The following is a 72089-nucleotide window of genomic DNA, read 5'->3' as shown; positions in this document are numbered from 1 at the left end:
GTACGGCGGCCGACAAGCCTCACATGTATCGTCACAAATCACTTGCATAACTTGATTACGCTGAAGGAACTGATCACTACCACCAATGCACCAATTCAACTATGGCTAACCAATCTATCTTCTTCCAATTTATCCTTGATTGCCTTAGAAATAATAATAACTCCATTCAACACATAACACACCCCATCCGCACTCATCTCGAGTGACCTTGAATCACGAGACCATGCTATCTAAAATCCCACAAACCATTTCATACCTCCCTTGCGTGCACATTCGCATCCTCAACTGGCATGCCCATTATGATAATCCTCTACGAATTCGAAGTCTTTTCTCATTTTCCTCCCAAATTCTACACTGCAAGTCAGAACATCATAGAACATTCTGGGCCTCTTCTCATAAGCTGCTACGAAAACTTGATTCTTAACCGTACCTATAGGCTCGAAATCATTAGGCACCACACTTTACCCCTTTGAATCCACTAGGACCATTGTTGAGAGCCACCCGCTCTAACTTGGCCCCGAACATATTCAACTCCATGAATCTTCTAGCACATGAATACCCTATCGACGAGGCACCCGACAAAATCACTTCCCTTGAAACCCGCATCTATACAAGGCATAAATCCTGCATCCTTCTCACACTCCGTACATGAGCCAATGAGGCCAGCCCTAGCACACCTTTAACAATTCCTTTGCTCAAATTACCTCTTATGTTCTTTTTCCCTTAGCTGACATAACCCATCAATATGCTAATAACTGAAAACCTCATAAATAGACGACAATACAATCCAACTTTAGGCAGTGGGACAATCCCTTAGCTTGAAGCTACTATTACACAACTTTGGAACCCACTAAGATTTTTTTATCTCTTATTGACATAACCTTGTGCAATTAAACTGCCAAATTCCTCGAAATCCTTCCGTTAGCATTTTATGAACACTCTAAATCTCTAGCAACATTCACATATTAGACCTCTTATCGGATAGCCAGTAAAATCTTTTGCAGGAGTTTCACCAACCATGCGACCACTGACCTGCTCCCAAAAGATAACCCACCTAAGCCTGTGCTCATTCCCCAGTTGCACAAGTCCATTTACTCCTCGTGGCCTACAACTAAATGTTCGACAATATCTTCCAATTCAAAGTTATGTTGTATCCTCCTTCATATCGAGAAGCACCTTTCCGTCATATCAAATCTCCCGCCGAATAATAGCCGATATTTTAACTTAAGTCCGTAGACCTCGCCACTGTCCACTAAAACTCCCCAAATCACTCCAAACTTTCCTCAAGGGTGTAGTTATCCTGCCACTAAATCCACATACTACTCTGCCACTCTCCCACTTTGGGCAGACTCACCTCTTTAAGAAACTCCTCGACCTCCACATCTTACACTTGGCCTTCTAGAAATTTAACCACCGCGTGACACTTCCTACACGTCCTTCCTCATCCTTTGCTACTCAACTAATGCCTTAGATCCAAATCTATCTCGGTAGCACTTGAACCAATAGACCGCTACTAGCTTTTAAACCGTTCTGAAGAATCATCTCTCTCGAGCCGTTGGCATTAGAAATATGCATTCAATCCTGAACCACCACACCTCGTGATCTTTGACAGCCGCTTCTCCAATACTGTCTTACAATATCCTGCCCTAAGGGTGAATCATAGAAGGTCTTAACACCGGTGAGCTTAGTACATTCAACAAAGACAATGACATCTCATCACAGATGAAAATTCCACCACGCTTGCAAATACCAAGCTTCGTTACTCCATCAAACCAAATCTGAACATTCTCAGCCCGATTGCTTTTCCCCTGTTGGGAATAAAATACCGAATCTCTAAATCATGCACTGAGAAAATATCCTTCCAAGTCATTCACTACTTCGACGCATAGACAAACATCCTACCATTACACCAATACTGTGCGATAGCAACACACGAATCGTCATAACAATTAATTACAAATCTCAAAACCTTAGGTAATACTGATACTGATAAAAAATAACAGACCGACCTTCCGCAAGGCGACGACAATAGCCCGATCAAATACGTAGGGAGGAACATCCCGCACCATATCTGTAGTACCATTACAATTTCTCAATTCTCGATTGATATAGCAAGTGCTTCACGTCGCATAAGATTGAGTAGGAAATAAACAAAGGCATAAGCCTCAAAGGAATCAAACCGCACGATGAGGAATCAAGAAGGGAAGTACTCCTAACAGCCCTGTAGCCTCTCGAAGATAAGTACAGACGTCTCCGTACTGATCCGTGAGACTCTACTAGGCTTGCTCATGACTCGTGAGACCTAAGGGAACCTAGTGCTCTGATACCATGTTGTCACGACCCAAAATCCACTAAGGGTCGTGATGGCCCCGGACACCACTGTCAGGCAAGGCAACCAAAATACTTAATTAAATTCTCGTTTTAATAATTTTGAAAACTATGATTTTCCTTTAATTTTACCAGTAAAAGATAATCGTTTCAAATCAAATATGAATGTTAAGAAGTGAATATGTCTATCCTTCAAGCTCCACTATTTTTGCTCTGATGAGTGTCATTTCCAGAAAAGGTAGAAACTAGGTATTGAAGCATTCCTAGTTTTGCCTTGAACATGAAATCAAAATTAAAGAATGGCTTATGTTCTGTGGTGCCTCTTCATTTACAAGGTGAATCTGCAACACGTTTTTGCATGTTCCCCAAAGTGAAGTCAGCTTGCTGTAGTCCAGGAAACATAGCTGTTTACCTTAATGTATATGACTTGACACCCGTTAATGGCTATTTCTACTGGGCAGGCATAGGTGTCTTCCATACAGGGGTGGAAGTTCATGGTGTTGAATATGCTTTCGGAGCACATGACTATCCAACAAGTGGTGTCTTTGAGCTTGAACCTCGTCAGTGCCCTGGCTTTAAATTCAGAAAGTCGGTGTTCATGGGAACAACATATTTAGATCCTATCCAGTTTAGAGAATTCATTGAGCGCCAATCAGTAAACTACAATGGTGACTCATATCATTTAATTGCCAAGAACTGTAATCATTTCTCCGATGATATCTATTACAGGTTGACTGGGAAGCGGATACCTAAATGGGTGAACCGGCTAGCAAGAGTAGGTTCGTTGTGCAATTGCATTCTTCCGGAAGCCCTCAAAACTTCCACGGTACAACATGGCACAAATGTGCAAAACTATGACAGTGAGAAGAGGAAACTAAGAAGCTCTTTCAATTGTTTGTCTTCAATCTCAATGCGTCAAGGTGAGAGAGAAGTATCAATGTCATCGCTGTTCTTGCACTCTCACTATAAAGGCTGCCTTCCACTTTGGGAATCCAAAAAATCTAGAAGCAGGTCTTTGAAGGAAGGATAAGGTCTTTGTTATTCTCTATATGGACATCCATTGTGAATACTAACATAATATTACTACGTATTGCCATCTGTGAGTGTGTTGAATGGCAAAGTCGCACATAGTGCTTGTTGGCTGAGATTTCATTTGGCTTGCCGGTGTTGATTTTTGCCATTCTCTGAGTTCAAATTCTGGTGTTACAAGTTCTGCTATCCAGTTCACATTTTCATCCTTCTGGAAGATCACATCGCTACGTCAGCATCTTGAGTCACAAAAATGTATTTGTTTGTTAGTTCTCAGCCACTTTCTTATTTGATACTGAAAACAGAGAAGTTCTTGTTTTTTCTGGTGTAGAAATGTAGGAGAAATTTGCAAAACTTTTTCTTACTCTTGGATTTTGAAGCTTATTATCACTGCAACATGAACTATACTGGGAAGACACAACTGAGAGACTAGCTTATTTTGAGCTTGAAAAAATTAAGTGGTTACTCTTTCAGTTTCTAGTAAATTGATCATTATAACCAAAATTTTTTTTTGTTAAGAAGTTAATACAAGATACCCCATAATCACCCCAGAACCCGGTGTCACAAGTGCATGAGCATTTACTAGGAATGAAATAAAATATAGTAACTGTCCGGAATACAAGTGGATAGAACAGAAAATACAGTACAATACTCTGAAGTAGACTCTGCTGGCTACGGTCGTCTCGATAAATGCAACTCACATAAGTCTCCGTATCAACCATGCCGCTATGCCCCTAGCCACACATAAACCTATGCAAAAAAAAATGCATATCAAGTGTAATAAGAGTACGAAAACAATGTGTACCCAATGAGTATCCCGTCTAATCTCGAAGAAATAGAGACGAGAGGTCGACTTCGACACTTACTAGTGGTCAAATAGTAATATATTATTAATGCGAGTAATCATGGGGTTATTAAGAATGGTAGTAATTTCTAATAAGTCACGAAAAAGTAAAAGTTTCTTTTTATATTAAAAATCTCCGAATTCATAATCTATTAATTTTCAATTATCTCAAGCCAGGGAGGGCAAATATCAATATCGATAAATCTCAAGACAAGTAATACAAGCATGCGCAAATCATGCCGAGGTCGTACGACCCGATCCAATATAAATGTAAAATGTGCACTGCCGAGGGTCGAACGGGGCGAACCATAGATGCATCTATTACCCCCCTCGCAAATCATACATGCGATGCGGCCAAATTAAATTAACAAACACCCTGCTCGCGAATCATACATACGACACAGGTACACATAGAAATACATGCTCAAACAAAAAATTAAGAATTTATCGGGGAACGTTTATCCAAATAAAAGCCAATTCTCTTTTAGCGAATTAAGAAAATGAAGTTTAATCCTTTTAGAAATTCATTTACAAATTCGATAAGATTTAAGCAATTCAACTGCCAACAAGATTACAGATATTCCAAGTATAGCATGCTTTTGGGTCCTAAACTACCCGGACTTACACATAATAGTAGCTACGCACGGACTCTCTTCACCTCGTGCGTACGTAGCCCCCACAAATAGGAACACATAACCAATTATATCACCTATGGGGATAATTCCCTCTTACAAGATTAGAAAGGAGACTCACCTCGCTCCGAAGATCCATAACCGGCATTCCACGCTCTTCCGAAGACTCGAATCGATGAACAATGCTCCAAAACTAACCAATAATTATGCAAATCCATTAATATATGTTCAATTACTCATTACAATCAAATTTATAACAATTTCTAACCCCGATCAAAAAATTGACAAACGTGCCCGGATTTTGAAATTTCCCGAAGATAAAATTTACTCACGAACTCAAATATATTCTTTACTCTCAATTTCATACCCAAAATCATGGTCAAAAATCCAAAAATGTCCATTTTCTAGGTTTTCCGCCAAACCCCAAGTTTATACCAAATTTTCATGCTCAAATCCAAACAAAACCATGTATTTAACGTCTAATGAGTGGGAACAACTTACCGTGACATAGATGAAGAAAATCTCTCTTCCGAAAGCTCCAAAATCATCCAACCCGAAAATCGTCCAACCCGAAGTGAAAATGGGTGGGAATGAACCAAAACTCGATTTTTAAAGAGAGCTCACTGCCTCCAGTCTTTTCGCACCTGCAGTCTCTTGACCGCTTCTGTGGTCCTGCAGGTGCAGACCAATTGCCGCTTCTGCGGTCCAGGGCTCCCAGCCCATTTCCGCTTCTGCGCTACTTCTTCCGCAGGTGCGGTCCCGCTTCTGCGGTGACCTGACCGCATCTGCGGTCCCAGCCTTCACCCTTCACCATCACATCTGCATCCTTTTGGCTGCTTCTGTGGCTCCGCACCTGCATCCAAAACTTCGCAGGTGCGGTTATACCAGATATTAGCTGCTTCAGTCCTTCTTCAAATTCCAAATTTGATCCGTTAACCATTCGGATCCACCCGAGGCCCCCCAGCCAAACATACCAACCGTCCCAAAACACATTACAGACTTTCTCGAGGCCTCAAATCATATCAAACAATGCTAAAATCATGAATCGACCCCCAATCCAAGCTTAAGGAACTTTAGAATTTCAAACTTCTATATTCGATGACGAAACCTATCAAATCACGTCCGATTGACCTCAAATTTTACGCACAAGTAATATTTGACATTACGGACCTACTCCAACTTCCTGAATTAAATTCCAACCCTAATATCAAAAAGTCCACTTCTAGTCAAACTTCTCAAAAACCTTCAAATTTTTATCTTTAGCCAAATGACTCCAAAATGACCTACGGACCTCAGAAATCATTTCCAATCGTGCTCCCAATACCAGAATCACCACACAGAGCTATTCCCAGCCTCAAAATCCCACACGAACATCGATATTGCTAAAATGCACTTCAAGCCAAACTTATGAGATTCTTTCAAAAATGCCAACTTCCACAATAGGCACCGAAATGTTCTTGGGTCTTCCAAAACCCAGTTCGGACATACGCCCAAATCCAAAATCATCATACAAACCTGCTGGAACCTTTGAATCCCGATCCCTGGGTCGTTTACTCAAAAATTCAACCTTAGTTAATTCTTTCAACTTAAAGCTTCCGTCTGATTGATCTCAAATTTTGTGCACAAGTCATATTTGACTTTACGGACCTACTCCAACTTGCGGAATCGGATTCCGACCCCGATATCAAAAAGTCCACTTCCGGTCAAACTTCTAAAAAACCTTCAAATTTCTATCTTTAGCCAAATGACTCAAAAATGACCTACGGACCTTCGAATTCACTTCCAATCGCGCTCCCAATACCAGAATCACCACACAGAGCTATTCCCAGACTCAGAATCCCAAACGAACATCGATATCGCTGAAATGCACTTCAAGCCAAACTTATGAGATTCTTTCAAAAATGCCAACTTCCATAATAGGCGCTGAAACATTCCCAGGTCTTCCAAAACCCACTTCATACATACTCCCAAGTCCAAAATCATCATACAAACCTGCTGGAACCTTCGAATCCCGATACCAAGGTCGTTTACTCTAAAATTCAACCTTAGTCAATTCTTTCAACTTAAAGCTTCCGAAATGAGAATTTCTTTACAAATCAAGTCCAAACTTCCCGGAATTTAATTCTGACCGTGCGCACAAGTCATAATGCCTAAAGTGAAGCTGCTCATGGCCTCAAACTACTAAACAATGCGCTAGAGCTCAAAACGACCGATCGGGTCGTTACAAAATAAAAAGGTGGCTAGTGTTTACATACACTCGGGATACATGGGGGGATAATTATTGATGTTTTGGAGTTACATAAGGTGTCACGACCCAAAATCTACCAAGGGTCATGATGGCGTCGGACACCGGTGTCAGGCAATCCAACCATAAGTACTTAATTAAATTCTCGTTTAAATAATTATGAAAACTATGATTTTCCTTCAATTTGGCTAGTAAAAGATAATCTTTACAAAATAAATTAAAGAATATTTAGAAGTTAATACAGAATACCCCGTAATCATCTCAGAACCCGGTGTCACAAGTGTATGAGCAATATTTAGGAAATAATGTAATACAATAACTGTCCGGAATACAAATTGGACAAAAAAGAAAATACAGTACAATACTCTGAAGGAGACTCTGCTGGCTGCGGGTCGTCTCGAGAGGTGCAGCTCACCTAAGTTTCCGTATCAACCATGTCGCCGTGCCCAACTAGGCCACCAGACATACATGTGCATGTGCAACAAAAATGTACAGCAAGTGTAGTATGAGTACGAAAATAACGTGTACCCAGTAAGTATCCCGTCTAACCTCAAAGAAGTAGTGACTAGTGGTTGAATTCGACACTTACTAAGGGCCAACAATATGGTAATATAAAAATTCTAACTAAGAATGATATACAACAATAACATTCAGAACAAGAAATAATTGAGCGAGTCTTCACCATATTTAAGAGCTTAAACCACTTCCTTCTTTTAAACCAATATTCACCAAATAGTAAATTTACACCAGTTAAATAAAAGGACTTCCAATGCTATTATAATACATATATACCACCGAGGACGTTCAGCCCGATCCAACATAAATGTAAATTGTGCACTGTCGAGGGTCGAACGGCACAAACCATAGATGCATCTATTACCCCGCTCGCGAATCATCCATGCGACGTGAAAAAATATAATTTAAAGAATTACCCCCGCTCATGAATCATACATGCGACGCAGTAAAAATATAGATTTTTCTCAAGTTATTAAAGCATTCTTCCATTCTTTTCAAAATATGAGATTTCAATGAAGACTTTCAAGATCCCCATCTTTAGAACAATTTCGACTCCTTTTAGAAGCATTTAATAAGCATTCTCAATCTCGCTCTTTCTCCAGGAAAACAATGGACATAAATCAACAATAATATCAACAAGGCATGATGTGTTCCTAAAACTACCCGGACATAGGCATAATTAGTAGCTACGTACAGACTCTCGTCACCTCGTGCGTACGTAGCCCCCACAATTAGAATCACATAATAATTCAGTTCACCTATGGGGTTAATTCCCTCTTACATGGTTAGAAAGGAGACTTACCTCACTCCGAAGTTCCAAAACCGGCACTCCACGCCCTTACGAAGACTCAAATCGATGCACAATTCTCCAAAACTAGCCAACAATTATGTAAACCTATTAACATATGTTCAATTACTCATAATAACCTAATTTATAACAATTTCTAACCCTGATCGAAAAGTTGACAAAATCACCTCGGGCCCACGTGCCCGGATTTCGAAATTGTTTGAAGATAAAGTTTACCCACAACCTCACGAACTCAAATATATAATTTACTCTCAATTTCATGTCCAAAATCGTGGTCAAAATCCAAGTATACAAATTTCCTAGGTTTTCTTCAAAATCCCAAAATTTCTATTAATTTACATGATTTTCCATGTTAAAATCTAGATATAATCCAAGTAATTAACTTGCAATAGGTGGGAATAACTTACCTTAACATAGATGATGAAGATGGAGCTCCAAAATCACTCCTAGGTCGTCTCCCATGGAGGAAATCAGATGAAATGAGCCAAACCCATTTCTTTACACTTATACACTAACCAGACCACTCTTCTTCGCGTTCGCGAGACCCCCATCGCGTTCGTGAAGAAGAAAATTCCCAAAAACCATTTTCCAAACTCTTCTCAGACAGCCTCTAGTATAATAGCCATAACGTTTTGTACAAAATTCCAAATGACAAATGATTTAGTGTTTTGAAAACTAGATACCAAGATCAACAACTTTCATGTTTTGGTGATCTCCTAATTCCTTATAGATTTTTGAGTTATAAGCTGCCAAAGTCAGCCTTGTGCAACACAAATTTATTCTTCATCTTCACGGATAGCCTGTAGTGTACCAGCCACAACTTTTTGTACACAAATCCACCAAACTGTAAACTAGATACAAAGGGCTACAACTTTCATTTTTGAATCATCTCCAAATTGCTTATAGATTGCGAGATATGATCCTCCGAAGGCAGACCTGTGCAACAGAGATTTCCTTCGCGAACGCGAAGAACAAAGTCCCTGAAGCCAAATCCTTCTTCGCGAACGCGAAGAACAACACCAGACACCAGTATCAGCTATTGCAAAACAGCCCGAAATGATCCGAAACCATCCCGAAACATACCCGAGGCCCCGTCCAAAGATACCAACAAGTCCCATAACATAACACGAACCTGCTCGAGGCCTCAAATCGCATCAAACAACGCTAAAACCATGAATCACACTCCAATACAAGCTTAATAAACTTTAGAATTTCAAACTTCTATATTTGATGCTAAAACCTATCAAATCATGTCCAATTGACCTCAAATTTTGCATACACATCATATTCAACATTACGCACCTACTCCAACTTCCGGAATCGGAATCCAATCCTGATATCAAAAAGTCCACTTCGGTCAAACTCCTCAAAACCTTCAAATTTCTATCTTAAGCCAAATGACTCCAAAATGACCCACGGACCTCCGAATTCACTTCGGATCGCGCTCCCAACACCAGAATCATCATACGGAGATATTCCTAGACTTGGAATCCCAAATGGACACTGATAACACTGAAATGCACTTCAACCCAAACTTATGAAATTCTTTAAAAAATGCCAACTTCCACAATAGGTGCTGAAACATTTTTGGGTCTTCCAAAACCCGATCCAGACATACGCCCATGTCTGAAATTATCATGCGAACCTGTTGGAACCTTCGAATCCCGATTCTGAGGTCGTTTACTCAAAAATCCAATCTTAGTTAATTCTTCCAACTTAAAGCTTTGCGAAATGGGAATTCTCTTTCCAAATCAATTCCGAACTTTCCGGAATTCAATTCCAACCACGTGTACAAGTCATAATACCTGAAGTGAAGCAGCTCGTGGCCTCAAACTGCTGAACGATGCGCTAGAGCTCAAAATGACCGGTTGGGTCATTACATTCTCTCCCACTTAAACATACATTTGCCCGCGATTGTGCTTAGAACTATGTTGGAGTTGTCCGAAATCACTATTTAACACCTCGAGCACCTACCCGTGCTACCACGACTCAATTGAGCACATTAGCTCGAGCAAAATCTGAAGATATTCTCTTTTATTTAGGAAAATAAGCCTTAGAGCCTAGTTCCAACATCCGGAATTCTCTGCCAGGCCTGTTTCCAACATACGATCACCGTATTAATCACTACACGATGTACGAGAACGTGACTGCATAGCTTTGCTAAATTCACACCTTGCACCACTATATTCACAGGACCACAATAACATTCTCTAATCATAATAGTCGAAATTCCACGAATCTGATGCTCCCAACACACTCCATGACATACATAGGTCTTGCTCTAACTCTAAGGGGTCATTTGGTTGGAATACGATTTATACCGGTATAAGTTATGACGGTATAAGTTATATTGGGTTAAGTTATGTTGGGATAAGTTATGCTGAGATTGTTGTTTATTCATTGTTTGGTATGTTGTATTAATAATGACAATTGCATAATTTCTAAGAAGAAGGTATAAGTTATATCGGTGCTAATTACCCCACCTTCTATAATGTATAAGTTATCCCAGTGTTAAAATTAACACCGGGATAACTTATACCTGGTTTGCTAACCAAACAGAGTATTAAGGTGGTATTAAATTTTTATACCACCCTTATACCTTCATGTACCTCATACCAAACGACCCCTAACAATACTGCCACGACGGAAGAGACGTGTAGATATTCATAACCAACTGTCGAATCAACAAATCATTGGGTCTATACTCCTGACAAGAACCATCACCTCATTATGAACCAAATAATGGTCTTTGCTCTTTACTATACTTCATATAATCAGATTACATTGATCCTAAATCCAATGATCTCGTCTCACCCAGTACGAACTGCTTAGGCAATAAGCTACCCCAGATATGATCAAAAGTCTCATATGATACCACAATGTGCCATAGGCTATGAACTCAAACGTGATATATAACCAAAACGAACTCTAGAAGGGACTACTCAACTGATGCACTAATATGAACTTTCCTCAAAAAATGGAAAACAAAACACACAAAAATAGAATATAGAAAGTTGTATACAACATCACACTTTTGTGGCGTGCAACCCGATCCAAATAACATACCCGTGGCAGCGTGCCACCCAATCCACATATAAAATTCATATAAGGAGATACACATCGAGCTAAATTACTCATTACAACAAAATACCGAATATCGATCAGAAGCACGCTAAGTGCATAATAGCAATCCTGGAGAGACATATAGCACCATAAGCTACAAAACTCAAGCACAACAGAGGTGCAATATATGATTTGAATCTCAAGAGCCATCTTGCTCATATGACACCATCACTACAGGAAACCTCAATGCATAAGAAATTTGTCAAGTCGTTTCACAACTCACATGGCATAATGTAATATTGCATGAAATAGCCGACCACGAAACAACATCCAACGTTCGAATACTCCTCCATAAGGGACGCTATGCTGAAATGAACACATCTGGCCTGATGTAGACCCCACATTCATATTTTAATCCATTCACACACTTCAAGATGATTTTGATTGCACCGCACTAGGCTAACAACCTTTCATGGGTCCATAATAACCCCTTTTTTCTCATAACCCACAAGAATAACCATCATAATCGGAGTAAACCTCCACACTCCACAACTCAATAAACCAAGTGCTCTCCAGGCATAAATTCTCAAATTAATGATATCACCCCAATCTTCATACTTGGTTTAATTCTTCAATCAATCAAGTGACTACATGTCATACTTATACAATCTTCCCGTGAGGTACGCTCCCATGACCTTCCGCACTAGATAACAAGTCTACACATCCATACTACCGGTCACACTAATTTTGTAAAGAAAATCTAGAATCCATAACCAGGATGTAAAGCCTCTTACACAAACACCGATCTCAGGTGACGCTGAAGACAATACCAGCCTACCCTAAATATTCAAATCCATTTCCTGCTCATCCGAGCTCGGGACATACTTGCTAACACTAACTCGCAACCTTGATCCTCACTTTCAAATTACATACTGCTCACTGCACTTAACATGCCAATATGCGATAGTACAAGAATTTCATCATAACTCCTGAACCATTAATAGGGCGAACACTTCATCACATAGAAGCTTATTACTTAACTCATTCCAAGAGAACCATAGCAACACGTGAGTGGATTCACATAACCGTAGAACATGCAAATCCTCCAAGTAGTGGTCTCGACCACCATAACCCTTCCGGGATCCGCCTACACATAACATGCCATAATACTTGAATACTCCCAATAAAACCGATTATGGCAGCCATCAAGCCTGGCACGCACCGTCACGAATCACATACATAACTTAATCACGCTGAAGCAACTGATCACTGCCATTATTAGGCTGATTCAACCATGGCTAACCAATCTAACTTCTTCTAATTCATCCTTAATTTGTCTTAGAGAGAATAATAGCTCCATTCCTCACATCACCGACCTAAACCCGCACTCATCTTGAGTGGCCTTATATTACTAGACCATGCTACCTCAAATTCCACAAACCATTTCATACATTCCTTGTGCGTATATTCACATCCTCAACTGCTATGCCCATTCTAATACTCTCCTACGAATCTGAAGTCATTTTATCTCATTCCCCTAAATGTTACACTACAAGCCGAAGATATCATAGAACATTCCAAACCTCTTCTCATAATCCACTGCAAAAGTCCGATTCTTAACCATACTTATGGACTCGAAATCCTTAGACACCACACTTTGACCTGTGAATCTACTAGGACTGTTGTCTAAGAGTCACCCACTCTGGCTTGGTCCCGAATATAGTCAATTCTAAGAATCTTCTAGCACATGAACACCCTCTCGACGAAGCACCCGACCGAGTCACTTTCCTTGCAACCCGCATCTACACGAAGCATAAATCTTGGACCTTTACCAAGCCTGAACATAATTGATAAGGCCGTTTATGGCACATAATTCTCAAATCATTATCGCGCCCCCTTTTTTCCCTCCACAGAGAGAAATCCAGGTTTCGACATTCATGGGGGTAATAACTCATTTTACTTTTGGGAATTGGGTATTTGAAGAGCCGCCACCTAACGGATTATGGTATGTTAGGGAACCCAAAGTGATTAACTCTTGGATTGGTTTACATTACCAGAGATTTAGGGTAAGGGCTCAAAATAACCTTGAGGGGAAGGTGTTAGGCACCCCTCTCGGTCCACAATGGTGGGTCCCGGTCGAACTTATCCTTATGAACTAGTCCATTAACAAATAAATAGTTTTAAACACATAATTAGAAGTAAGAGCAGGTTTCGGACATTATATGACTCAAATAATGAGACAAAGGAAAGGCTTAAACAAATTGTATACACATGGAAAGTAAAAGGGAATTTGGGAAGGAGGGGTCATAGGTTGGTTAGCCTACAGGATCACCCCATGCAATATCCGGTAAACACTCCTTAATGAGGGGCTACACATGACATTAGCGTGTAGTAATCATATCCATATCTACCTTTCCCACCCCTTAGTGGTTATTAAGCGAATGTTATTAAGCGATCTCTATGAGTGCTGTTACCCGTCCCTTCTTAATGGTCATGGAGAAAATTAGGACCTCTACCTATAGGTAGTTCTAGATAGACCCCTAACATTTAAAGGAGAAGATACTAAGGGGACACGCAAGAACACATAGGACTTTAGCAAATAAAAGCAGGAAGGAGCAAATAAGAGGCTCAGGTTTACCTCCACAGATAATGCATGTAAACAGCACAACTCAAACACAAACAAGGGCAGTATTATTAAATAGGATCCTAAGATATGATGTCTAGGTGAGTATCAGAACACAAGAGACATGCAAATTTATTTTTTTTAAACTTAGAAGCAGGGGCCTAATCAGTTTGCCTATTGATTTTAAGCCTGTTAACCATTAAGCAGTAAACACAAAGAGGCAGTTTCTAGTTTTATAAGAAATTTGATAACCTAAGGCTTGCCTAGGCGTGGGATGCATAATTGTTACCAGAACTATTAAAACATGGTAGGAGATATTTTACCTAAAGCATGTTGTTCTAAGTTTTACAAGATACAGAATTATTACCAGTTTTACTTAAACAGGATAATTGGACGTGAGACTATTTTATATCCTTTTTCATGCATCAGTAGTTTAACTAGGTATGACTGAGCGAGTATGAACGAGATCCCAAACATGGTATCTAATATGAACATATAAGGTTTAGAATGGTTTATATGCAGAATTCCTAAAGTAGGATTTCTAAATACACAGCAAGTTACAGCATGATTTCAAAATATGCAAAAGTAACAGTTTATTTTAATGTTGTCGTTTATCCTAAAAACAGGATTTCTAAGTGATAATAAGGATGTCAAAATGAAATGTTGAAAATAGTATACATGAAACCTTGGAGCATGGTATCTAATGCATGATATGCTTTGCATGTATTGGTCCTAAACATGAATTCTAATGCACATACAGAAAAATATAAACATAAAGCATGTTTTCTACCCTTTGATAACATGTATAGCTACCCTCCCCTTTTTCACCAGTCAGCCCCAATATTCATTTACAATAAATATTACAAACCAACATTGAATGAATTACATTAATAGATAAAGAAAAATAAGAAGTTACACTATAGGGACCCTGCAAGTAAGCCTAGATTTCCAAAACCTCAACTGCTCAAATTGTTTCATAGCCTTTCTCAATATCCGAGTGTGTCAGAGTTCCTTAAAGACCTTAAGGGATACCGGGCAGTGCTCAAACCCAGATTTCACAACCATATTTGAGTAAGTGCAGTATGGAAGGGCCAGCTCTAATGCATCAGAGTTCAGAGGGATCTCATAGGGATCCCTAAGCAGTCACACATTAGAGGGGCAGAACTTAGGAATTTAAGAATAGAGTAAGAGTGCTTGACTTAGTTTTGAAAAAAAAGTTTAAGTAGGAAAACAATTTGAAAAGAGACTTGAAAATAGTTTTGTAAAACAACAGAGGAGTTATTCAATAAGATAATTTTGAAAAGAGTAGGGCAATCAACAAACAACAGACCAACCTCAGAACCAAAACAGGTTCAGCATCACACATATAACAAAGAACCAAGACAGGTTTAGCACCACAAGCCTTCAAACAGGGGTAAATGGGAATTGGGGACAGGTAAAGCACATAATGGTAAACACATAGCAGGCAGAAGTCTTTGGAATTGGTATAGATGTGCTCATAAACACTGAGTCACATAATCATCAATACTTAAGGGGTTCAGTATAGGATCAATATAATTTAAAATCAATCCCAGAATCATACAAGTTTAGGAGTGCAGACTACTTTACAAGGAGATTCATACCAGAAACCAGATAGAGCAAGATCACATGGAGACAAACTACATAGAGAGGGGTAACATGTTCATTATGATCCTAAGGAAGGGAGTACATAACATGCTAATAATGTAAACATATCAACTACAGGTTTCATAGCAAAACCATAAGTAAAAGAAGACTAGAAACATGATGAATTGAAGTAATAAAAGGACCATATTGTTTTTGGAATTTGAATTGAAATCAGAACATACCAGTAAAGAATGTAGTAAACACAAAGTGAGGAGCAAGAGAGTAGAGTAATCAGCATTGGCTTGCAGCCGGCTGACTTAGAACAATAGCAAGTAACCAGCGAAAAGAGAGCAGAAGAGAGTTTTTGTGTGAGAGAGAGATTTTGAACCAATGTGTTCGTGTCTTTGTGCTAATGAAAGTGCAAGGTACTTATAGTTTGAAAACAGGTAGCAAATAAGGCAAGAATCATAGTTCAGCAGTAATTATGGAACTATGTACTAATTAGAATCAAATCAGTATAAGTACTTCCTTTAATTAAGGAGTTAAATTTAAAGAGTAACATGCAAATACTAAATAAGGAAGGAAATCACATAAGGGTGAATATAACAAATAAGGAAATATTTTCAGCATAGTACAAGTACACAACATGTAATAGAGAGTAGGTTCAGCAGATTCTAATCAAGGAAAATACTTAAGAATCAGTTGACAGCATGCTTGACCATAGATTAAGGTAAGAAAATATCTTAAAGGTTAAAATCAGTAGAGAATATTACCAGAAATTAGTGAAGGATCAATCACAGAGATTCAAAGATTCAAAAATAGTAAATAGTATTGATTTAGGAGAAATTGACACAAATTTATGAGAACAAGCGGAATAAACACATAATAGGCAAGAATCAGAAACCCTAATAAGCCAAATAGGGAAAATCACACAAAATTAGGGATTCACATAGAGCATAGCATGAATTAATATAATAAACATGACATAGGCAGAAGAAGTAAAAATCAGAGACAATGATGAACAAAATAGGGTAAAACCATAGAGAATCATAAGGCTCATTAGAAACAAGAACATATACAGATTAAGCGAACATATTATCACAAAACAGACTCAGAATCTAGGCTTAAAACCAAGAAACTTAGGGTTTTCAACATAATAACTCAGATAAAAAGAGAAAACTCAAATAAACGTTTAAAAATAGTGAAAATCATAGATTAATTCTAAAATCAGAAGGAAAAGCCATTTTGAAAAGGGGTTAAGAAACCCTAGTTTGAAGATGAAGAGTCGTTTTAGAAAAATCGGAAAATCTTTAAGGAAAATAACAAAATAACTCGGAATATACCCAGATCTATTACAGATCTAAGAAATCAAGAGCTAACAGTTAGGGTTTCAGAGAGATAAACCAAAGAGAAAGAGAATCGGCCTAGAAACCACAGGTTCTAGCTGGAGATGGCAAGATCTTACTCGGACAGGCCAAGATTGGCTTGAGAATGACATGAAAAACCATGGGGTGAGTTGTACCGCCTCTGGTTCCTTTGAGGACCTCGAGGCAGCAGTAACCCGGCGTAGGAAGGAGCCATATGGGCTGGGATGGTGGTGAGACCACCATAGTTACCGGCAAGTCGACGGCCGGTGAGAGCTTTACGTTTTAGCAGAGAGAATTTGAGAGGTGAGGGGAGAGTGTAACGGCAGAGTAAAAGAGAGAAATGAGGGGGAAGGGGGGGGGGTAGTCTCTAGGGTTAATTAAGGAAAGGGGAGATCTGGACCGTTGTTTAAAAAAGATCAATGGTCTAGATTAGACAAGAGATTGGGTCGGGTAGGATAAGGTATTGGGCCTGGGGTATTTGGGTCATTTTAATTCGGTTGGGGTCTGATTTAATTAGGCTATAATTGAAATGAAAATGGCTATTTGTTAAATACCCAATGTAAATTAATTAAAACAATCTACAAAAATAGTTGTTAATTATAAAACTGAATTTCATCCGTAGAAATAATTTAAAAATGTTTATTTAGTATTTAAAAAATACACATGATTAATTTCTAGATAAAAATAGTACAAAATCATATGATTGGGTTGTAATTGCAAAGTTATTGCAATTATAGCCAAAAGGTGCCAATTTGGCTAATTATGAAATAATTTGGTCTTAATAGGAGCAAAAACAATACATTACATCAAGAAATGCTTTTGAAATCATTTGTGAGGCAATTTTGCAATTATTTCTTGGAAATAAAATGCTGGATAAATTAATAAAAATATAAGAAAATTGTTGAAAAATATCAATTGCTAATTAATGAATGATTTTGAAGACATATATGCAATTTGAAATATTTTTTTGGAAAAAATGGGTATTAACAGCTGTCCCTCTTTACCCGGAAAGGATAAAAGAGTTTGTCGGGTAAAGATGTGATGGCCAATTTTGACTGAGCGAAACGGTACGAGAGATTAGGCCGCACCTTGGCTTCTGAGATGCCTACATATATCTGGTTTTACAGGAATCAGGTTGTATGTAGTTCTGGATCCAGCGGCAGAGTATACCGGTGAAGTCATTATAATAACGGACGCAACATCTAGGGCTAGATGAATGAACGGTTTTATGGAAGAGGTTAGGTTTGATATGGTCAGGAGAACTGGAGCGGGATCGCTCCTGCTGGGATAGCCATTGCTCGCCGAGTTACCTGCAAATAGAAGAAATACAAGCGTATACTGTGCATAAATTTAATCATGATGCAAGTTCCCGTTGGATTATGAATGTTGTCTTTGGACGGTTAAGGATGACGTCCTTAGACCATGACATCCTGGGCCATGAATTGCTTGATGAGAGATTCATAGGCCATGAAATGATATTCTCGGGCCATGAGGATGGTGCCTCCGAACTATGATGCCTTTGAATAATGATAAGCAAAATTGAGGGATCCTCAGGCCATGGCATGGTGTCTTCCGACTATGAGGATGATGCCTTTTAAACTATGATGCCTTCAGATAGATTGGCGATATTTCAGCCCATGATATGCATTAACGATGTTAACAAGACAAAGCTTAGTCTTGTGAAATGAAGGGCAGAGCTTAACCCGATTGAAAAGCGAGTAGATAGTACTAGAAACAAAGCAATATTTGTTTTAAGAGGGACAATGCTTAGTCCCATGCAGATGGGGAGGCAACGATAAGCCTCATGCAAGTATGGGGGCAAGGATTATCCTCATGCAAGTGGGGAGGTAGGGATTAGCCTCATGCAAGTGCGGAGGCAATGATTAGCCTCATGCAAAATAGGGAGGCATGGATTAGCCTCATGCAGATATGGAGGCAGGGATTAGCCTCATGTAGGTATGAAGGCAAAGATTAGCCTCAAGCAAATATGGAGGCAGGGATTAGCCTCATGCAGATATGGAGGCAAGGATTAGCCTCATGCAAATATAGAGGTAAGGATTAGCCTCATGCAAATAGGGAGGCAATGATTAACCTCATGCAAATATGGAGGCAGGTATTAGCCTCATGCAGATATGGAGGCAAGGATTAGCCTCATGCAAATATGGAGGTAGGGATTAGCCTCATGCAGATAGGGAGGCAAGTATTATCCTAATGCAGATATGGAGGCAAGGATTAGCCTCATGCAAATAAGGAGATAGGGATTAACCTCATGCAAATATGGAGGCAAGGATTAGCTTCATGCATGTATGGAGGCAAGGATTAACTTCATGTAGGTGTGGAAGCAAAGATTAGCCTAATGTAAATTGGGAGGCAGGGATTAGCCTCAAGAAAATATGGAGGCAGGGATTAATCTCATGCAAATATGGAGGCAAGGATTAGCCTTATGCAACTATGGAGGCAAGGATTAGCCTCATGCAGATGGAGTGGTAGGGATTAGCCTCATGTAGGTATGGAGGCAGGGATTAGCCTCATGCAAATGTGGAGGCAGGAATTAACCTCATGCAGGTATGGAGGTAGGGATTGGCCTCATACAAAATAGGGAGGTAGGGTATAGCCTCATGCAAGTATGGAGGCAAGGATTAGCCTCATGCAGAGAGCAAGTAGCAAATAAGAGTAGTGTATGTCCTAGCTGGAGATATATTCGGTGTCTGATGTCCTGATTGATAGCGAATTCGATACCTAAATGTCTTTGCGTATGTTGTTGCTATGTCAGATATGCCTGTGTCAGATAGTTCAATTACATCAGATGAGAGAAATGTAAATAATCTTGTCAGCACCCTATGAACTATGTACGGACCTTGCCAATTGGGAGAGAATTTCCCTTTGGCTTCATCTTGATGTGGGAAGATCTTCTTCAGCACCAACTGACCTGGTGCGAATTGTCGTGGTTTGACCCTTTTGTTGAAAGCTCTGGATATTCTGTTCTGATAAAGTTTGCCATGACACACTGTGTTCATCCTTTTTCCATCGATGAGGTCCAATTGTTCATAGTGACTTCTTATCCACTCTGCGTCGCTGAGTTCAGCTTCCTGTATGATTGTTAAAGAAAGAATCTCTACCTCAACTGTAATGACGGCCTCGGAACCATAAACCAACATGTAAGGAGTTACCCCGGTTGATGTGCGAACTGTAGTGCGATATCCCAATAAAGCAAAATGTAGCTTTTCGTGCCACTATTTGTGATTCTCCACCATCTTCCTTAGTATCTTCTTGATGTTTTTGTTGGCGGCTTCTACGACTCCATCCATCTGAGTTTTGTATGGAATTCTTATGCTTGATTTTTAAAGTTCCACACATAGCTTTCATCAGATCACTATTGAGATTGGCGACATTATGATTAACAATAGATTCGGGAACCGAATTGGAAAACAATTTGATCTTTGACAAAATTTGCAACGAGTTTCTTAGTTAAAGCTTTATAAGATGCAGCCTCTACCCATTTTGTGAAGTAATAAATGGATACCAGAAAAACTTGTGCCCGTTTGAAGCAGTGGGCTCGATTGGACCAATGACATCCATTCCCCAGGCGGCAAATGGCCAAGGTGAGCTTGTTGCATTGAGCTCGTTTGGCAGCACTTTTATCATATCGACGTGCACCTGGGATTGAAAGCACTTGAAGACATACTGGATGCAATCTATTTCTATGGTCATCCAAAAGTAACCGGCCTAAGTATATTCTTAGCCAAGATGAAACCATTCATGTGCGGGCCACAAGTCCCGGCATATACATCCTCAAGTAGCTTAGAATCTTTGTTTGTGTCGACACATCTTAGCAAACCCAAATCAGGAGTTCTCCTATACAATTTTCCTCCGCTGTGGAAGAAGTGATTGGATAATCTCCGGAGGGTGCGTTTCCTAGTGTGGTTTGCATGCTCTGGATATTCTCCCTTTGACAAATACTCCTTGATGTCATGGAACCAAGGCTTTCCATCTACTTCTTCTTCAATATGAGCATAATATGCCAGCTGATTATGAATCCTCACAAGGATAGGAATAATGTAATTCTTATCTAGATGTTGTATCATAGATGACAAGGTGGCCAATGCATCGGCAAGCTCGTTCTAAATTCTGTGCACATGAATTCTATCTTTGTGAACCTCTTTCTAAATTCCTGTACATGGTGCAGATTTGGCAATATCTTGGAATTCTTGGTGGCCCATTCTCCTTGTACCTGGTGCACAAGCAAATTTGAATCACCGATTACCAGCAACTCCAGAATGTTCATGTCGACTGCCCTGTTGAGCCCTAGTATGCAGGCTTCATACTCTGCCATATTGTTGGTGGAGGGAAATCTGAGTTTAGTAGATACTGGATAATGTTGACCCATTTCTGATACCAAAACTGCTCCAATGCCCACTCCTCTGAAATTTGCAGCTCTATCAAAGAACATCCTCCACCCGTCGTATGCTTCGGTATTATCTTCTACTACAAATGATACTTCTTCATCAGGAAAATACGTCTTCCAAGGTTTGTATGCTCCTCCCACCAGATTTTCAGTAAGATGATCTGCCAATGCTTTCCCTTTGACCGTCTTTTGAGTTACGTAGACAATATCGAACTCACTTAATAGTATTGGCCAACTTTCCCGTCGGCATGGGTTTCTGGAATATATACTTCAGAGGGTCCATCCTAGATATGAGGTATGTAGTGTAGGCACAGAAGTAATGCCTCAACTTCTGGGTTGTCCAAGTTAAAGCACAGCAAGTGCACTCTAGCATAGAGTATCATGCTTTATAAGGTGTGAACTTCTTGCGCAAGTAATATATGACTTGATCCTTTCTTCCTGTCTCATCATGTTGTCCCAAAACACATTCGAAGGCTCCATCCAATACAGATAGATGTATTGGACAAGTAACTAGTGGTGTGGACAAGTACTCTTTGATTTTGTCAAAGGCCCTTTGACAATCCTCTGTCCAGCTTGTTTCGGCATCTTTCCTCAGCATTTTGAAGATGGGTTCACATATGATTGTGGACTGTGCTATGAATCGACTGATGTAGTTGAGATGTCCTAGGAAGCTCATCACGTCCTTTTTGCTCTTTGGTGGTGGTAACTCCTAAATAGCCTTAACTTTAGATGGATCCAGCTCGATCACTCGACGACTGAAGATGAATCCCAATAATGTTCCTGCGGGAACCCCGAAGGCACACTATGCAGGATTTAGTTTCAAATTGTACCTCCTTAACCTGTCAAAAAACTTTCTCAGGTCCGCTATGTTATTTACAACCCTTTTGGATTTAATAATGACGTCATCCACATACACCTCTATTTCTTTATGGATAATGTGATGGAATATACTTGTCATGGCTCTCATGTAAGTGGCCCCTGCATTCTTCAGACCGAACGACATCATCTTGTAACAGTATACACCCTAAGGTGTAATAAAAGTTTTCTTTGCATCTTCTTCATCCATCCAAATCTAGTGATAACCCGCGAAGAAATCTACAAAGTATTGGAGTTCATGTTTGGCGCAATTATCGATCAGGATGCGTATATTTGGCGGTAGGAAGTCGTCCTTGGGACTTTCTCTGTTTAAGTCCTCCTTGATTTTCAAGCTCATGTCTGGTTTGAACTTTCTGAGTTTCTTCTTTACTGGCGGACACGTGGGATTAGTGGGCAGCTTGTGAGCCACTATGAACGTGCTCAAACCGGTCATGTCATCATATGACCATGCGAAAATATCCTCATACTCTTTTAGGGAGCGAATGTACACTTCCTTTTCTGTTGGTGACAAGTGAGTGTTGATGCAAGTCTCCTTGAAAGTCTCAGCATCTCCCAAATTTATTGCTTCGGTCTCGTCCAGATTGGACTTTGGCTTATTGTCAAAGTTTTCAACCTCCCTGACAATTTCTTTGGGTATCTCATCTTTTTCATCTGAATCACTATTCTCATGTTGCGTTGCCTCATTACATGTCACAGTCACTGGTTCATCAGGAAACGTAATAATAATGTTATAGAAAGGAAAAGTGTAAAGATGGTAGTGAATAATAAAGAGCAAATGCGTTTGATTAAAATTGAAAAAAACATCCAGACAAAGTACGGTTTGATGAATCGAGCATTTATTGTGAAACAAGTAAATCTTAAAGCAAAATTACTGGAAATTTTAATGCCTAGAATGGCTATAGAAGTAAAATCTGCCAAGCTACCCAGGGACTCGGTAGGCTCGGGATGGTGTGGCAGTCCAGTTCATAAGAACGGCTCCCTTCTTTACGGTCTGAATGGTGAGGCCTTCTTCTTCCTCCTCCTCAATTATGGCACTGCAGTCCATGTCCTCATCCTCCAAGAACAAATTCGTCAACCCAGCTAGTGCTTCCTCTTATGCAGTCCCCCATATCATATCAGCTTGGTGAAAAGCTTGTTCCAAACGTGGCACTGGTTGCTTGAGAGGGTAATACGGTCCACGCCATGGAGGCGACCAATTTCTATATTCTTTCCATGTGTATTGGTATCCAAGCCCAAAAGTGGTACCATGATTTTTCAGCTGTATTGGTTTGGTGATACCTTGGAGGTTCTTTCCCAATCCTTTGCCGGGTTCATATCCAGACCAAGCCAATATGCTTTCTATTTTACCGCTCCATCATTTATCCTTCTCAATGGCATTGACCCATTCAATGTGATGATAGGTTTTCCCTCCTAACCTTCTTTTATGTCCAATAGTCGGGATGGATTTACAAGTGTAAATGGGGTTACTCCCATCTCCTTGAATGATCACCTCCTGACGATTCCATTCAAACTTCACAGCTTGATGTAGTGTGGAAGGCACGGCTCTAGTGGCATGGATCCATGGCCGGCCCAATAGAAGATTATATAATGCTGGTATGTTAAGCACCTAAAACTCGACGTCAAACCAAGTTGGCCCCATCTGCAAGCAAAGATTGATTTCCCCGACCGTGGCCCTTTGGGACCTATCAAAAGCTTTCACGTTCATGCTTCCTACCTGTATTTCATGTGAACCTTTTCAGAGTGTCCAATGGGCAAATATTTAGGCTTGAACCTCCGTCAACCAAGACCCTATCAATGAATTTGTCTTTAAATTGCACTGTAATGTGCAATGCCCAATTATGATTCAGCCCCTCATGTAGTAGTTCATTCTTCGTGGAAGGTAATCTTATGACTTTCCAATGCTTGCCCCACCATGTTGGTCATTTCTCCTCCAGTGATATTATTGGGTACATAAGCCTCGCTCAACACTTTCATTAAAGCGTTCTTATGTGCCTCTGAATTTTTCAACAGTGATAGGATACATATCTGAGCTGGGGTTTTGTTCAGATGGTCAATGATGGAATACTCCGTTACCTATACTTTCCTCCACAGGTCATCTTGCCCTGTCTCAATGACGGGTCGCCTGGTAGTGGCATCCTTGCTTGATCCTCTCAAGTGTTCAAGCGTATAGACTCTTCTAGTCCTAGTCATTCCTTGTGCGGCGTTAGATTCTTCTACCTTGGCCTTCCTTTTTCGCCGAGCCTCGGCAACATAATCCTAGGGTATTGCTTTTGAGTTGATTGGAGGTGTGGTTGATACTGTCACAATAAAAGGTGGGACCACTTCTACTCCAAATGGAGGGGGTGGCTGCAGGCGGAGCCACCTCCACCTCGAATGGAACTGATGCAGTTACCTCAACCTCGATTGGTGACTGAATATGTACCACAATAGGAGTAAGTGTGATTACAACTTTAAAGTCATCACCTTTCTTGAATAAGCCCAATCGACCCCTCAGGTCCCATTCTTCGTTCGTCTCTATCACATGTACACCATTACTTCTATAATTAGGGAGGGGGTTGTTGCGGACATTAGGTGCGGCTTCCTTTGCCTGTATGACCTTGTTGTCAATCAGCATCTAGATCTCATCCTTCAATGTTTGACACTTAGCAGTGGTGTTCCCCTTTATACTAGAATGCTACGCACAAGTTTGTTCGGATTGACCGATTGGGATGGGTTTTCTAATGCCACAACGGGAACAGGAGTGACGTAACCCGCAACTTTCAACCTTTCATACAACTGGTCGATGGGCTTATCAATGGCGGTGTATTATCTGGGTGGCTTGCAGTCGAAGTTGGGTCTCAGACTTGGAAAGTTTTGGTAGGTTGGAGGTGATTGGAAATGGGATGGTTGGGAGTTATAGGTGTGATGAACATTGGCTGGTTGGGAATATCTGGGAGATGAGGGTTGATATGTGGGCGGTGGTGCTTGGTATGTGGGTTGAGGTGTTTGATATGTGGGTGGAGGTGTTTGATAAGTAAGTGGAGATTTCGGGCCTTGGGCCACCATTACTGCCCCAACATCTCTCTTCTTTGATATGCCACCTGATTGTAATGCCTTATTTATGGCATGTAGTGCCTCAAAATTCGTTACCATCCTGCTCTTGATTCCTTCTTCCATTTTTTCTCCGAGTTTGATGATATCAGAGAATTTATGATTTTTGATAAGCATCAACCTTTCATAATATTGCGGATCCTATGCTCTGACGAAGAATTTGTTCATCTGTTCCTCGTCCAAAGATGGCCTGACCTTGGCTGCTTCCGACCTCTAACGAGTAGCATACTCACGGAAAGTCTTAGTAGGTTTCTTCTTAAGATTCTTAATGTAGAAAACATCTCGTGCATTCTCTGTATTGAACTTGAACCGGTCCATGAAATTTGATGCCATACTTACCTAGTTAGACCATTTCTTGGGATCTTGGCTAAGGTACCAGGACAAAGCATCCCCAGTAAGACTCCTCATAAAGAGTTTCATTCAGATCTTTTCGTCTTTCCCGACCCCGACAAGTTTGTCACAATAAGTCCTCAGATGAACCCTAGGATCTCCTGTGCCATTAGACATCTCAAACTTGGGAGGTTTGTACCCTTATGACAGTTCCACATCTGGCTGCATGCATGGTCTTCATAGTTCAAACCTTCTATTCCTCTATCGCCTTCAACACCCTGAACTCGGTTCGTCAACTTCTTGAGTTCTTCAACCATGTTTTTAATGAGCAAGTCCTTTTCGGAGGATTTTGGTGTATAGGAGATAGGTTGGATGGAGTGAGGTACAGTTTCTACGTATATAGGGTTGCTTTGATGGGTGCCAGAGACTTGGGTGTAATGATGGTCATTTGTGGTGTTTTGTGGATCTGGAATGGGTTGCAGTGTGTTTTAGGGTGCGTAGTAAGTGGTGGTTAGTGGGCACTGAATTGGTTGATGGTGATGTCGCGGCGGAGTCGGTTTTGGCAATGGATTGAGATTTTGGGGTAGAGTTGCATATTGATTTGGTGCGATAGGATTTTGTGGATGTTGGTTTGTGTGTTCTGGGGAGGTGCTGGGTTCTTTATGTTTTGTTGGTGGATGTTGGGGACATTTAGGGTAAGTGACAAGTTTGCCAAGTTGTGAACCTGCTCAAGTTCTCCTTGCAATTCCAATATCTTTTGTTCCAATCTCAGGACTAGATCATTTGGGGTCGGAGTACTACGACCATCTGAGGTTTCTGCATTCTCAATATTCTCCTTTTGGATACCACTTAGGTCGTCCATTTTTGCTTTTCCTCTTCCTTTTGTATTGCTTTGAGAAGGAGGAGGTGGAGGGCCTCTAGATCTGGTGTGATATGCTTATGAAGCCAATATGAGTGAACCAACCTAAGGGGATGGGAATAATAAAAAATATGATAAAACAAAAAGGTAACAAGTGAGTGAGGATCCTGAAATGTTTGCAGTATTTAAACACATTGCGAAAATGTAAATTCGTGTCTTAAATTGGGAGCCTCGTTGTGCCCTAGGTAGTCCTAGCGACAAATAAATTTGGAGAACTTTAAATGCCAATAAATTCTTCATCTCATAATATAAAAATAGACGAATCCCAAAACGACACTAAGATAATAGATAAATAAGTCACTATTGGCACTTGGCTTTATTACATTTTAGGAAAGCGAGTAAACCTAATCTATTTGGTCCCAGAAGGACCTTCCTCAGGCTGAATTCTCTTGTCGATCAAATCCTCCAGTTCGCGCAGGTTCATCAGTAAGAATGCCTTTGCCAAATGTCCTCTTTTGTTTCCCTCGGCGTTCTGGCCATCGGTGACTCTCTTCCTCACTTTTCCTTCCAATTCCAACAGATTGTATTCCAGATATTCCAGTTTTTCGCTAGATTTGACGGCCCTCTCTTTCCATTCATTGATTTGATCACTTGATGGAATATTCCTCCACCAGTCTAGCAAGAGTGAGGGTGTGCTAACCATACCGAAGTTAGGGACCTCGTTCCTCATCTTCTGCAAAACAAAAGGGTTAGGCCTTTCTCCCCCACCAGACTCAACTATTTATACATTATGATTAGCATATTGGCATTTAGTTCTCCAAATTAATGCACAGAACGTGGTTGTGTCCGTTGGGATTATGGAAACCCCGATGGACTTTTGGATAAGGCTTACCTTAAAGGATCATTATGTAGACAACATATTGATCAGGCTAGGTTTGACCATGATGCATGCACAATTTTGACAAGAGTAAGGTTACTATGAGGGTCTAGACTGGTACCCTCAAGCGGACAACTTGAGAGGGAAAGGCACAGAACCGTCGACTGCACCGCTGATCGACTGGTTTCACCGCAAATAAGCCTTTCCAAATTCAATGCTAATAAATAGGAAGAGAGCAACCAATCATTAAGCGTTGCTAAAGGATTTGATATGCATGAGTGAAATATGATGTAGAGCATGATATATGCAGCAATAAAAGCACGTAGTCAAGTATTTGCACGTAGGAAAAATAAATACAGTATTTAAATAATTGAAAGATAGTTACAGAAAAAGAAAACAAAGAGACAAGTCAATTTCATGAATAAAAAACATAAATGCTTAAAATAGGCAGTTAAATTCAAATAAGGGGAAAGGGTTTAGGATAGAGCATGCTTGTACTAATTCATAAAAAGAGTTTGTTATGGTAAGAGCCTAAGATATCCCCAGCAGAGTAGCCATGCTGTCGCGCCCCCCCTTTTCCCCTCCGCGGAGAGAAGTCCGGGTTTCGACATTCATGGGGGTAATAACTCATTTCCTTTTGGGAATTGGGTATTTGAAGAGTCGCCACCTAACGGATTATGGTGTGTTAGGGCACCCAGAGCGATTAACTCTTGGATTGGTTTGCATTACCAAAGATTTAGGGTAAGGGCTCGAAATAGCCTTGAGGGGAAGGTGTTAGGCACCCCTCTCGGTCCACAACGGTAGGTCCCGGCCGAACTTATACTTATGAACTAGTTCATTAACAAATAAATAGTTTTAAACACATAATTAGAAGTAAGAGCAGGTTTCGGACATTACATGACTCAAATAATGAGACAAAGGAAAGACTTAAACAAATTGTATACACATGGAAAGTAAAGGGAATTTGGGAAGGAGGGGTCCTAGGCTGGTTAGCATACAGGATCACCCCATGCAATATCCGGTAAACACTCCTTAATGAGGGGCTACACGTGACATTAGCGTGTAGTCATCATATCCATATCTACCTTTCCCACCCCTTAGTAGTTATTAAGCGAATGTTATTTAGCGATCTCTATGAGTGCTGTTACCCGTCCCTTCTTAATGGTCATGGAGGAAATTAGGACCTCTACCTATAGATAGTTCTAGATAGACCCCTAACATTTAAAGGAGAAAATACTAAGGGGACACGCAAGAATACATAGGACTTTAGCAAATAAAAGCAGGAAGGAGCAAATAAGAGGCTCAGGATTACCTCTGCAGATAATGTATGTAAACAACACGACTCAAAAACAAACAAGGGCAGTATTATTAAACATGATCCTAAGACATGATGTCTAGGTGAGTATTAGAACACAAGAGACATGCAGATTTATTTATTTTAAAGTTAGAAGCAGGGGCCTAATTAGTCTGCCTACTGATTTTAAGCCTGTTAACCATTAAGCAGTAAACACAAAGAGGCAGTTTTCAGTTTTATAAGAAATTTGATTACCTAAGGCTTGCCTAGGCGTGGGATAATGCACAATTGTTACTAGAACTATTAAAACATTGTAGGAGATATTTTACCTAAAGCATGTTGTTCTAAGATTTACAAGATACAAAATTATTACCAGTTTTACTTAAACAGGATAATTAGACGTGAGACTATTTTATATCTTTTTTCATGCATCAGTAGTTTAACTAGGTGTGACTGAGTGAGTATGAATGAGATCCTAAACATGGTATCTAATATGAACATATAAGGTTCAGAATGGTTTATATGAAGAATTCCTAAAGCATGATTTCTAAATGCACATCAGGTTACAGCATGATTTCAAAATATGCATAAGTAACAGTTTATTTTAATATTGTCGTTTATCCTAGAAACAAGATTTCTAAGTGATAATAAGGATGTCAAAATGAGATGCTGAAAACAGTATACATGAAACTTAGGAGCATGGTATCTAATGCATGATATGCTTTGCATGTATTGGTCCTAAACATGAATTCTAATGCACATACAAAAAAATATAAACCTAAAGCATGTTTTCTACCCTTTGATAACATGTATAGCCACCCTCCCCTTTTTCACCAGCCAGCCCCAATATTCATTTACAATTAATATTACAAACCAACATTGAATGAATTACATTAACAGATAAAGAAAAAATAAGAAGTTACACTATAGGGAGCCTGCAAGTAAGCCCAGATTTACAAAACCTCAACTGCTCAGATTGTTTCATAGCCTTTCTCAATATCCGGGTGTGTCAGAGTTCCCTAAGGACCTCAAGGGATCCCGGTCAATGCTCACACCTAGATTTCACAACCATATTTGAGTAAGTGCAGTATGGAAGGGCCAGCTCTAATGCATCAGAGTTTAGAGCGATCCCATAGGGATCCCTAAGCAGTCACACATTAGAGGGGTAGAACTTAGGGATCTAAGAATAGAGTAAGAGTGCTTGACATAGTTTTGAAAAAAGGTTTAAGTAGGAAAACAATTTAAAAAGAGACTTGAAAATAGTTTTGTAAAACAACAGAGGAGTTATTCAATAAGACAGTTGTGAAAAGAGTAGGGTAATCAACAAACAACATACCAACCTCATAACCAAAAAAGGTTCAGCATCACACATAAAACAAAGAACCAAGACAGGTTTAGCACTACTAGCCTTCACACAGGGGTAAATGGGAATTAGGGACAGGTGAAGCACATAATGGTAAACACATAGCAGGAAGAAGTCTTTGGAATTGGTACAGATATGCTCAGAAATACTGAGTTACAGAATCGGCAATGCTTAAGGGTTCAATATAAGATCAACATAATTTAAAATCAATCGCAGAATCATACAAGTTTAGGAGTGCAGACTACTTCACAAGGAGATTCATACTAGAAACTAGATAGAGCAAGATCACACGGAGACGGACTACATAGAGGGGGATAACATGTTCATGCTGATCCTAAGTAAGGGGAGTACATAACATGCTAATAATGTAAACATATCAACTACAGGTTTCATAGCAAAACCATAAGTAAAAGCAGACTAGAAACATGATAAATTGAAGTAATAAAAGGACCATATTGTTTTTGGAACTTGAATTGAAATTAAAACATACTAGTAAAGAAGGTAGTAAACACAAAGTGAGGAGCAAGAGAGTAGAGTAATCAGCCTTGGCTTGCAGCCGGCTGACTTAGAACAATAGCAAGTAACCAGAGAAAAGAGAGCGGAAGAGTGTTTGTGTGAGAGAGTGTTTTTGAACCAATGTGTTCGTGTCTTTGTGCTAATGAAAGAGCAAGGTACTTATAGTTTGAAAACATGTAGCAAATAAGGCAAGAATCATAGTTTAGCGGTAATTATGGAACTATGTACTAATTAGAATCAAATCAGCATAAGTACTTCCTTTAATTAAGGAGTTAAATTTAAACGGTAATAGTTAAATACTAAATAAGGAAGGAAATCACATAAGGCTGAATATAACAAATAAGGAAATATTTTTAGCATAGTACAAGTACACAACATATAATAGAGACTAGGTTCAGCAGATTCTAATCAAGGAAAATACTTAAGAATCAGTTGACAGCATGCTTGACCATATATTTAGGTAAGAAAATATCTTAAAGGTTAAAATCAATAGAGAATATCAGTGAAGGATCAGTCAAAGAGATTCAAAGATTCAAAAATAGCAAATAGTACTGATTTAGGAGAAATTGACACCAATTTATGAGAACAAGAGGAATAAACACATAATTGGCAAGAATCAGAAACCCTAATAAGCCAAATAGGGTAAAATCACACAAAATTAGGGATTCACATAGAGCATAGCATGAATTAATAGAATAAATATGTCATAGGCGGAAGAAGTAAAAATTAGAGACACTGATGAACAAAATAGGGTAAAACCACAGAGAATCATAAGGCTCATGAGAAACAAGCACAAATATAGATTAAGCAAACATATTATCACAAAACAGACTCAGAATCCAGGATTAAAACCAAGAAACTTAGGATTTTCAACATAATAACTCAGATAAAAAGAGAAAATTCAAGTAAACTTTTAAACATAGTGAAAATCATAGATTAATACTAAAATCATAAGGAAAAGCCATTTTAAAAAGGGGTTAACAAAACCCTGGTTTGAAGATGAAGAGTTGTTTTAGAAAAATCGAAAAATCTTTAAGGAAAACAGCAAAATAACTCGGAATATACCCAGATCTATTACAGATCTAAGAAATCAAGAGCTAATAGTTAGAGTTTCAGAGAGATAACCCAAAGAAAAAGAGAATCAACCTAGAAACCACAGGTTCTAGCCGGAGATGGCAGGTTCTTACTCGGACAGGCCAAGATTGGCTTGAGAATGACATGAAAAACCATGGGGGTGAGTTGGACCACCTCTAGTTCCTTTGAGGACCTCAAGGCAGTAGTAACCCGGCGTAGGAAGAAGCCATGGGGGCTGGGATGGTGGTGAGACCACCATAGTTACCGACAAGTCGACAGCCAGTGAGCTTTAGGTTTTAGCAGAGAGTATTAGGCATGGGGTATTTGGGCCATTTTAATTGGGTTGGTTAATTAGACTATAATTGAAATGAAAGTGGCTATTTGTTAAATACCCAATGTAAATTAATTAAAACAATTTACAAAAATAGTTCTTAATTATAAAAACTAATTTCATATGTAGAAAATAATTTTAAAATGTTTATTTAGTATTTAAAAAATACACATGATTAATTTCTGGATGAAAATAGTACAAAATCATATGATTGGGTTATAATTACAAAGTTATTGCAATTATAGCCAAAAGGTGCTATTTTGGCTAATTACGAAATAATTTGGTCTTAATAGGACCAAAAATAATACATTACATCAAGAAATGCTTTGAAATCATTTGTGAGGTAATTTTGTAATTATTTCTTCGAAATAAAATGCTGGATAAATTAATAAAAATATAGGAAAATTGTGAAAAAATATCGATTGCTAATCAATGTATGATTTTGAAGACATATATGCAATTTGAAATATTTTTTAGAAAAAATTGGGTATCAACAGTTGCCCCTCTTTACCCGAAAAGGATGAAAGTGTTTGTCAGGTAAAGATATGATGGCCAATTTTGACCGAACGAAATGGTTCGAGAGATTAGGCCACGCCCTAGATTCTGAGCTACCTACATATCCCTGGTTTTACAGGAATCAGGCAGTATGTACTTTCGGATCAATCGGCGGAGTATACCGGTGAAGTCATTAAAATAACGGTCGCAACATCTAAAGCTCGATGAATGAAAGGTTTTATGGAAGAGGTTAGGTTTGATATGGTCGGGAGAACTACAGCGGGATTGCTCCTGCTGGGATAACCATTGCTCGTCGGGTTACCTGTAAATAGAAGCAATACAAACGTATACTATGCATAAATTTAAACATGATGCAAGTTCTCGTTGGACTATGAATGTTGTCTTTGTATGGTTAAGGATGACGTCCTTAGATCATGACGTCCTGGGCCATGAATTGCTTGATGAGAGATTCGCAGGCCATAAAATGATGTTCTCGAGCCATAAAGATGGTGCCTCCGAACTATGATGCCTTTGAATAATGATATGCAAAATTGAGGGATCCTCAGGCCATGGCATGGTGTCTTCCGACTATGAGGATGATGCCTTTTAGACTATGACGCCTTCGGATAGATTGGCGATATTTCACCCCATGATATGCAGTAATGATGTTAAAAAGACAAAGCTTAGTCTTGTGAAATGAAGGGTAGAGCTTAGCCCGATTGAAAAGCTAGTAGATAGTACTAGAAATAGAGCAATATTTGGGTGAAGAGGGACAGCGCTTAGTCCCATGTAGATGGGGAGGCAAGTATTAGCCTCATGCAATTATGGGGGCAAGGATTAGCCTCAAGCAAATGGGGAGGAAGGGATTAGCCTCATGCAAGTGCGGAGGCAAGGATTAGCCTCATGCAAAATAGGGAGGCAGGGATTAGCCTCAAGCAGATATGGAGGCAGGGATTAGCCTCATGTAGGTATGGAGGCAAAGATTAGCCTCATGCAAAAATGGAGACAAGGATTAGCCTTATGCAGATATGGAGGCAAGGATTATCCTCATGCAAATATGGAGGTAGGGATTAGCCTCGTGCAGATAGGGAGGCAAGGATTAGCCTCATGCAAATATGGAGGCAGGTATTAGCATCATGCAGATATGGAGGTAAGGATTAGCCTCATGCAAATATGGAGGCAGGGATTAGCGTCATGCAAATAAGGAGGCAGGGATTAGCCTCATGTAAATATGGAGGCAAGGATTAGCCTCATGCAGGTATGGAGGCTAGGATTAGCCTCATGCAGGTATGGAGAGAAGGATTAGCCTCATGCAGGTATGGAGAGAAGGATTAGCCTCATGCAAATAGGGAGGCAGGGATTAGCCTCATGCAAATAGGGAGGCGGGGATTAGCCTCATGCAAATATGGAGGCAGGGATTAGCCTCATGCAAATATGGAGGCAGGGATTATCCTCATACAAATATGGAGGCAATGATTAGCCTCATGCAAGTATGGAGGCAAGGATTAGCCTCATGCAGATGGAGAGGCAAGGATTAGCCTCATGCAGATGGAGAGGCAAGGATTAGCCTCATGCATGTATGGAGGCAGGGATTAGCCTCATGCAAAATAGAGAGGCAGGGTATAGCCTCATGCAAGTATGGAGGCAAGGATTAGCATCATGCAGAGAGCAGGTAGCAAATAAGAGTAGTGTATGTCGTAGTTGGAGGTATATTTGGTGTCTGATGTCCTGATTGATAGCGAATTCGTTACCAGTATGTTTGTGTCGATGTTATTGCTACGTCAGATATGCCTGCATTAAAAGAAAAATTGTAAGTTCTATGAGGGGGAGGTTGGTTCGTGCTTCGTCTGCCGGCCTTGCTTTGCTCCACCCTGAAAGCCCCTTTCGAGTTCCCCTAGGTAACACCTGACAGTTATGGAAATAGAGTTTTTTGAAAAAATACGCAATTTTTGATAAAAATAGAGTTATTTTAGAATATATTGATACATTTAGATGAACTAGTGACTGTAACACGTCTCAAAGGTATTGCAGCTCTCTTATGTCGGAATTTTAAGGGCCCTCCTCAAAATTCTGCCCTAGTTTAGTAGATGATCCTTCGGATGTTTGCGGATAATAGGCCTTGCTGAACCTTCTTCGGAATTTTGAGAATCCTTCTCAAACATTTGCTCCAGTTTCTTAACTGATTACTGACCGTCTGACACATGTTGGCATTGGCTGGACTTGCTCCGAAATTTTGAAGACTCTCCTCAAAATTCTGCCCTAGTTTCTGATCTTGGGGGGAAATGAAAATTTTATTATGATATGACCGAACCCATAAGGCTGACTATGTATCCCCTCTTAAACGAGAATCAGGTCAACCGTAGTTCAATTACATCAAATGAGAGAAATGCAAATAATCTAAGCATCGTATCTCTTGACTGCGTTTGAATTGATTGGTTTTGGCCAAATTTCTCTATCCATTTCTGCAAGTATGAGTGCTCCTCCTGCCAGCACCCTGTGAACCATGTACGGACCTTGCCAGTTGGGAGAGAATTTCCCTTTGGCTTCATTTTGATGTGGGAAGATCTTCTTCAGCACCAACTGACCTGGTGCGAATTGTCGTGGTTTGACCCTTTTTTTGAAAGCTCGGGACATTCTGTTCTGATAAAGTTGGCCATGACACACTATGTTCATCCTTTTTCCATCGATGAGGTCCAACTATTCAGAGCGACTTCTTATCCACTACGCGTCGCTGAGTTCAGTTTCCTGTATGATTCTTAAAGAAGGAATCTCTAACTCGGCTGGAATGACGGCCTCGGCACCATAAACCAACATGTAGGGACTTACCCCGGTTGATGTGCGAACTGTAGTGTGGTATCCCAATAAAACAAAAGGTAGCTTTTTGTGCCACTGTTTATGATTCTCTACCATCTTCCTTAGTATCTTCTCGATGTTTTTGTTGGCGGCTTCTACGGTTCCATTCATCTGAGGTTTGTAGGTTGTGGAATTCTTGTGCTTGATTTTTAAAGTTCCACACATAGCTTTCATCAGATCACTATTGAGATTGGCGACATTATGATTAACAATAGATTCGGGAACCGAATTGGAAAACAATTTGATCTTTGACAAAATTTGCAACGAGTTTCTTAGTTAAAGCTTTGTAAGATATAGCCTCTACCCATTTTGTGAAGTAATAAATGGATACCAGAATAAACTTGTGCCCGTTTGAAGCAGTGGGCTCGATTGGACCAATGACATCCATTCTTCATGCGGCGAATGGCCAAGGTGAGCTTGTTGCATTGAGCTCGTTTGGCAGCACTTTTATCATATCGACGTGCACCTGGGATTGAAAGCACTTGAAGACATACTGGATGCAATCTATTTCTATGGTCATCCAAAAGTAACCGGCCTAAGTATATTCTTAGCCAAGATGAAACCATTCATGTGCGGGCCACAAGTCTCGGCATGTACATCCTCAAGCAGCTTAGAAGCTTCCTTTGCGTCGACACATCTTAGTAAACCCAAATCAAGAGTTCTCTTGTACAAGTTTCCTCCGCAGTGGAAGAAGTGATTGGATAATCTCCGGTGGGTGTGTTTCTGAGTGTGGTTTGCATGCTCCGAATATTCTCCCTTTGACAAATACTCCTTGATGTCATGGAACCGAGGCTTTCCATCTATTTTTTCTTCAACATGAGCACAATATGCCGGCTGATTATGAATCCTCACCGAGATAGGAACAATGTAATTCTTATCTGGATGTTGTATCATAGATGACATGGTGGCCAACGCATCGGCAAACATGTTCTGAATTCTGGGCACATGTCAAAATTCTATCTTCATGAACCTCTTTCTCAATTCCTGCACATGGTGCAAATATGGAAATATCTTGGAATTCTTGGTCACCCATTCTCCTTGTACCTGGTGCACAAGCAAATCTGAATCACCGATTACCAGCAACTCCTGAATGTTCATGTCGATTGCCCTGTTGAGCCCTAGTATGTAGGCTTCATACTCTACCATGTTGTTGGTGCAGGGAAATCTGAGTTTAGCAGATACCGGATAATGTTGACCTGTTTTTGATACCAAAATTGCTCCAATGCTCACTCCTCTGAAATTTGCAGCTCCATCAAAGAACATCCTCCAACTGTCGTATGATTCGGTAATGTCTTCTCCAACAAATGATACTTCTTCATCAGGAAAATACGTCTTCAAAGGTTTGTATGCTCCTCCCACAGGATTTTCAGCAAGGTGATCTACCAATGCTTTCCCTTTGACCGTCTTTTGAGTTACGTAGATGATATCGAACTCACTTAATAGTATCTGTCATTTGGCTAACTTTCGAGTCGACATGGGTTTCTAGAATATGTACTTCAAAGGGTCCATCCTGTATATGAGGTATGTAGTTTAGGCACAGAAGTAATGCCTCAACTTCTGGGCCGTCCAAGTCAAAGCACAACAAGTACGCTCTAGCAAAGAGTACTGACAAGTGTCTGGCGTGCGTATAAATTAAACTCGTACTCTGTCAAATTATAGTGTAGAAAAATGTCGAACCCACAGAGATTGTTTTGTCTATTCTACAGACATTTCTTGTTTTAATTACTATTTGAGAAAATCAGAGAGAGTCGAGTTGTAAATTAACTAACTAAAAATGCATGAATAAAGCAGTATAAATTTTTTTGTTTTTCACAAATATAATAAAAGGTGTTGGGATCTTGACTTCATTTAATATTTCTATTATATAGTAGAATTATTATTCTACAATTTCTATTTCTCAAAAAGGTATAAATGCCTCTCACGATTACAAATATATATTATTACTCAAGTTGAATCATTATTTGCACTCCTCTCGGTTATACAAATTAATCTTCAAAATAGTAATACTAAAGAACCAGAAATATATGATTGAACTAAAACATGCTCTTGATAGTAAGTCCCTTTCGGTTACCCTACTTGTTATAACTAATTATTACACCATTCGACTCTCTCGATTACAAATAAGTGTAAAATTAATTATAACATAAAAATATAAATGTTACTGAATAAAATATTAACATTTATCAATACTACATTTAACTATATTATTTCTTCCGTCTCTCTCGATTACAGAGTTAATAAACAGTTAATATGTAGTACAAGATAGATAGATGTTAATTAATTAAATAACGTCTAACTGTAAAAGCAGAAAAAGTTAAATAAAATCTAGCTCAAGCATTTGAATTTGAGGAATAATATCTACTATTATATAGAAATATTAAGATTCGTCTTTCTCCCAACACAAGAAAAGTTACTCCATACTGGAACTAGTACTAACAATGGAAATATTCTTATCAATTAAATAAGAAAATAGAAAGAAATATTCAAGAAGAATAATTCCCCCTATTTAATTAAAAATAGGAATTGGAGTAATTTCCTACACTGGAATTTATTTAGAAACAACAACTAAACTACTATTGTGATTTAAAAGAAAAGATAACTCGATACTAGTGAAAGAAATAAAACAGAGAAGCTTATAAGAATTTGGATTCAGATTTCTATCTCTAAGATTTCTCTCCACTGCGATCCTCTTCTCTGATCGGGCAACATCTTCTTATATAAGAAAGTTTCATGATGACTTCTGGATTTGGTACTAGATTTCCATGGCAAATCTAGATTTTGCATTTGCTTATATGAGAATTCGTCATTCTAAGTTTAGATTTCGTCGATTTCATCATGACAAATCTAGATTTTGCATTTGCAGATATGAGAATCTGAATTCTCGATTTGGTGCTAGATTTCAATGGCAAATCTAGATTTTGAAATTGCAGAGATGAGAATTCTGCAATTCTAAGTTTAGATTTCATCGATTTCGTCATGGAAAATCGAGACTTGGTGCATTGTCACGGCAGTAATAAATCATAGCTCGATCTTACACTTCTTTGTTGTATCTTTCTTGAATATTTATTTTTCTTTTTTCATGTTGCGCACAATAATTCTGCTATAATTATTCCTGCAAAATAAGGTTAAGACTATGGAGGAAACATGATAATTTATATGTTTTTATGAGAGAAATTATGTGGTTAACATCTGGTAAAATGCACTTATCAAATTCTCCCATACTTAAACTTTTACTCGTCCTCAAGAAAATAAAATAAATGAACATAGTAACTAAACACTTAAGTGAAATCATGAGAGGTTTTGACAGAGAAGAATTGACTAACACCAATCCACGAGTTCAAAACAACTTTTAGTTGTACTCATGTTCACCTATTGAGAACTGAAATCATAATATTTTCTAATCCCAAGTGTGTCTCACTGAATGAAGAGAGATGCCCATATATCACATAATATATAGATATAGGATCAAATAAGGGCATAGATAAAAAATGCGCTCACTCTCAACAAAGAAGTACCTCAAGCTACTGGAAATAACCATAAGCTTGACTATCATGTGGTTCTACACTAATATAGGAGTCTCTGAGTTAAGATCATGTAGGACTTTTGCAAGGTTGTAAAGTAGGCTTAGGAATGGGTAGGATACATATAGATAATAGTGACTCAAATTCCCTATGGGCACTACACATTTATTTTATTTCTTAAGTAGAATTGCCTTTCATCTCATTTAAACAATAAACCTCTGTTTTGTTTCATCCCTTTCAATTTTTTTTATGGAGTCTCCAACGTTTCTTTGTTTCTATTTTTTTTGAAATTCGGAAGCAACTATTTTTAAAAAAAACATCTAAAAACATCAAAAACCTTAAACAATTATTCTTTCACCAATTATTTTTGCAGTTACACCTCACGCCCAGATTTTTATATTCAGATCAACTCTTAAAGTACCCAAAAGGGAATTGGGTGAATAAAGAACAAGTCATAACAACAAACATGCTAAGGGTTAAAGCTTGGCGACCAACAACATAAGAGATAATTTATATAGGCTCAACTAGGCTAACTAGGGATAAAAATCATTAAGGTAGGTCAATTTAGGCTATGGCTCAACAAAGAAGGCCTATGTTCATTTCTTTACTCAACGATCTACCTATAATTTCGCCTCAATCCACATTCAAGGTAAGTTCTAGATTTCCAGATAAGTAGGAGCACTAGACAATAGAGCTAACCGCACAATACACTTGGGCCAACGAAAACTATAATTTCAATCACCAATAAGTAAGGATGAGCTTAGAAAAGTGATCATAAAACCCGTGAATGGTACTTAATCAAATTCATCTTTTCTAAGTGTCATGCTTTTCAAGTCAAATCAAGTTTAGCCAACTTATTTACCAAAACAAGTTAAAAAGTCCTAAAAAAATGTTCAGTTCAAAATATTACGACCATGGCAAAGAAATGAACAAGGAATCCATGGAAGTACATGAAATAAGTTGCCTTAAGAATAAGGCAACTCAATTTTTTTCAGTTTTTTTTTAAAATTATTTTTATAATTTTACTAAAAACACATTTTTCAGTTGTAAAATATACGTTTTTATATTTTTTTATATTTAACCAAAATATAACTTAAAAGAAACACATATATAACTAACATATTCCTCTACCCCTAGCTTAAATAATGTCATGTCCTCATGACAAATAAACTAAAAGTAAAAGGAGATAAAGGAGCTTCCCTGATTTTTTTTCGATTCTAGCCTCATTTTCTTTTTCTTGGCCTATCAAGGTTTCTCTCATATAAAAAGGCAAGATTATGGCAAAAAAATATTCTTTTTCATGATAGGAGAAAACTTTCATTGTTGAAATCATGGGAGTGCTTCTTTATCTTGGTAAAATATATTAATACATACTACATACGCATATATATATAAACATGCAATTATTATTTTTTACTTTTTTATAAGAAAAAAACTAATTATATATATATATATATATATATATATATATATATATATATATATATATATATATTTACTCAAAGGAAATATTATATGTTACTACTAATAATTACTTAAACGATTAAAGAGAGGGGAAGAAAATAGTTCTGAGTTTAACGTCACCAGCTCGACTTATTTTAAAAATTAGGCAAAAAGGATTGTTGAAGCCTGTTTGTCGAAGAATCTGCTGATATAAGGCTTCAAACGATGACTGTTTACTTTGAATTTGTCTCCCCCATCTGCATATTGTACTTCAATGGCACTATAGGGGGTCACTCTTGTTACTGTATATGGTCCTGTCCAGTGTGACTTAAGCTTTCCTGGAAATAATCTCAATCGGCTATTGTACAACAGAACATGATCTCTAACTTTAAAATCTTTATGGTGGATGAGCTTGTCATGCCATTTTTTTGTCTTTTCCTTGTACAATTTAGCATTTTCATATGTTGTAAGCCTAAACTCTTCCAACTCATCAAGTTGCAATAGACGATTTTTACCTGCATCTGGCAAGTTTAGATTCAATAATTTTATAGTCCAATATGCTTTATGTTTTAATTCCACAGGTAAATGACAAGCTTTTCCAAAAACTAGTCTATAAGGAGATGTGCCTATGGGTGTTTTTATAAGCAGTTCTGTATGCCCATAAAGCATCATCCAATTTTAAAGACCAATCTTTTCGAGAAGAACCAACAGTTTTTTCTAAAATTCTTTTTAATTCTCTGTTAAAAACTTCTACTTGCCCGCTTGTTTGAGCATGATATGGGGTTCCTGTTTTATGAGTTACTCCATATTTTAACAACAAACTAGCAAATTGTCTATTTATAAAATGAGTTCCTTGATCACTTATTATAACTCGTGGAATTCCAAATCTAGAAAAAATATTTTTCTTGAGAAAAGCACAAACAATATGAGCATCATTTTTTCTAGTAGCAATTGCTTCTACCCATTTTCAAACATAGTCAACAGCTACCAAAATATATTCATAGCCATTTAAAGGAGGAAAAGGACCCATAAAATCAATGCCACAAACATCAAAGATTTCACACATGAAAATAGAGTTAAGAGGCATTTCGTCCCCTTTTGAAATGTTACCAATTCTCTGGCATTTATCGCAAGTGGCGACATAATTCCTTGCATCTTTGAATAGAGTAGGCTAGAAAAAGACAACTTCAAGTACTTTAGCAGTTGTCCTTCTTCCTCCATAGTGTCCTCCTGCAGCCCCATCATGGCAGTGACTTAAGATGTTGTTCATTTATGTCTCTGGTACACATCTCCTGATTATGTCATCTGCACAAAATTTAAACAAGGATCTTCCCAGTAATAATGTCTTGCTTATTTTTTAAGTTTTTTCTTTTGTTCATAAGAAAAATCTTTTGGAATCCATCTTCCAGCCAAGTAGTTGGCAATATCAGCAAACCAAGGTGGTTGATTTATAACAGTTGTGACTGAAAATATATGTTCATCAGGAAATTCCTCTTTGATATCTTTTATCTTAGTAGGAGGATTTTCCAAACGAGACAAATGATTAGCTACCTGATTCTCGGAACCTTTTCGGTCTTTTATTTTAAGATCAAATTCTTGCAAAAGGAGTATCCATCTTAGCAATCTTGGTCTAGCATCTTTCTTTGCTAAGAGGTATTTTAAAGCTGCATGATCATTATAAATTGTAACTTTTGTTCCTATCAAATAGGAACGAAATTTGTCGAATGCAAATACTGTTGCTAGTAGTTCCTTCTCAGTTGTAGCATAATTCTTTTGAGCTTCATTAAGTGTTCTACTGGCGTAGTATATATGCCTGAAAACCTTGTCTCTTCTTTGTCCCAATATCGCTCCTACTGCTGTATCACTTGCATCACACATTATTTCAAAGGGCTGGCTCCAGTCAGGAGAAACACCAATTGGAGCATTAGTCAATTGTTTTTTGAGAATCTCAAATGCTTTCCTGCAATTATCTGAAAATTCAAATTTCACATCTTTCATCAGTAGGTTAGTCAGAGGTTTTCAGATTTTTTAAAAATCTTTTATAAACCTTCTATAAAAACCTGCATGCCCTAAGAAACTTCTAATGCCTTTAATAATGGTATGAGGGGGTAATCCTGCTATAAGATCAATTTTAGCCATATCAACTTCTATCCCTTTAGCAGAAATTTTATGTCCTAAAACAATTCCCTCTGTTACCATGAAATGGCATTTTTCCCAATTAAAAACTAAAATTTTCTCTTCACATCTTTTAAGCATCAAAGTTAAATGATAGAGACAATCTTTAAATGGATTACCAAAAAGTGTGAAATCATCCATAAATATTTTAAGAAACTTTTCAGTCATTAGAGAAAATTGCCGACATGCAACGCTGAAATGTAGCATGAGTATTGCATAGTCCAAATGGCATTTTTCAGTAAGCATACGTACCTTGGGGGCATGTGAATGTTGTTTTCTCTTAATCTTCTGGAGAAATTGGTATCTGATTATACCCAGAATATCCGTCAAGAAAACAGTAAAAACCATGGCCTACAACTCTTTCAAGCATTTGATCAATAAAGGGCAAAGGAAAATGATCTTTCCTTATGGAATCATTAAGTCATCTGTAATCAATACATACTCTCCATCCTGTGACTGTTCTAGTAGGTATGAGTTTATTATTTTTATTTTTTATTACTGTCATACCTCATTTCTTTGGTATTACCTATATAGGACTTACCCAAGGATGGTCAGATATTGGATAAATGATACCTGCTGCTAGAAGTTTCACCACTTCTTTCTTGATGACTTCCTGCATTGCTGGGTTTAGTCTCCTTTGGGGTTGGACTATTGGCTTATAATCATTCTCCATAAGAATCCTATGCATACAAATAGTTGGACTGATTCCTTTGATATCAGCTATAGTCCACCCTAAGGTTGTTTTGTGTTTTCTCAAGACTCCAATCAGTTTGCTTTCCTGTTCTATAGTCAAAGAAGATGAAATGATTACTGGAAATGATTCAGGTTCAAGAAACACATATTTTAAATGAGAAGGAAGTGCTTTGAGTTCAATTTTTAATTGAACTCTTTCTTGTGAGACTTTATCATTCTCTGACTCTTTTTCCAATATTTCAGCTTCTTCTCTAATTATGGGGTTATCATCACTTATGGTACCTGAGCTAGCCAAACATCTCTCCAATGAATCAGTAATTAACTGATTATTTTTGTATGCGTCTACAAGGTCATCTAGTAAGTCTATTTGAAAATAAGATGATGATGACTCATCCCCAGGAAATTTCATCATTTTTTGCATGTCAAAAATCACTCTTTCCTCATCAACTCGCAATATTAATTGTCCTTGATGAACATCAATAATTACTCTTCCTGTTGCAAGAAATGGTCTACCTAAAATTAATGGTACCTCAGTATTTTCTTCCATTTCAAACACTATAAAATCTATTGGGAATACAAATTTGTCAACTCTAACAAGGATATTTTCAATAATTTCTTTTGGTCTCTTAGTACTTTGATCAGCTAATTGAAGAGACACACAATATCTTTTATTTCACCAAGTTCTAATTTCCAGAAAATTGTAAAAGGCATTAGATTTATTGAGGCACCTGAATCACATAACGCCTTTTCAAAGTGAGTACCTCCCACGGTACAAGGAATTGTAAAACTTCCTAGATCACCAAGTTTCTGTGGGAGCTTATTTTGAAGTATAACACTACATTTTTCCGTAAGCTTAACCACTGAAACTTCTTCCATTTTCTTTTATTTGACAGAATTTCTTTAAGAAATTTAGCATATGAAGGAATTTGTGTCAAAGCATCTGTGAAAGGTATGTTAATGTAAAGTTGTTTCAAAATATCTAGAAACTTTGAAAACTGTTTGTCAAGATTTTCTCTTTTCATTTTTTGGGGAAACGGGAGGGGTACAAAGTGAGGATTTGTGTTCAATTCATTTTCTTGTACATTTTTCCCTTTATTCTTTTGTTCTTTTGGAAACTTAGATTCTATTTTATTCTCACCTTCATTTACCTTTTCCATTTCTTGTGGCTTTTCTTCTCTATCTGCATATGGATCATCAAGAGATTTACCTGATCGTAGAGAGATGGCTTTGAGGTGCTCTTTTGGATTTTTCTCAGTGTTGCTTGGTAGAGCACCTTGAATTTGTCCAGACATGAGGGTCGCTAATTGGCTTACTTGAATTTCCAAATTCTTGATAGCTGAATGTTGTCTTTCAACCTTCTTGTTAGTAGCCTTAATGAATTTGTACATCAGGTCTTCAAGGCTTTGTTGATGAGATCTTTGAGGCTGCTGCTGATATTGTTGAAAACGTTTTTGCCCTCTATTTTGATTTTGAAAACCAGGTGGTTCCTATACCTGCTTCTTTTGATTAAAAAATCTTTGAGGATTTTCAGCACCATTAGGATTACCCCACTGAAATCCTGGATGTTTTTGTGCCATGGGACTACCAAATGAGTAATCATTTTTATAACCAATCACATTTACCTGTTCCACATTTTGTGTTGAAGCTTGACATTCATGATTTGGATGATTACCTTAATAGACATCACAATTCTCAAGTTGGGATGATGAGTGAGCACCTACCTGAAAAGCCTCAACTTTTTGTGTTAAGGTCGCAATTTGTAGTGTCAATGAATTCAAAGCTTCAACTTGATATACTCCTGCTGTTTTCTTGATAATCGTTCTGTCTAAGGGCCATTGAACAACATTTTTCGAAATCTCATTAAGCAATTGCATTGCTTCTACAGTAGTTTTTCCCATTATTGATCCTCCTGATGCTCCATCAATTACATTTCTAGCCGAGGGTTTAAGATCGTGATAGAAAATATATAAAATGTCAGGGTCTTGGATACCATGATGTGGGCATTTTCTTAACAATGCTGCTAATCTTTCCCATGCCTGGTATACAGATTCAGAATCTGTCTGCATAAAATTATTAATTTCTTGCTTCATTTTAAATGTTTTTGCAAGTGAAAATATTTATTAAGAAATTTTTGGGTCATTTGGTCCCATGTTGTAATGGAACCTCTTGGTAAACTTCGCAACCATATTTTGACATCACCTTTTAATGAAAAAGGAAAAAGCCGCAACCTAATAGCATCTGTTGTGACTCCATTATACCTGCAAGTTTCAACTAATTCAAGAAAATCAATTAAATGGGTGTGAGGATCTTCACCGCATCACGAGTAAATTGACATGACTGTTGAATGGTTTGAATCAAGCCTGTGCGGATTTCAAAGATGTTTGCTACAATTGGTGGTCTCCTCACACTTGATTCTCCTTCAAAATGATCTGGCCTTGCATAATCTCTAAGTATTATGTCACATCGTGGAGCTACCTCATCAAACTATTCTTCTACTTGATGTGACGGAAGTTGGTTATTGAGTTCTTCGTTCTCCATTTCCTCTGATGTGAAAATTTGAGATTGTGAGGTTTGTTCTTTTCGCAACAACCGCAAGGATTTTTCAATTTCAGGATCGTATTTGACTAGTTCTCTAGAAGAGGAACGGGTCATGCACTTTCTGAAATTTCTGCAGAAAAGTTAAAATAATTAAATAAAAAAATCTCAAATTAGTAGTAAAACAATTAATCTGTAGTAGACTTTAGCCAATCCCCGGCAACAGCGCCAAAAATTTGACGAGTGTCTAGCGTGTGTATAAATTAAACTCGTACTCTGTCAAATTATAGTATAGAAAGATGTCGAACCCACAGAGATTGGTTTATCTATTCTACAGACATTTCTTGTTTTAATTACTATTTGAGAAAATCAGAGAGAGTTGAGTTATAAATTAACTAACTAAAAATGCATGAATAAAGCAGTAGAACTTTTTTTATTTTTCACAAATATAGTAAAAGGTGTTGGGATCTTGACTTCATTTAATATTTCTATTATATAGTAGAATTATTATTCTTCAATTTCTATTTCTCAAAAAGGTATAAATGCCTCTCACGATTGCAGATATATATTATTACTCAAGTTGAATAATTAATTGCACTCCTCTTGGTTATACAAATTAATCTTCAAAATAGTAATACTAAAGAACCAGAAATATATGATTGAACTAAAACATGCTCTTGATAGTAAGTCCCTTTTAGTTACCCTACTTGTTATAACTGATTATTACACCATTCGCCTCTCTCGATTACAAATAAGTGTAAAATTAATTATAACATAAAAAAGATAGATGTTACTGAATAAAATATTAACATTTATCAATACTACATTTAACTATATTATTTCTTCCGCCTCTCTCGATTACAGAATTAATAAACAGTTAATATGTAGTACAAGATAGATAGATGTTAATAAATTAAATAACGTCTAACTGTAAAAGCAGATAAAAGTTAAATAAATTCTAGTTCAAGCATTTGAATTTGAGGAATAATATCTACTATTATATAGAAATATTAAGATCCGTCTTTCACCCAACACAAGAAAAGTTACTCCATACTGGAACTAGTACTAACAATGGAAATATTCTTGTCCATTAAATAAGAAAATAGAAAAAAATATTCAAGAAGAATTATTCCCCCTATTTAATTAAAAGTAGGAACTAGAGTAATTTCCTATACTAGAATTTATTTAGAAACAACAACTAAACCGCTATTGTGATTTCAAAGAAAAGATAACTCGATACTAGTGAAAAAAATAAAACAGAGAAGCTTATAAGAATTTGGATTCAGATTTCTAGCTCTAAGCTTTCTCTCCACTGCGATCCTCTTCTCTGATCGGGCAACATCTTCTTATATAAGAAAGTTTCATGATGACTTCTGGATTTGGTACTAGATTTGTCACGACCCCGGTTCTCCCTCCGTGAACCATCGTGACGGTACCTAGTCTCTACGACGAGGTAAGCCTAAATTGCGAAAGATAACCAAATTTGCGGAAGTAAAACAATTTAAAAACAGAAATAAAACAATAATAGTGTTTAAATGTTCCGCTCAGCATACACCATATATAAGTCTCCAAAACCAATATCTAAATCCAAGACCCGAAAACCCACGAATCACAAGCTAAGAAAAGGAAATACTACATAGCACTAACTCCGGAATTTGCTAATAAGAACAGAAAGTACAGAAGGGATAAATACTAAAAGGCAGGAATAGAAAGGGACTCTTTGGTCTGCGGACGCGGCAGATGTACCTCGAAGTCTCTAAGTAATCGCCTCCCTCAAGGATGGTAGGCCTGAGTAGAAGTACCTGGATCTGCACATGAAAAACATGCGCAGAAGGGGTATGAGTACACCACAGTGGTACTAAGTAAGTGCCAAGCCTAACATCGGCCGGGTAGTGACGAAGAAGGTCAGGGCCCTACTGAGGTTAAATACAATATAAGGTTAACAGTGTAGAATAAAATAGTATAAATAAGTGCAACAGTAAGAAATAATATAGAATTGACAGAACAACAACTAGAACAGAGACAAAACAAGCCACGAAAAGAAATACAGCTTAACACAGAGATAACAACTGGGGCACCTTCCAAGATACCGTCCTGTAGTCCCAATTACAATTATCCAGTGGATCTCCCGGGATACCGTCCCGTAGTCCATCATATATATGTCCGAAGAATCTCCCGGGATCTCATTCCGTTTCCAACTATCAATGCGCGGGGATCTATCGGAATCCCGATCTATAGTCTCAAATGTAAATACTCAGTACTGGGGGAATCTACCAGGTGCATTCCAGTAGTTCCATATAACTATGCAGGGGGGATCTATTGGGAATCTAACCCGTAGTCCCAAAGTAAATGTACAGGGGGATCTATCGGGAATCTAACCCGCAGTCCCAAAGTAAATGTGCAAGGGGATCTATCGGGAATCTAAGCCACAATCCCAAAGTAAACAGACAAGGGGGAGCTACCGGAATCCCACATCTGTAGCCCCAATGTAAATATACAGCAATAGCAAGAAAATATTCAGAGAAGGGAAATTTCATATTAAGGCAACAAATAATTCTAGCCTAGCATGTTGCACAGAGTTCCGGTAAACAGATTGAATAATTAAAGAAATTAAATCACTTAGACATGCTTTCCTAAGCTAATAACGGGCTTAATAGTACAAGTAATAAAAGCAGGAGAAGGAACATACTGATAAGTACTTAAAGAAAATCGAATTTCCAACAATTTGCACAAGTATGCACTCGTCACCTCACGTACAAGGCATTTTAATTACCAAATATATCAATCCTAAGGGAAAGATCCCCCATACAAGGTTAGACAAGCCACTTACCTCGAACCGGCTCAAAATCAACCCAACAGCACGTCTTTGCCACGAGTACTCGACTCCAAATGGCCCAAATCTATTCAATTCAATTGCATAATGTAAATAACACTTCAAGTAACTAATTCTACAATTAAATTCTAAGCTAATATGCGAAATTATATAAAATGACCAAAATGCTCCTCGGGCCCATGTCTCAGAATCGGGTGAAATTTACATTTTCAGAAACCTCATACTCTCACGAGTCTATACATAACAAGAACACTGAAATCGGAGTCCAAATGACCCCTCAAATCCTTATTTAAAGGCCTCCTAAACTCAAGCCCTAATTACCCATTTTTTCCCCAAATTTCACACCACTAATTAGGTCTTTAATCATATAAAATCGAGTTATGAAGTCAAAAATGTTACCTCCAAGTGATTCCCCTTGAATCCCTCTTCAACCCTCTTTAAAAAGCTTCAAAATTGCCTAACAATGGAGGAACGTAGGCTAAAATTCGCGAAATAAACATTTTAAAACATTCTGCCCAGGCATTTAATTCCTTCTTCGCGAACGCGGTCAAAGCCTCGCGTTTGCGAAGCACAAAAATGACGTTGACCAAAAGTTCTCTTACGCAAACGCGACAAGGCCCTCGCGAACGCAATGCTTTACCCGTCTAACCTTTGCGAACGCGTTCCTCTCATCGCGAACGCAATGAGTAAATTCTACTGGGCCAAATTTCCTCCTTCGCGAACGCGGTTCACAAGTATCCAGCCCTTCGCAAATGCGGATCTCCCATCACAAACGTGAAGGTTTAATATTTTCCTTCCTCAAATGACTCTTCGTGAACGCGAGGTTCCACTGCGAACACGAAGGGTAAAATTCCTCTGCAACAGATGAACAAAATCTACAACTTCTTAACAACTTAAAATGATCCGTTGAGCATCCGAAACACACCCGAGGCTCTCGGGACCTCAACCAAAGGCACCAACATATCCTAAAACCTTATTCAAACTTGTACGAATCTTCAAAACACCTCAAACAACATCAATTCAACATAAACACCAAAACACATCAGATTCAAGCCTAAGTCTTGCAAAATCTTCCGAATCACGTTTTTGATCAAAAACCCAACCAAACCACCTCCGAATGACCTAAAATTTCGCATACACATCCCAAATGACATAACGGAACTACTACAACTCTCGGAATTCCATTCCAACCCTCGGATCAAATTATCACTATCGAACCGAAAACTTCAAAAAATCAACTTTCGGCATTTCAAGTATAAATTAGCTACGGACCTTTAAAATACAATTCGAACACGCTCCTAAGCCTGAAATCACCTAAAGGAGCTAACAGAACCATCGGATTTCCATTCTGAGGCCGTCTTCATACTGTTCTGACTATGATCAACTTTCCAACACATTTTAGGGACTAAGTGTCCCAAAACTCTCCGAAACTTAAAACTAAACATCCCGACAAATCAAAATAGCAGAAATAAACTTGGGGAAAGCAGTTAATAGGGGATCGGGGCGTTAATTCTTAAGACAACCGTTCGGGTCGTCACATCCTCCTACACTTAAACATCCGTTCGCCCTCTAACGAACATAGAGACATACCTGAAGTAGTGAAAAGATGAGGGTAACGGCTGCGCATATACTACTCGGTCTCCTAGGTTACCTCCTCGACCGGCTGACCCCGCCATTGAACCTTCATTGATGCAATGTTCTTTCTCTTCAACTTTCTAACCTGCCTGTCCAATATTGCCACTGGCTCCTCAATATAAGATAGATCCTTGTCCAACTGGACTGAACTGAAATCCAACACGTGCGATGGATCACCGTGATACCTCCGTAGCATCGAAACATGAAACACCGGATGAACACCTGCCAAGCTGGGAGGTAAGGCAAGCTCGTAAGAAACCTCCCCAACACGCCTCAATATCTCAAAAGGGACAATAAACCTCAGACTCAACTTCCCTTTCTTCCCGAATCTCATAACGCCCTTCATAGGCAAAATCCGAAGCAGAACCCGCTCTCCAACCATATAGGAAACGTGACGAACCTTCTGGTCCATGTAACTCTTCTGTCTAGACTGAGCTGAACGGGGCCTATCCTGAATCACCTTAACCTTCTCCAAAGCATCCTAAACTAAGTCTGTGCCCAATAGTCTGGCGTTACCCGGCTCAAACCAACCCACCGGGGATCTACATTGTCTCCCATATAAAGCCTCATACGGTGCCATCTAAATGCTGGACTGATAGCTATTGTTATAAGAAAACTCCGCCAATGGCAAGAACTGATCCTAAGACCCTCCAAACTCAATCACACACGCACGAAGCATATCCTCAAGAATCTGAATAGCGCGCTCGGACTGTTCGTCTGTCTGAGGGTGAAATGTTGTACTCAACTCCACCCGAGTACCCAACTCTTGCTGAACGGCTCTCCAGAACCGTGATGATAACTGAGTACCTCTATCTGAAATGATGGAAACTGAAATACCATGCAGACGAAAAATCTCACGGATATAGATCTTTGCCAGCCGCTCCGAGGAATAAGTAGTACACATAGGAATAAAGTGATCGGACTTGGTCAGTCGATCCACAATCACCCAAATAGCATCAAACTTCCTCAACATTCGTGGGAGCCCAACTACAAAGTCCATGGTGATCCGCTCCTACTTCCACTCCGGAATCTCTATCTGCTGAAGCAACCCACCCGGTCTCTGATGCTCATACTTCACCTGCTGACAATTGAGATACCGAGCTACGCATCCAACTATATCTTTCTTCATCCGCCTCCACCAATAGTGTTGTCTCAAATCCTGATACATCTTAGCGGCACCCGTATGAATGGAATACCGCGAGCTATGGTCCTCCTCTAGAATCAACTCTCGAATCCCATCAACATTGGGTACACAAATCCGACCTTGCATCCTCAATACCCCATCATCACCAATAGTCACCTCTCTGGCATCACCATGCTGAACCTTGTCCTTGAGGACAAGCAAATGAGGGTCATCATACTGCCGCTCCCTAATACAATCAAATAAGAAAGACCGAGAAACCACGCAAGCTAGAACCCGACTGGGCTCCGAAAGATCCAATATCACAAGCTAGCTAGCTAAGGCCTGAACATCCATCGCCATAGGCATCTCTGATGCTGGTAAATAAGCCAAACTCCCTAAACTCTCCGCCCGACGACTCAAGGCATCAGCCACTACATTGGCCTTATTCGGGTGATACAAAATAGTGATGTCATAATCCTTCAGCAACTCCAACCACCTCCTCTGGCACAAATTTAGATCATTTTGCTTAAACAAATGTTGCAAGATCCGATGGTCAGTATAAATCTCATAGGGAACCTCATATAAATAATGGCGCCAAAACTTCAAGGTGTGAAAAATGGCAGCTAACTCAAGGTCGTGAATAGGGTAATTCTTCTCATGTATCTTCAACTGTCTGGACGCGTAGGCAGTCACCCTACCGTCCTGCATCAACACCGCTCTGAGGCCAATCCTCAAGGCATCACAATAGACCCTATAAGACCCCGAACCTGTAGGTAATATCAAAACTGGGGCTGTAGTCAAAACTGTATTGAGCTTCCAAAAGCTCGTCTCACACTCCTCTATCCACTGAAATGGAACACCCTTCTAGGTCAACCTGGTCATAGGGGCTGCAATCGATGAAAACCCCTCCATAAAACGACGGTAGTAGCCCGCAAAGCTAAGGAAACTACGGATCTCTATAGCTAAGGTTGGTCTGGGCCAACTCTGCACGGCCTCTATCTTCTTCAGATCCACCTGAATACCCTCACTCGATACCACGTGGCCTAAGAATGCCACTGAATCCAACCAAAATTCACATTTCAAGAACTTAGCATATAACTTCTTCTCTCTTAGAGCCTGGAGCACTATCCTCAGATGCTACTCATGATCTTCCCGACTCCGGGAATACACCAGAATGTCATCAATAAAGACAATGACGAATGAATCAAGATACAGCCGGAACACATTGTGCATCAAATGCATAAAGGCTGTTGGGGCATTGGTCAGCCCAAATGACATAACAAGGAACTCGTAATGACCATACCGAGTCCAGAAAGTAGTCTTCGGGATATATGGCTCCCGAATCTTCAACTGATGGTAACCTGAGCGCAAATCAATCTTAGAAAAAACCCGTGCACCCTGAAGCTGGTCAAACAGATCATCAATACGAGGCAAAGAATAATAGTTCTTCATTGTAACCTTGTTTAACTGGCGTTAATCAATACACATACACATAGAGCCATCCCTTTTATTCACAAACAAGACAGGAGCACCCCAAGGCGATACACTGAGCCGAATAAAACCCTTATCAAGCAATTCCTGTATCAGATCCTTTAACTACTTCAACTCAGGAGGATCCATACGATACGAAGGGATAGAAATGGGTTGTGTTCCCGCCAACAGATCAATGCCAAAATCAATATTTCCATCGGGCAGCATTCCCGGAAGATCAGTTGAAAACACATCGGGAAAATCACGTACTACTGAGACTGAATCAACTGAAGGGGTATCAATTCTAACATCTCTCATATAAGCTAAATACGCGTCATACCCCTTCTCAACCATACACTGAGCTTTAAGAAAAAAAATAACTCTACTGGGAGAGTGATCTAAAGTACCCCTCCACTCAACACGCGGTACAGCTGGCATAGCCAGCATCACGGCTTTGGCGTGACAATCAAGGATAGCATAATCGGGCAACAACCAGTCCATGCCCAAGATAATGTCAAAATCTACCATGCTGAGCAACAATAAATCGGCTCTGGTCTCAAAACCACTAAGAGCAACCAAACACAACCAATAAATACGGTCCACAACAAGAGAATCTCCCACAAGAGTAGAAACATAAACAGGGGAACTCAAGGAATCCCGAGATACACCCAAATACGGGGCAAAATAAGAAGACACATAAGAGTAAGTGGAGCCTAGATCGAATAGAACCGATGCATCTCTATGACAACCCATGACAATACCTATGATGATAGAATCGGAGGCAACAACCTCGGTACGGGCAAGAAGGGCATAATATCTGGCCTGGCCTCCCCCTCTAGGGCGACCTCTACCTTCCCGAACTCTACCTCTAGCTGGCTGAGCAGGTGGGGTAGCAACTGGTGCTGTAATCATAGCCTGAGAACTCTGCGGGGCACGCTGTCTGTGGAGGTGCACTCCTCTTAAGTCTAGGGCAATCCCTTACAACATGGCATGTCACCTCACTCAAAACAAGCTCTGGGAGGACGTAGCAGTGGGAACCGTGCGGTACGAGTACTCCAAGACCCTTGAACACCTGAAATACTGTGTAAAATATGAGATGCAAACTGAGCTAGTTGATCCACAAAACCTCTACCATGCCATAGTCTTCCTCCAAAATAAGGACCAGTGGGTCTCTCCAGCCTAAGAGGTCTCCTCGCTTCCCTATACTCCCTCTCCTAACCTCGTCTGTCCTCTACTCGGTGAGAGGTCCTCACCACCCGCTGAACTAGGACCACAGGCTGTGTCGCCATGACACCGGGAACTTGAACAATGGGAACTCGCTGCTTTGGAGTGGGGGTGGCAGAAGTCTGGATCCCTTCCCCGATCTATGAAGTAGTTGGTACAACCTGAATCAACCCCGCCTGAACTAATGTACCAAACATGCTCAGGAACTATGCTAATATCTCCTGAAGTGCTAGAGTAGTAGTAACAATAGGCATATCCGGTGCCTGGGCTCTAGCTGGAACTGTTGGTGGCTCCTCAGTGGCAGCTCACACGGGTGCTCTGGCTGCACCACGTGAGCTTCCTTGGCTTCTACCCTGGCCTCGACCTCTTATGGCTCTCGCAAGGGGCGCGAGTGTCTGATCGTCTCTAGTAGAACGTGTTCTCACCATCTATAAGAGAATGGAAGACAAAGGTTTAACATTGTGATGTCAAACTCTCACACGACAAGGAAATCAAATGAAGAGGAATTTTCCTAACGGTTACATAGCCTCTCGTAGATAAGTATAGACGTCTCCGTACCGATCAGCGAGACTCTAATAAATCAGCTTGTGATTAATGACTCCTATGAACCTAGAGCTCTAATACCAACTTGTCACGACCCCGGTTCACTCTCCGTGAACCATCGTGACGGCACCTAGTCTCTACGACTAGGTAATCCTAAATTGTGAAAGATAACCAAACTTGCGGAAGTAAAACAATTTAATAACAGAAATAAAACAATAATAGTGTTTAAATGTGCCACTCGACATACACCATATATAAGTCTCAAAAACCAATATCTAAATCCAAGACTCGGAAACCCACGTATCACAATCTAAGAAAAGGAAATACTACATAGCTCTAACTTCGGAATTTGTCTAATAAGAACAGAAAGTACGGAAGGGCTAAATACTAAAAAGGCAGGAATAGAAAGGGACTCCTCGGTCTGCGGACGCGGCAGATGTACCTTGAAATCTCTAACTAGTCGCCTCCCTTAAGGATGGTAGACCTGAGTAGAAGTACCTGGATCTGCACATGAAAAACATGCGCAGAAGGGGCATGAGTACACCACAGCGGTACTTAGTAAGTGTCAAGCCTAACCTCGGTCGGGTAGTGACGAGGAAGGTCAGGGACCTACTGAGGTTTAATACAATATGAAGGTTAATGATTGTGGCCTACTCTGTACTACTATTGAGTAGCGAGAGAGGGTAGGAGCAACTTTTACCCGATTTAAGGTTGGGATCGATTTTCACAAAGAGCTAGAATTTGGAATCGAGTATCTATCTAGTTTTGGATTCCGTATGTGTTCCAAATTACACTTCTAATCATTTTTGGGGTTTTCGTCTTGCTTCTACTATTATCAACTACAAATGGTAAATGCAACTAGATTAAGCTAAGAGTTAAACTAAAAAGGGTTGTTCAAATGGTTTAAAAGGAACTAGGGTAATGACTTTCACCTAGGTGGTTAATTGATGGGTAATTGAATCTAAAACACGATTGACATAATTGGGGAGTATGATATAACTGTTGCATGATATTACCCACTCTACACCTCTTGGTGGTTCGAGTGATTTTGCCCGAATTAGCTTTCTCAAGACCAATTGGGTATGCAAATTTGCACAAGCAACTAGGGTTCAAGTCGAGTATTACTCTCTCGAGGTTTAACCCTTTAATTGGGGCTATCAATCTCTTGAGTACGCCCCAATTCCTTGTTGGACCAATTTCAGAGACTTAGGCTCTCTTTCTCAAGAAAAGCCCTAGTCAACTAAACACAAACTAGTGTTTGCAACCACTAATTCAGCAATTAACCATGAAATTGGCCCAAATATCAAACACCCATAGTCATTCTAGCCCTAAAATACAAGACCCATCAATTACCCACACTAGGGTTGAGCCACAAGCCTAGCTTATGGGTCTAGCTACTCATAATTAAAGAAGAAAAGCAAGAAATAGATGAAGAACAACTCATATTAATTAATCACTAAGGTAAATAACAAGATTTAATGATGAAAAGTAGATAAAATTGCCCAAAATGGCTAAGAAAGTCGAACCCACGAGTGCAACTATGTTATAAAACTATCTGATACCCTAAAAATGGGAAAAGAAGCTATTTATACTAAGCTGAAAATTCTGGACAAAATGCCCCTGTAGGGTTAGTGCGGACCGTACAAAATGGAGTGCGGCCACACTAGGGCTCTTGACTTCAAAAGCCAACTCTCTAAACACAGGCAATGCGGACCGTAATGAACGGACTGCGGCCGCGGAGGCTTCTAGTACGGTTAGCACAGAATGAACTACAACCCGCATTGGCTTGAAACTTCAAAACTGGCATGTCTCTGATTCTTGGGTCTGTGGACCGCACAAAGTCGAGTGGGGCCGCATTAACTTTAGTGCGGACCACAAAATGAAGTGAGGCCGCATTGCCTTTGTGCCTGAATGTCAACCTCTCTGAATCCCCTAGTGCGGACCACACTGAATGATATGCGGCCACATTGGGCCTGTTTTGCCTGAGCTTTGTCTTGTCTTGGGACTTGTGCAAGTTTCACTCCTTTTTGAGCTGATCTTTGACATTTTCTCACTTTGTTGATCAAACCTGCAATCAAGCACAACTTGTAAGCCTTTTTGGACTATTTTGTATGAATTTCTAATCAAAGCATAAGCAAGAAGGAGTATAAAATACGTTAAAATCCCTAGTTATCAACTCCCCCAAACTTAAGCTTTTGCTTGTCCTCAAGCAAACAAAATAAGACCCACCCCTTAAGGGAAAATCCAAGAAATTTTTAGCTGAACTAAAGTAACCTCATATAGCATCAGTTGGGACTAACAATTTCCCTCAATAGAAATGAATCATTAACAACTTTTACTCCTTGAAACACCATGGATTAAGTGCGACAAAAGAGCATCAAGAATTGACTCAACACATCAAAGAACTCTTTTCTATTACTTCGGTCATTGTGGAACCCAAACTTACACATACTCAACTCTCCCTAAGCAAATCTCACCTTTAGAATAGTGGCACTCAAAATGAGGTTAATGGAAGTTCACTCATCTCTCTCGAGAAAAAGTCACAAATCCGACTCTAGGTACCATATGCTTGCCCCTTATGTGAGTATCCACTAATGTAAGCTTCATTCAATTCAAGATCATATAGGGCTTTTGTGGAGACATTGTGAAGGCTTTTGGTTCAGGGTAGGAAATGTTTTGGTCTAAGTAGGTTCCATCTTCCCTTAAACAATTCTTTTGATTCATTTGGCACACATTCACTTGACTCTTTGAGTATTTCACTTCTTTCTGAGGGGTTAGAGAGACACACTGTCACTCTTTCTTATACATTTCAAACCTTTTCTCCTTTTTCAACTTTCCACACCTTTCTTTCTTTGCTTTTCTTGAATTCCTTTTTGTTCTTTTTCATATTAAACATTCTATTTACCATTTTGCTTTTCTTTCTTTTTCATTGCATTTTCTTTTCTTCATTTTTGTGCTTTTTTACGACTTTGTTGCAATCCCCGTCTCTCCCCCCAAACTTATATTTTTTCCATGTGCTAAAGGAAAGATCAGGTGCCAAGAGAGGGTATCTTTCAGAATGGGTATAGGCTTGTATCATGGTTCATGAAGGAAAGAGGTCTAAGGCTCAAAAGGGTTAACTAAGGATCTTATCATTGGTAGGTTATGGGTGTGTTCAACTATCATTTGGACCAAAGAGAACCTATAATCATGTCTCAAGTCAGAATTCACTTAGGATTTCACCTCAACAAACATTCAAGGCAAGTTCTAGACCAATGGCTCGGGACATGGACTTGCAATGAGATTACTCACCACACAAGCTATGGGATTGCTAAAGACGCAGAGTCGGAGGCCCACAACAATATTAGATAAGATTTGGGCACACAATGGTCCCGAAAAACCACTTGATGATTATCGGTCAACACAAGAGTTTCAAGGTCACTACTTTCACCATCTTAAACACAACAATTTGTTTTTGACCATAAGATCAAAGGCAAATATGCTAGGCCCAAGTGAAGCTTTACTTGAGGCACCCTTAACTATTAACTACTAAAAAAAACGAAACAGACTCAAACCCTTAAGAAGGTTGTCACGCCACCATCATTAGGAAGAGCCACCCAGTTCACACAACACTCCACCTTTGGAAAGAACCGTGGCATTAAGAAAACCAAAGACTTATTGCAAACTTTCAAAACAAGAAGCTACGAATCACAAATAAGAAGCTATGGAAAGAAAAATTGCGGAAAGTAAAATGAATATATACAAGAGGGGATTTGTCAAATATACAATAGATGGTATGAATATGTACAATGTAACATAACTTTATATATAGACACAAAGTGAAATAAAAGTGTGATAAATGTAACGAAATATTAAAATTATATACAACCCAAAGATGAAAAATCAAGAAAGCATAAAAAATGTTAAATATATACAATCATCCGAATGTAGGGCCTACCCCCTCAAATGAAAGATGGCATTGTCCCCAATGCCAACTAAACCAAATAAAGCATCAAAAGAGAAAGGAAAAAGGATATAGGGACTCCCTATGGCCTGTCTGTCTGCACAGGCTCCTGAGTGGTCCTAGGGTCCTCACTATGCTCGAGAACCTCAGACTGGTTCCCAGTGGCCTGCTACTCTACTGCTGCTGGTGTCACACCTCCTTTTTCCGCCCCCGCGAGGCACTTAGGGAGTTTTCTCCAATTGAAGGACAGTCGAAACGGGATTTATTTAATTATTTCAGAGTCGCCACCTGGGAATTTTAAGGCGTCCCAAGTCACCGGTTTTAATCCCTGAATCGAGGAGAATATGACTCTGTTTGTTATTCTGCGAACCAGAAATCCTGAGTAAGGAATTCTGTTAATCCGGAAGAAGGTGTTAGGCATTTCCGAATTCCGTGGTTCTAGCACGGTCGCTCAACTGTTTTTATTATTGGCTTAATTATCTTGATTTTACTAAATACGTTTTTATTGCATGATTTTACTACCGCTTTTATTTATTGTTTACAATTATGTAAACGAATTACGCGTACGTATATTCGTATTATATACCTTTTATAATTACAGGGGATCGTGCCACGCATACGTGTACACAATAAAATTGACCATATTATATTTTTTGTTAAAACTCATATGTTCAAAATTTAAAATAAAATTAAGAACATCGTCACCCTTATATTTAAACCATGAATTGCACATCTAGGGCTATATGAAATTATTTTGATATCCTCGGAGAAATCCCTTTTATTAAAATGTTCACTCGAAGTTGTGCGAACGCATAATTCGAATTGCTTTTAAAAAATATAATCAGGTTACGCGAACGCATCCCTAATTACGCCAAATATTCTTAATGGTATTATGGGTTTTCCACGAATTGTTTATTATATCTACACATTTTATATGAAAATCCTGAGAAATTCACATTTAAGGGATGCCTTTAAATTCTTTTAAAAGAATTCACAATTTATTAAATGTTGCCCGTCGATTATAATTTCCGCGTATAAATTATATTCATCCAGACTATTCAAATTCAAAGAAAAGAATAAAAAATATGATTAATACTATTTTTAGCAAATACAACATATATATATATATATATATATATATATATATATATATATATATATATATATATATATACAAAAGAATGAATTGCATATGAAACTAAAAAAAATAATTTATGAAGGGAAGAAATATTTTTTTTGAAGAATTTTCATTATTTTTATTTAGTGCAAATTCTATTTCTACTTACCATTGATATAAAGTGTTGCAATTTGTGCTTGTACATCTCATCTCATTCTCATATACTTGCTTTTAATCTAATAGGCCTAATTATTTTGTTAATCCTGCTTATGGTTGAATGTAAGATATATATATATATATAATCAAACCGATTTGATTCTCAATTTATATGAACCATTGTTAAACACTAACTTTCGCATTGTAAAATTCCTAGGCCATTTGTTATTAAGAAAGAGAACAAATCTACCTAATTGACTTAATAAAATGATATTGCATACAACATTATTTGCCATATTTTGACATTTGCGAACATAGCGGAAGATACTAATGCAACTTTCGACTATTGATTATAATCATAATCACTATTACGCCATATATGGACAAAATGCAACCAACATCATCTAGCCTTAATCCACAACCAAACAATCGAAATACGCTAACCACGCATTTTCTTGATATTCCCAGAATACTCTATACCTGACTAACAATGTCATAAGACTTAATTAATAGCCAACTTCATGCCATGTTCCCTATCTTGACAATTCAATCATAACTATACTTTAATGAAATTCTGGAATAGATAACATTATTACAACACTTATATGAATTTAAAAAGAGAATGATCAACTGATAATTAGCATGTCAAGCATACTACTATATTAAACAACATGAAACAAAACTGAAATTTATATCAATTCAAGCTTCATTGATTTATCATGCTGAATCTCTTTCCAATATAGAATTTAAAAGATATGTACCTGGAAATGAAGGTAGAAGGAGTAAATTTCAGCAGTTGCAGCAGTAACAAAAATCAGCAAAATAGCAGTATTTCCACAGATTTGAGCAATAATAAGACCCGAGGAACCCAGATGCACAGTAACAGTATTTTTTAAGAAACTTCAGATTTTAACTGAACAATGGGATCAAATAAATCCGAACAGATTCAACGAAAGAATAATATTTCAGATTTCAGTTTCTTTTCTGTTTCAGATTGTGTGTGTATGTGTGTGAATGTTCTCTTTTCTATTTCTTTTTCTGTTTTCTTCCTCTCTTTCCTCTTCTTACAAAAATAATCTGATTTCTTTTCTTTTTCTTCGAAATCTCTCAATAAAATCTGATCAAAATCTGATCCTAAAATCTCTCTTCCTCTCTTAAAAACTCTCTCTGAAAACTGATCTTTAGTCCCCTTTAATCTGTGAATCAGATCCTGTATTTATACAGGTCTGCCCCTTTTCTTTTAGTGCTGCTTGGACCCTTTTCTCTTTTTAAAAATCAGAAAGTTCCATTAAAATCTGCTTTTGAATACTTTAAATCCTATTAAGTGATCTTATCCTGATTTTCAGCAGCCCCATTATCCCTTGTTCCCCATTATTATCTTAAACTATAGCCACTAACATTCCATTATAATACACTAGCACTAACACACTGTTTTTTACTGTTTCATTCCCAGAAATGCCTCTGACCTACTGTTTTTACTGCCCATTAATACAAGATCAGAATCTATTATGAAACAGATTTAAAAATCTGTTCAAACCTAATTATAAACCTGATTTAAAACAGCTAATACCAATTCTCTTAAGTTCCTAACATAGTTGTATCTACCCAACAATTGTGAAATTGAATTTACCTAACATCTCAACAACATTATACTGAATTTCAACATAACAAATTATACTGAACTTCAACTTTGAACTAGAATCAGGCAAACACAGGAGCATTGTCAATATACTGACAATGCCTGGAAACTTACTGGTTCAGAAATCAACATACACACAACATTCATTTGAATTTACTGATTTATTAAACAAGAACCAACTGATTAACAATAACTAATTAACTGATTATAGCAAAATAATCCATCCAAAACAGGTTGTTTCAGTCAACATTTTCAGAAGCAGGATTTATAATACAACTAATCGACGAACTTAATCGAGTCGATTACACACATTGTAAATAATCACAACCAACAGAAACAATTCATATTTGGATTAAGTAGACGGGTAGGAGACAGAATCCATAGAACAAATAAACAAAAATATGAAAAATTACACAGGTTATTAAAACAAACAAAAATACACGTAGAATACACAAAAGAAATAGAAAAATACCTCTGAATCTTCAAATTTATTCAGACTCAAACTCAACTTGGATTCGGACTTTTTTGAAATCAAACAGACCTTAGTCAAAGTATTTTCAACTGAAAATACTTCGACTAAGGTCGATTAAACCTCAATCCTTCGTTTGAATTGAAAAAAATTCCAAGATTGGAAAATTTTTAGGGTTTCAGATTTTGGATCTTAAATCCGAACATTTCTGGGCAGATTCGAAGGGAACCAAAGATGACACAAGGGTGAGGGAAGCCTATGGGTCATTTGGTGTTAATTTGAAAGGAATCTGAGTGAGTTCATTTTTGATTCGAACCTTCAAAAGAAGATTCGAAGAGTTCTGAGGGGATTCGAACCAAACCAACACTAGATCCATAGCTAGAGTATCTAGGGGAAGCTGTGGTGTTATTTTGGAAGCCATTAGAAAGGGTTGAGTTTTCAGACCAACCTTTGATTTAATATTCGAAGAGTTGGGGTCTGATTCGAAAGAAACTAAGGCCAGATCCGTATAGAGGAAATGGTGAGGAGTCTGGGGTCTTATTTTGGTGACCGGCGGCGTTGTTGCCGCCGGGTTTCAGGCAATGGGATGCTAGGGCGGCTAGGGTTAGGGGTGTGTTTGAGGAAGATGATGAATAGTGAAGAGGGGGGGTGTTTAGTTAGGGGGCCGGGGTAGGGGTTTGGGCCTTATATAGGGGAAGGGTGGATTAATGTTGACCGTCCGATCAAGCAGAATGAAAGGCCATGATCTATTCACTTAACCAAACGATGTCGTTTGGCTTAAGTTGGGGGGACGGGTTGAACCGGGTATTGGATCGGGTAAGGATTATGGGTTAGGGTGATGAGATCTCAACCGTTGAATTGATCTAATCTAACGGCCCTTGATGAATGATAACCAAACGACGTCGTTTGGCGTAGCTGAATTGGACCGGACATGGGCATTTGGATTGGGCTGTGGGGAAAATTGTTTTGTTTGGGCCTGGATTTCAATCCAGGTCCAATTATTTTATATTTAAAGCTTATTTTCCATTTCTTAATTTTATTTTTAATTATTAAAATCCTAATCAAAATTATAAAAACAAAATTATCATTACAAAAATACTAATTACCTTTTAATAACCATTAACACATAGATAAAACATTAATCACACAGTGAAACATTAAAAACAGAACAAATGCATATTTTTTTGTGATTTTATTTTAAATTAACTCAATTATTAAATGCATAATTAAATCCTAGCTACGCATGAAACATGTATTTTTATTTTAATTTTTGTTTAATTATAACAAAGCAAACATTTACGGATAAAACACAAACAATTAATAAAAGCAAAACAATTTTTCTAAAATTGCACACTAAAAGAAATTAATTTTATTTTTTGATTTATTTTGGAGTAGTTTTTCGCGAGGCAAAAATCACGTGCTCACAGCTGCCCCTCTTTGCGCGGAAACTCGAAGAGTTTTCGTGCAAAGATAAAGTGAGAGGATAAGAGCGATTTTTGCCTGTCCGAATACTCCGTGGGAAGCATTTTTTGAAAGATTTGACCGAACCTCTGCTTCAAAGGTTTCCTACATATCCTTGGCTATAAAGGAATCAGGTCAATGTAGTTCGGGAAGTTTAGGGTAGCTGGGACTACCGTGGGACTGTGATGTTACTGCTGTTTCGTGCTGCTTTTACTGCTTGCTGACCTCCTTATTACACCTTGCTTCAAAGGTAATACAAAAAGCTAAACTAGCCTATGGTACATGAATTATAAAATCTTATCTAGATCATGCCCTTGCGTTCCTTGTCGTCTTGATATCTTGGTGACTCTTGGGCATTTGGCTTATTCCGTATTCCCTTTCATTGTGTCCCGTATTTTCTTAATCTGTTTGGGACTCTAGTTGTTTCCTGCTGGGGACTTTGTTGGACTCCTCTGCTTTATTGACTCTAAGTGTGCTCCTTTCTCATATGAGCGGGCTTTTGATTTCAACACTTCAATTGTATTCCCTTGTTCTCCAGGTGGGTGCCTGACTTCTGCTGCTTTAATTGTATTCCCTTGTTCTCCAGGTGGGCGCCTGACTGCTGCTTCAATTATATTACCTTGTTCTCCAGGTGGGCGCCTAACTGCTTCTTTTCTTTGTCCTTATTCTCCAGGTGGACGCCTGATTTCTTTTTAATTCTTCATCCTCATTCTCCAGGTGGACGCCTGATTTCTTCTTTTCATCCTCATTCTCCAGGTGGACGCCTGATTCCTTCTTTAATTCTTTTCATCCTCATTCTCCAGGTGGGCGCCTGATTTCTTTAATTCTTCATCCTCATTCTCCAGGTGGACGCCTAACTTCTTTTTAATCCTCATTCTCCAGGTGGACGCCTGATTTCTTCTTTAATTCTTCATCCTCATTCTCCAGGTGGACGCCTGATTTCTTCAATTCTTTGTCCTCATTCTCCAGGTGGACGCCTGACTTCTTTTTAATCCTTCATCCTCATTCTCCAGGTGGACGCCTGATTTCTTCTTTAATTCTTCATCCTCATTCTCCAGGTGGACGCCTGATTTCTTCTTAATTCTTCATCCCCATTCTCCAGGTGGACGCCTGATTACTTCTTAACTTCTTTATCCTCATTCTCCAGGTGGACCCTGATTTCTTCAATTCTTCATCCTCATTCTCCAGGTGGACGCCTGACTTCTTCAATTCTTTGTCCTCATTCTCCAGGTGGACGTCTGACTTCTTTTTAATCCTTCATCCTCATTCTCCAGGTGGACGCCTGATTTCTTCTTTAATTCTTCATCCTCATTCTCCAGGTGGACACCTGATTTCTTCAATTCTTTGTCCTCATTCTCCAGGTGGACGCCTGACTTCTTCAATTCTTTGTCCTCATTCTCCAGGTGGACGCCTGACTTCTTTTTAATCCTTCATCCTCATTCTCCAGGTGGACGCCTGATTTCTTCTTTAATTCTTCATCCTCATTCTCCAGGTGGACGCCTGATTTCTTCTTAATTCTTCATCCTCATTCTCCAGGTGGACGCCTGATTACTTCTTAACTTCTTTATCCTCATTCTCTAGGTGGACGCCTGATTTCTTCAATTCTTCATCCTCATTCTCCAGGTGGACGCCCGACTTCTTCAATTCTTTGTCCTCATTCTCCAGGTGGACGCCTGACTTCTTTTTAATCCTTCATCCTCATTCTCCAGGTGGACGCCTGATTTCTTCTTTAATTCTTCATCCTCATTCTCCAGGTGGACACCTGATTTCTTCAATTCTTTGTCCTCATTCTCCATGTGGACGCCTGACTTCTTCTTAACTTCTTTATCCTCATTCTCCAGGTGGACGCCTGATTTCTTCAATTCTTTATCCTCATTCTCCAGGTGGACGCCTGATTTCTTTAATTCCTTCATCCTCATTCTCCAGGTGGACGCCTGATTTCTTCTTTTCATTCATCAGGTTTTTCCTGACACAAATGTTGTTTTTGCCCCTGTTTTCAAATCAAAGAAAACTTTGTTAGTTTTAAAACAGGATGGTTAACTGGGCATTCTCGCCGACGGTGGGGCTTCTCTGTCTTGTTTTGTTGCTTTGAAATGGTTGAAAAGACTGTTTGTCCTTGTAATTGATCCTTAACTATAGGATTCCCCTCTGTATGTTTTCCTTCAAACCCTTTTAACCGTATGTTCTCCTGACATTGCTGATCCAGTTTTGATTCCACTTTTCTTACACCCATATCTTATTATTTTTATCTCCCGCCTTTCATGGCCGCATTTTGCATCATGTAATCTTGAATATTGGTAGTATACCTTGACATTCCTTCTTATTTGTTTGGAATAAAACTTATCTCAAAGCTTTAGAAAAGTAAGATTATTAGTGACGAAACATGCTGATTTCGACAATTATAGAATGAAAAGAAAAATCCAAATTTGGATGACTGTTGGAGAAGGAATAAAAACTTATCTGATTGGAGTTACTGGCGCCAATGATCAGGGTATGCATTTCGGATTAATCAACCCAGTCTTTTAATCAATTTCCTTTTAATTGTCTCATTTTTGTTTCCCCCAAAATTTCCATAACCCAACTTCATTTTTCATTTTACAGACCTGTTTGACTTGCAATATCTCAAAGAGTTTTCACCGACAAACTTTCTTCATTTGTTCATTTCTTACTTCCTTTTCGCCTTATGGTGCCTGCGAAGGTTTTCACCAATAAGACTCTCTCATTTTACTTTCTCTCAACTTATGTCATCTTATGGTGCCCGTGTGGGTTTTCACCTATAAGACTCTCTCATTTTTACTTTCTTTTCTTGTTTGTACCAGAGTGTTATGAACCATCTTCATTTGCTTGACTCAGCATTTTTCTAAGATTGATCGAAAGGTCTTTTTGGTATGTGGTTGGAAATGGAAAGGTATCAAAAGCTAAATAGTTTTGGTATGGGTTTAAAATTACAACTCTTGGAATCTTTTTCTTATTTCTAATACAATTCTTTGCCCCAGTTTCTTGATTGGGGTCTCTTGATGTTTCTTTTTGTGCACATTATGCATATTGTGCACCCTATGACCGAGCCGTGAGGTGCCTACGTATCCTTCTATGAGGAATCAGGTCAAACGTAGTTCACTAAATAATAGTGATTTTTTTTATTAATATTATTTCATATTTGATTTTCATTGATTCCAAGAGAGGGTAGGAAAGAAACAAATATGGCTCAAAAGGTAAAGCAAAGGGTATAATGTTTGGATAGCAGAATAAATTGCCCTTGTCATTCCAATCTTCGAAATAATGCTAAATACAAACATTCAAAGAATTATGCATAATATCTCTTTACCGCGTCAGAATTGATCGCCATGTCTATGCATTTGACCATGACATACTGCGGTCAATCGTTTTTCATCAATCAAGTTTAACTGTTCTAGACGGGTTTTGACCCATTCATCATCATCAATCTTTGCTTCGGCGATGATCCGAAGGGAAGGAATCTCAACTTCTGCAGGAATTACTGCTTCAGTGCCATATACCAACAAATAAGGAGTTGCTCCTACTGAAGTGCGAACAGTAGTGCGATATCCCAATAACGCAAATGGTAGTTTTTCGTGCCATTGTCTTGAACCTTCTACCATTTTCCGAAGTATCTTCTTTATGTTTTTGTTGGCTGCCTCGACTGCTCCATTCGCCTTGGGCCGATATGGGGTAGAGTTGCGATGTGTAATCTTAAACTGTTGACATACTTCCTTCATTAAGTTGCTGTTAAGATTAGCACCGTTATCTGTGATGATCACCTTTGGGATTCCGAATCGACATATGATATTTGAGTGGACAAAATCGACCACAGCTTTCTTGGTCACTGATTTGAATGTCTTGGCCTCAACCCATTTGGTAAAATAATCAATGGCTACCAGAATGAACCTGTGCCCATTGGATGCTGCCGGCTCAATTGGTCCAATCACATCCATGCCCCAGGCAACGAAGGGCCATGGTGCCGACATTGTGTGCAACTCGGATGGTGGAGAATGAATCAAATCTCCGTGTATCTGGCATTGATGACACTTGCGCACAAAACTGATACAATCTCGCTCCATGGTAAGCCAATAATAACCAGCTCGGAGGATTTTCTTGGACAGTACATATCCGCTCATGTGGGGTCCGCAAACTCCCGAATGTACTTCAGACATGACAACCGTAGCTTGTCTGGCATCTATGCATCTTAATAATCCAAGGTCTGGTGTTCTTTTATACAAAACTCCTCCGCTTAAGAAGAATCCATTTGCCAATCGCCTAATGGTCCTCTTTTGATCTCCTGTGGCTTGTGCGGGATATATCCCCATCCTGATATACTCTTTGATGTCGTGGAACCATGGTTCACCATCAAATTCTTCTTCAACCATATTGCAATAAGCGTGCTGATCGTGGACTCGAATATGTAGTGGATCCACATAAGCTTTGTCTGGATGGTGCAACATTGATGCCAAAGTAGCCAATGCATCGGCAACCTCATTACGGATCCTTAGAATATGCCGGAACTCCACTGATTGAAACCGCTGACAAAGATCATGTAGACATTGTCGGTATGGTATGAGCTTTAAGTCTCGGGTTTCCCATTCTCTTTGAATTTGGTGTACCAGAAGATCCGAATCTCCCATGACTAAAATTTCTTGGATACCCATGTCTGCGGCTAGCCTTAACCGCATAATACAAGCTTCATATTCAGCCATATTATTGGTGCAATAAAATCGCAGTTGAGCCGTAACAGGATAGTGATGCCCTGTTTCAAAAATGATTACAGCTCCTATTCCGACTCCTTTCATGTTAGCAGCCCCATCGAAGAAAAGTTTCCAGCCAGGTTTTTCAATTTGCTCCATCTCATCGATATGCATTATTTCTTCATCGGGGAAATAGGTTTTTAACGGCTCGTATTCCTCATCGACCGGGTTTTCGGCTAAATGATCGGCCAGTGCTTGGGCTTTCATTGCAGTCCGAGTCACATAGATGATGTCAAATTCTGTGAGCAATATCTGCCACTTTGCAAGTCTTCCCGTTGGCATAGGCTTTTGAAAAATATATTTCAATGGATCCAAACGCGAAATGAGGTAAGTAGTGTAGGACGACAAATAGTGTTTCAACTTCTGAGCTACCCATGTTAGGGCGCAACATGTCTTTTCCAGATGAGTATACTTAACCTCATAAGCTGTGAACTTCTTGCTAAGGTAGTAGATGGCCTGTTCTTTTCTGCCGATGAGGTCATGTTGCCCCAATACACAACCAAATGAATTTTCCAAGACCGTCAAGTAAAGAATCAGAGGTCTTCCTGGCTCTGGCGGGACCAACACGGGTGGGTTCGACAAGTACCCTTTTATATTATCGAACGCTTCTTGACACTCATCGGTCCATTTGACCGCAGCATCCTTTTTCAACAATTTGAAAATTGGCTCACAGGTTGTTGTGAGCTGAGCAATAAACCTGCTGATGTAATTTAACCTTCCCAACAAACTCATTACTTCAGTTTTGTTCCTTGGAGGTGGCAATTCTTGGATGGCTTTGATTTTTGACGGGTCTAACTCGATGCCTCGCCGACTGACTATGAATCCTAGCAACTTTCCAGATGGAACTCCAAATGCGCATTTGGCAGGGTTAAGCTTGAGGTTGTACCTGCGAAGTCTTAAGAAGAATTTCCTCAAATCCCAAACGTGGTCAGCCTGATGCTTTGATTTTATGATCACATCATCCACATATACCTCAATCTCCTTGTGTATCATATCATGAAACACTGTGGTCATTGCTCTCATGTAGGTTGCTCCGGCGTTCTTCAAACCGAATGGCATTACCCGGTAGCAATAAGTTCCCCATGGTGTGATGAATGCCGTCTTTTCTGTATCTTCTTCATCCATTAGAATTTGATGATACCCAGCATAACAATCCACTAAAGATCCTATATCATGCTTGGCACAATTATCGATCAAAATATGGATATTGGGTAATGGGAAATTATCCTTCGGACTTGCTTTGTTGAGATTGCGGTAATCGACGCATACTCTAATTTTGCCGTCTTTCTTTGGCACAGGAACGATATTAGCTAACCAAACAGGATATCGAGTGACTCGAATGACCTTTGCTTCCAACTGTTTGGTGATTTCTTCCTTAATTCTCACACTCATATCAGGCTTGAATTTTCTCAGCCTCTGCTTGACAGGAGGCACCGTTGGATCGGTGGGCAATTTGTGAACCACTAAATCAGTGCTCAGGCCCGGCATGTCGTCATATGACCATGCAAAAACATCTTTGAATTCTATGAGTGCTTTAATTAACTCTTCTCGGATCTTTGGTTCGAGATGGACACTTATTTTAGTTTCCCGGATATTACTCGTGTCCCCTATATTGATGTCCTCGGTATCACTCAAGTTAGGTTTGATTTTTTCCTCAAAGTGAATTAACTCTTTACTAATCTCTTCAAAAACCTCATCTTCATCATATTCTGATTCATAATCACAATATATTTCTTGAATTATTACTTCGGAACCAGATTGATTTTTAAGACTGGGCTGAGGATTCCTCATGCATGCCATATCACTAGAGCCAGCGTAAAAAGAACTGTATAGAAAAAGAAGAAAGGGAAAAAGAAAACTATCAGGAATGATAAAGGAAACTGTATTTTATTGGATGCTGAAAGATAACAAGGTTTGCACACTTCAAACAAACTGTAAGATAAGCATTGGGATTACAACCCTGAGGTAACCCAAACAAACTGAAAGAAAATCAAAATAAACTACCAAGACTCCTTTCGAATGGGGAGAGGAGTGGCTTTCCAATTATTAAGCTTTGTTTCTGGCCCAACGAATTGAACTTCTGCGTTGCTACACCCTTCTCCGCTTTCCAACATATTCACATCATTAAACAATTTCTCGAATCTTTCAATTAATTCCTCCTCAGGATTGACCCGGGATTTAGGAATTGTTGTTATCGGGCGATTTTTAGCACCGGTCTTGACAAAAGACTTTGACAGATGTGGGACTGGTTTTGGAAGAACCCATGCCTTGTGTTTCAGCTTTCTGGCCTTTTTCACATCGGTGATAGTGGGTATAAATCCCAAACCAAATGTTCCCCAGTTCTCGGGGAGAGATACTGGTTGTATAATTCCTTGCAAAGATGAGCCCAGACCTTTGCCGGGTATAAAACCATTTTTTAACATTTCATAGGCTACCATGACTGATGCAGAGGATATCTTTGGATTCGGAAGGTACTTCCCCTCTGGAATTTTCTCTACCGACACTGTATCGGACACTTGGTATACCCATGGTCCCTGGTCATTTTCTATTCCCTCGACTGGTACAATGGCACTGCTGTGAGCATTTAAACTTTCTTCCCCATGCACAACTATTTCTTGATGCTCTCATTCGAACTTGACCGCCTGGTGTAGTGTTGACGGGACTGCTTTAGCAGCATGGATCCATGGTCAACCCAACAACAAGTTATAAGAAACAGTTATGTCCAGTACTTGAAACTCCATTGTGAATTCAACTGGCCCTATTGTTAGTTCCAACACTATGTCGCCACATGAATCTCTGCTTCCACCGTCAAACCCCCGTACGCAAATACTATTCTTCTGGATCCTCTCTTCTTTGATTTTCAATTTGCTTAAAGTGGAGAGAGGGCAGATGTTTGCACTTGACCCGTGGTCAACCAATACCCGGGTTACTACGAAGTTTTCATATTTCACGGTGAGGTAAAGAGCTCTGTTGTGCTCGGTACCTTCCACAGGCAATTCATTATCAGAAAATGTAATTCTGTTTGCCTCAAATATTCTGTTGGCTATTCTTCCCAAATGATTTACAGAGATTTTTTCAGGAACATGAGCCTCATTCAGGATTTTCATCAAAGCCAAACGGTGCTGCTCTGAGTGGATCAGTAATGATAACAATGAAATTTGAGCGGGCGTCTTCTTCAGTTGATCCACAACAGAATAGTCATGGAGTTTCATTTTTCTTAAAAACTCTTCGGCTTCTTCTTCCGTCACAGCTCTCTTTATTGGTGTTGGATTATTTTTAGTTTTTCTTAACTCTTCGGGAGTAAAACATCTTCCGGAACGAGACAAGCCTTGCACCTCACACACTTCTTCCTTGACTTCTTTTCCCTTGTACATTACAGTCACCCGTTCATAGTTCCATGGAATGGACTTGTTGTTGATCACTGGTAGCTGGGTTACAGGTGTGATAATAACCTGATCTGTACGGGCTCCTTCCACGACTATAATGGGTTTACTGGCAACCCCTGGTACTATCACTTTCAACCTTTCTTGCTTTGTGGCAACCTTGCTCGAAGACCCTTTTTCGATTATCACAGATGGTTCATCACCATTTCTATTCTGCTTAGTACCGGCTTCTCCTCTTTCAACTGCTTATCTGGCTTGGCTTCATGAGACCTGATCATCATGACAGTTTGTGACGGCTTCTTTGTCTCCCCATCAGCTTGTATGATTTATATCATATTGGCCTCCTGATGGGCTGGCATTGGATTTCTGTTGATATTGGGAGCTTCGGGGGTTTGAACCTCGATTTTATTAGTATCAATCAGCTCTTGTATTGCATTTTTCAAATGCTAGCATTTTTCCGTATCATGGCCTGGTGTACCGGAACAATACTCACAGCTAATGGTGTAGTCCAGATTCTTTGGAGGGGGATTGGGTAGCTTGGATTGT

At 39.0% G+C, this 72089-nt stretch overlaps 3 protein-coding genes and 1 non-coding gene across 4 annotated transcripts; 2 read left to right on the top strand and 2 right to left on the bottom strand.

Annotated features, from left to right (window-relative positions):
* The first annotated feature begins 2523 nt into the window (after nucleotides 1–2523).
* On the top strand, nucleotides 2524–3358 carry LOC104232690 (deSI-like protein At4g17486). The gene has a single exon (XM_070158703.1). It carries the CDS (start codon nucleotides 2609–2611, stop codon nucleotides 3356–3358), a length of 750 nt encoding a protein of 249 aa, XP_070014804.1. The 5' UTR covers nucleotides 2524–2608.
* A 32581-nt stretch (nucleotides 3359–35939) lies between these two features.
* Nucleotides 35940–36350, bottom strand: LOC138868213 (uncharacterized). Its single transcript, XM_070145724.1, has one exon. It carries the CDS (start codon nucleotides 36348–36350, stop codon nucleotides 35940–35942), a length of 411 nt encoding a protein of 136 aa, XP_070001825.1.
* A 7696-nt stretch (nucleotides 36351–44046) lies between these two features.
* LOC138868212 (uncharacterized) lies at nucleotides 44047–45345 on the bottom strand. Its single transcript, XM_070145721.1, has 3 exons — nucleotides 44977–45345; nucleotides 44749–44877; nucleotides 44047–44685 (listed from the first exon to the last, which is right to left on the bottom strand). Exons 1-3 carry the CDS (start codon nucleotides 45343–45345, stop codon nucleotides 44047–44049), a joined length of 1137 nt encoding a protein of 378 aa, XP_070001822.1.
* Nucleotides 45242–45348, top strand: LOC138881975 (small nucleolar RNA R71). The gene has a single exon (XR_011403409.1). It is a non-coding gene; the product is annotated as a small nucleolar RNA R71 (small nucleolar RNA).
* The last annotated feature ends 26741 nt before the right edge of the window (nucleotides 45349–72089 follow it).

The sequence above is a fragment of the Nicotiana sylvestris genome, chromosome 1 (genome assembly GCF_000393655.2).
Source record: "Nicotiana sylvestris chromosome 1, ASM39365v2, whole genome shotgun sequence".
Lineage (NCBI taxonomy): Eukaryota > Viridiplantae > Streptophyta > Magnoliopsida > Solanales > Solanaceae > Nicotiana > Nicotiana sylvestris.
The sequence above is the reverse complement of the archived record's forward strand: the minus strand, read 5'-3'. Positions and strand labels throughout refer to the sequence as shown.

Bases quoted from the DNA above. Each gene is read 5' to 3' on its own strand.
- LOC104232690 (XM_070158703.1), top strand. From the start codon at position 2,609: ATGAAATCAAAATTAAAGAATGGCTTATGTTCTGTGGTGCCTCTTCAT.
- LOC138868213 (XM_070145724.1), bottom strand. From the start codon at position 36,350: ATGTTTGCCGATGCGTTGGCCACCATGTCATCTATGATACAACATCCA.
- LOC138868212 (XM_070145721.1), bottom strand. From the start codon at position 45,345: ATGAAGCAAGAAATTAATAATTTTATGCAGACAGATTCTGAATCTGTA. The intron at 44,878-44,976 runs GTAGGTGCTCAC...AATGTGGAACAG, and splicing joins AAAAAGTTGAGGCTTTTCAG to GTAAATGTGATTGGTTATAA. The intron at 44,686-44,748 runs GTATAGGAACCA...CAACAATATCAG, and splicing joins TTTTTAATCAAAAGAAGCAG to CAGCAGCCTCAAAGATCTCA.